Source organism: Calypte anna, chromosome 14 (assembly GCF_003957555.1).
Source record: "Calypte anna isolate BGI_N300 chromosome 14, bCalAnn1_v1.p, whole genome shotgun sequence".
Taxonomy (NCBI): domain Eukaryota; kingdom Metazoa; phylum Chordata; class Aves; order Apodiformes; family Trochilidae; genus Calypte; species Calypte anna.
In genome coordinates, this window is record NC_044260.1 from 2,982,691 (window position 1) to 3,051,734 (window position 69,044).

Genomic DNA, 69,044 nt, shown 5'->3' on the forward strand with positions numbered 1-69,044 from the left:
TTACTGGACGAGATAAGGAGCCCTCCATGGCTCCGCTCTCCAGGGATGCCATGGCTGCAGTGGCTCTGGGAGGTGCCACCGCCCTGGCACAGGCCAGGAGTGCCAGCAAGGAGCCGGCCACGATGGAGCAGCTTGAAGAGCCCTGTGGGCTGGTGCTTTATGGTCCTTTCTCATGTTCCAGGGGAAATGTGAAATATTTTGTGGCTGATGACTTTTTAATAAGAACAAGAGCTAGGGCTGATCACCTCTTGTGATTACCTGGGGGAACAGCTTGTACCTTTCAGGATTTGTTATGTAAACCTGGGTGAGAAGGTCTTAAAACCTCAGGGAGGAAACACAGAGCAAGGGGCATTGTGGAACAGGGTGATTCACACAGTCTGCCCACAGCCATGGCACCGAGATCACATCTGGGCAGGGGAACACATCCAGGGAACACACACGTTCCTCCACTGCTGGAAACATACAGGGACAAAGTACACGAGTGGGTGACAGAGGTGACCCTGTCCCCACATGCTGGCTGGGGCTGCTCTTGTGTTGGTGACCCCACAGGTTTGCTCCGTGGTGGGCAGACAGCATCCTGGTTGGGGGATGACACTGAGTCGTGTCACTTGGTGTCATAGACGTGTCTCCTCCTGCTCAGACTGTATGCAGGAGTCAGAGAAAGGTGGCAAAGCATGAGTGATGGTACCAGAGAGGACAAAACACAGGAATTTGTTGTCTGCAGCTCCGTGGGTGGGTGTGATGCCCTATTCGTACCTTGGGGTGCTGGGGAGCAGTAGCAGCTGTGGGTCAGTGGCCTGAGCCCAAGGCAGCTCTCACTGAAGGGAAGATGTGGCTGCAGGCCAGCAGGCAGCATTCTGCCCTCCCACCACTGCCACCATCATCACCAGCATGCTGGGGCTGGAGAGGAACGAGTGGGATGAATGGGATGAGAAGTCTGTGGGAGAAGAGACTCCTTTTGGGAAGAAGAGGGGCAGATGGAGAAAGACATTTAATTAACAGCCTCAAGAGACTGGGGTGCCCTTGCTGCCAGAAGGAAAAGCTGTTCGGAAGTGAGGTGGTTGGATGACGGTGTTGGTGCTCCACAGAGCACCCTGTGTGTGCAGTGCCCAGAGCTGCAGGTGGGCACTCGTTTGGGAGCAGCCACGTGGCAAGTGCCTCCTGATGCGCAGTAGCCCTCGCAGGTGAGCGGCCCATCAGAGGCCGGTGTGCGAGGACTGGCGGGGCCGGGCCGGCTGTGCTAGCTCATATCCACTGGAGGGAAGTTTGGTTTCTCGGGTGGGACTGCTCAGCCTGGCTTGGGATTTCTTCTCTCCTTCCCCTCCTGGGCACGCTCAGCCCTGGCTCCCTCTTCCCGGGGTTGGTCCCTGGTGCCGTCTGCCCAGACCCCGTGCTCCGGGGCACCGGTGAGGACTCCGCTCCTCCCGGTCAGTCCTGTTCGCAGGGAGATGCCAGCGTAGGGGTTACCGTGGGGCCGTGACAGGGCTTGTCACCGCGAAGTACACCCGCTGCCACCGCCGTGCCTGAAACCGCTCCGGCACAACCCGGGATGGGGATGCTACGGCAGCTCTCCCGGGATAAATCTGTTTTCGTCCGCCCTCCCCGGGGCCCGACTGGAGAACCGGGCGGCAGCGGAGCTGCCACTGCCCCCCGCCCCCTCCGGGGCGTGTGGAGGAGAAGCCTCCCGGTGCCGGTGGTTACGGGGCTGGTTCTCCCTGTCCGGGAGGTGAGAGAGTAAAACTGAATCAGCCGCCATCTCCAGCCCTGTCCGGCCACCCCAGAACTGCGCCTTTTCCAGGGCACAAGTCGGGGCTCGGAGCCTGAGAGGCTTTTCCATAGGCATGTACTGGAGATGCCTTTCCCCGGCCCAGACCCATTTACATTAATGAGGCATTTAACTCCCAAACCTGTTTGTAGACCACTGCAATGTCATCCAACCTGGAAGGGGCCCGGGCAGCCTTTAACCCCATCGGTGCCTCCCTCCTGCATCCGCTGGCAACAGCTCCCAGCAGCCCGGAGCAGCCGAACCTCCGCGAGCACCCCCCGGGCTACCACACCCGGCGGCCGCAACCATAGCGCTGGGGGCAGAGGTGCTGGGATCCAGAGGGGTCTCGGCTGAGCCTCGCATATGTTTTTCAAGAAATCTGTGGGTTCGTGTTCATTGTCACATCCTGGGCAAGTCTTTCATCCCTCTTGGCTGGGAGGTTGGATGCTCCCGTTTTTCTCCCAATTACCGGGTGAAATTCCCTGGCAGGGACCCACGCATCCTTCCTGCCCCTGGCTCTCCTGTCTCTGAGTCACGTTTGTGCTGGATGTTCCTGCCCAGCAGGGAAACAGGCAGAGTCAGGGGAAGAGCCTCATTTTCCACCCGGGAAAAGCCTTTGCCCAGTTTTGATTCTCAAAAATCCTTAAGCAGCAAATCCCACTGCTGCAGCTGGGGTTTGCGTCTGCACAGCTCTCCCCTCTCCCGGGGCAGGAGAGCCCTTGGCCTTTGCAGTGCTCCTCTGGCAGCAGGTCAGGAGAGCCCCAGCAGTCAGGCACCCAGGAGCAAAACGCCTGAGCCCTTGGGTTAGGGTTGGTTGGGAAGGTTCTGCTGAAAAACACAGATTTGCTCCATGCCCCTGCAGGCTGTTGTGGGACAATTGTGTCTGAAGTGAGACAGCACCAGGTCTGTGCATGGCCAGCAGCCTCTCTGTGTTTTCAAACCCTGTTTCTGCAGGTCACCACTTGGTGGGTTCCTGCCATCCTGCAAACCTCTTTGCAGTCAGATTTTCCTCCTCCTCCTGCTTCCCAGCAGTTCCTTCATCACCCACAGCTTTCTCCTGCTGGCAGCAGCTGCTGCTGCTGGGTGCTGGGAAGAGCCAAGTGAGGTTCTCCTGGGCTCTGAGGGGCTGGTCCTGGCCTCTGGGCAGCCTGTTCCCATGAGTCAACAGCACCTGCCCACTGCTGGGTTGTTTCAACACCTCTCCCCAGCCCTGTCCTGGGCCTAGCAGCACTGTGCCTGCCATGCTGCCAGAGCCTTTGCTGTATTTTTGGGTGCCACAGCTTCTCCCCTGCAGTGCCAGTGAGTGGGGTCTGCCTGTTCCCAGCCCTACCTGGGCTGGCCTGACCCCCCCATGGATGCTGTCCCCATGGGGAGTGTGTTCCCACCCGAGCCTCAGAGCAGTGGTGAAGGATGAGATATCTTCCAGGCTCCAGTTTTACTGCCTGTTGTTCCTGTAAACTCCAATCCGAGTTTCTCAAACGTTTTGAGTTTATGGTGTTCAGTGTGTGTCAGACCTGATTCTCGTGCTGTCCCAGGCAGTTTTTTGCATTTAAGATGACTCAGGTGTTTGGCAGAGTTCATGATTTCATTCAGGATGAAGTAATCTCTTTCTGTAGCTGCTCTGTGGCGTTCTGCCTCCTGAGGATTATGCACACCAGGAGAAAAGGTGCTGAGCCTGCCTGCTGAGAAGTAAATGCAAAAAGCACCTAGAGAAAACCTGCAGGAGTTTAAGATGAGTGTTCAGGCCAGGAGTACCGGGCAGAACACTTGTCTAGGGCAGGGAATGCTGCACTGCCCCAGCCTTGCTCCCAGCCAGATGGGATTTTCCTCATGAGAACCATAGCTTCCAGGTGCACAGTTTGACCACTGGACACACCAGCAGAATCAGCACGACTTTGTCTATTTTAAAACAGTGTTGTTCTGCTCTGGGAAACCTTTCAAAACACAAAATGGTCTGTAGAGTAACCACTGGTGTCAGTATCATCAGCCCTCCCCGGGGGCTGGCTTTGCTCTAATGCTTTACCGTGGGGTTATGCCTGTGTCACTTCCCAAATATCCTGGAGAAAGAGCTGGGAAGCAGGTGGTGGCAGCTGTGTGTCCCTGTGACACAGCGCCTGCCTGTGGGGATCATGGCTACCGAGGTGGGGACACGGCCACACATCAGTAGCTGTGTCCCCTCGGGCTGTTCCCAGCTGGGGACTCAGCTGCAGGGGGGTCGTGTCCTTCCTTCCTCCCTCCCCAGGATTAGTGGCTGCTGATTTAAGCCAGCCCTGGTGCTGAGGGGCTGCTGGGAGAGGTGCTGGAGCAGCCTGGGAGGAAGAGGTGTCCCTGTGTGAGCAGTGAGGAAGCTGGTGGGCTGCCCTGTCCCAGCCTGGGAGCAAACCTTGAGGTCCTTGTGGGGAGCTGTGGTCTGCAGGGTACCACACAGGTATTGATGAGGAGCAGGGGGTTGTGCTGTGTTCCACTCTGTGCTCTTTGCTTGCTCTTCCTGGGGGAGGGGTTTTCACCCCCCCCTCCCAGAGCAAGCTGTGCTGTGCAAGAGTTGGGGTCACAGCTGCTCCCAGCAGCTCTCTGGAAGAAGGTCCTTATCTGGGTGTTACTGAGCCAAACCAGTTCCTTTGTAAAGGAGCAACAAGCTGGCAAGGAAGGAGCTTCTTGTGTGACATTATCTGGCTCTGAGTGTTCTGTTATCCCCAGCACTGCTGCAATTGTGCCAGCTCACACCTGTAGTGCAGAGGCAGTGGTGGTCCCGGCCTGGGCTGCCCCAGCATTTGTCTCTGGGTCTGTTTTGCCTCTGTTGCAAATGGGGCAGGTCTGGTGTAGTGAGTGCTGCTGTGTGGGGAGGTGATGGGACAAGCAGGAGTTTGCTCTGAGCACTTTGCCTTTCTGTGTGGCCTCAAAGCAGAGCAAATCGTGGTTTCTTTCCTCCAGTGCCTGGTGGAGAGCTCAGCAGAGCTGAGCAGCCCCGGAGTAGGCACTTCCTATCACCTTCTGGGATGCCTGCATGGAAGTAATTTGCACGTAGACAATTAAAAAAAACCCCAACACTAAACAAAACAGTTATTCAAAAATATATCTTTATTTTTTTTTCAGTGTATCAGCTATTTAAATAATCCAGTTAAAATACGTTTTATTGCACATTGAAGAACCTTTCTGGATTCTCACTGTCCTATATAAAATAAGCTTATACAGAGAAATGAGAAGAGAGGCTTTCTGGCACACACTCTCACTCACTCACTTGGGCTCTACCCAGCAGTCAGCCTGGTGCAGGCCATGGCCTCAGCAGAAAGAAAAAAGCTACAGCAGAAAGAGTGGGGTGCAGGGCTGGGGCACAGGAAGGGTGGTGTCCCTGGGCTGGGTGCCCTGAGGGTCTCTGTGACCCCAGGCATTTGGGTGCATGGTGGGTTCCCCTCCTGGTCACCACCAGCTCTGGGGGAGGCAGGAAGAGGGGGGGGTCAGCTGCAGGAGGGCATCCTTGCCCAGGGCTGAGCAGGAGAAGAACAGTAAGCTCCTTCTGAAGCTTCTGGAAAGTCTTATGTGGCCAAGGCCAGGCACAGCTTGAGGAGCTCCTCTGAGGTTACCTTTAATGGCCAGCTTGAGCCACGTGAGATGAAACAAGCTTGCAGAGTACACAGCTCATTACTGCCATCTGAATTAGATTTTGTGCCCTTTTCAGATTATTCTTTTGGGAGGACTTAGGTTCTCCTGCTCACCCTGTGTAATATCTTGCTCTACAAGGCACGTCTGGCTATCCTAACTTCAAGTCTTAGAATAAAGAGGTCCTCAGGCCACCTTTAGAATTAATGTTCATCTTGAGAGCTTTCCTTTCATCCTTTCTGTGCTCTTCCCAACCTCTGTCATGTCCCTTCTTGCCAATGTCATGCTGCATTCCTGGGTTTTCCCCACAAGTCAAGCCACACAGCAGAGAGCAATTAGTGTTAATACTCCATGTGGCACCAATCTTCTGCTGTGGAGTAACTCCTGCCCACATACAATTGGGTGTGTGCAGCTGGTTGCTAATGTATGCCTCTGTCAGACAAGACATCCCAGCTCAGGGCCACATCCTGTGATGATTAACTTGAGAGTTGGTGCTGCCTGAAGTCCCCAGTGTCTCTGAGCCCTTGGCTTTTGTGTTTGAGCTTTGCTCGGAGAAGCTTTGCAAGTTCAATTCCCTGAATTAGGGTCTGACCCCACAGCCCCTCAGTGCTCATTTGGACATGTGCCTTTCACCCTGGACGCTGTGGTCCAGCACCCACCTCTTATTTTGGCACCTGGGTGGGTGTCTGAGCAAGGGTCAGTGCTGCCCCGGCTCCAGTGTGTCAGGCAGCTGTTCGGTGAAGGCAGTCTCTAGGCGCAAAGTGCTGTAATTGGGGGGGGGAGTCCTGGGCAGGGGGCTGTCCTGGGGCAGCGGCAGGCGGAGGGCGGTGTTGAAGGTGGGCAGATCCTCATCGATGCAGACAGGGTTGTCGTGGCCCCTCCTCTCCGGGTCGCCAGCCCGCGGTGCCTTCCCCGACCGCTCCACTTTGCGGTTGCTCCACCATTTCTTTGCCTTTTGCCACTGGCGCCGCATCACGATGGAAAGGGAATCGATGAAGAAGACCTCGACGATCTCGATGACACAGACAACGGAGCAGCTCATCCACAGGCCCAGCTGGCCTCCGAAGTTGGAAAGAAGAATGACAAGCTGGAAAAAAAGAGAAAGCAGAGCGTTATCTGCTCCTGCAGGCACTGGATGTGTGTCCGTGGCACCGCTGCAGCCTGCAGGGAGCTGTGCCAAGCTGAGGCACTCAGGATTTGCTGTGAGTGCTGCCAGATCCGGTGGCCCTGTCCCTGCTGCCCACACTGTCCTCTCACTGCTGGCAGCCCCCGGGTGACCTGAGTGCAGGGCTGCGGACTGGACAGATTGCAGCCCTTTCATCTGGGTTCACTTTTCAAAGGGCAGGACCAGGTGTCCCAGGGTGCAGAATCTATGGGTTGCTTCCCAGCCCTGCCTGGATAGGTCTGGTGCCCTGGCCAGGAGGAAACCCCCAGTCTGGCTGGGAGGAAGAGCTGGGAACCAGCATGCTCACTTACAGTGTTGGCAGGATTCTCTGAAATGAATCTCTCGTTCAGGTCTTTGTAGAACACCATGAGGTTTGCAAGGTCTGTCCTGAGAGGAGAAAGAGAAGGCAGGCTGAGGGTTTAGTAAAACAATAACATGAAACAAACTGAAAAACTATGCAAATAACCAGTTGGACCAGTAGGGCTGGGCCACTCTAAGGGAGCTTTTTCCCCAATTGCCATCATTAGGGTTGCTGAGATTATATCTGAGCTTGAGGTGCAAGCAAGAAACACAGACATGGAAACTTACTTGTTCAGCTTCTTGTTGAGTTTCTGCCCTTTGTCCCAGGAGAGAACTCGAAGCATCCAGTCCTGGGAAAAAGGCAGAAAATACTGTTAGAGCTCTGTGTGCTTGTGTAGAAACCCCCTGGAAAGGGAGCTTGTGTTCCACAGACCAGTGTGGGTGCCAGAACTCAGTGTGTGTCACGGGCCAGCTGTCCCTGGGGAATTTTGCAGCCCACAAGCTAAATTTTAGTTTAATGGTGAACCCCTGGAGGGAAGCTGTGACCTGGACACTACAGACTCTGGGAGGAGCTGCACTGAAGTGCCAACAGATACCCCAGGGCCACCTCCTCCTGAGCTGACCCCTGGGTTTATTCAGCAGGTGGTTGTGCTGTGCTGCTGTCATGCTGGAGCAGTCAGAAACTCACCTCAGATGCAGTGGAGGGCCACTGGGCAATGCTGGTGGTGAGTGCCCACTCCTTGAAGCTGGAGAGAGAGGCAGTCAGTCAGTTGTGAGCTCCATCTCCCCCACACACAGTGTTTTACCTCTGGCTGTGGGCAGGACTTACCTGCAGGCATCTTTGCAGATTTGCTGGCAGCCCAGCTGCTCTTTCACAAACTTCTCGTGCAGTCTGTAGTAGCAATACACTGCAAAAAGGGAGAGGGATGTGGGGATGAGAAGCCAGAGAGAAAAAAAAGCAGCACCCATCTTTTGCTACTTGTACTGGGGTGCAGGTGTCCTTTGTGACCATCTCCTACGTGGTGTGGGTATTAAAAGATTTACTCTAGAAATATTGCAAAACACCATGAGAAGCTGTCACTTGCTACAATTGTGAGCAATTGCCTCAGCTTGTCAAGTCCTCTGCTCACACTTCTGTGGTGCATGCAAATGACAAGCAATTAGGACAACTGTCAGAGACAAGTCAAGCTAAAGTAGGGGTGGATTTTGGCTCTGTGGTAAGTGGGCTGAGGCAGATTTGCCTCTCCCCAGCGAGCTGCATGGCTGGGGTAATGCAGAAGGTGTCTGAACACTTACTCCAGTTGGGATTCTTCTTGTAGTTGCAGTACTCTGCCCCAGCAGGCAAGGGCTGGGCGTACTGGGCACAGCCACAGGAATCCACCATGGCCTTCTGAAAGCAGGAGTGCAGGCAGATCTGGGGGAGACAAAACAAGAGCTGGAGTCTACTAAGCACAGGGTGCTGCTCTGCTGCAGCTGGTGTGCACTGAAAACACCCCGGGTATGGCAGCAGCAAGAGGACAGAAACCCACTGCCCTGGGCCTCCAGGTTCTGTTGCTAGTGAACACAAACATGGGCAGAAAGTGCTGTGGAGGGTTTAGGTTCTACTGCAAGAAATAAAAAAAAAAAATCATCTCTGAGGGGGGATTCTGTGAGTTCCCCCACTTCTCCTAAAGCCACTGACAACTTCAGTGTTGCCATTGCTCTTTCCACAGCCAAGGAGGTTTTCAGCCTGCTGTGGCACGTGGTCCATGAATCAACAACTAGGTGTGGGAAGTGACTCACTAGTGAAAGTGTTCACAGCTTTGACCAAATTGTCTCAGTACATGCTTGGAGACCTGAAGCTGTCAGGATTAATAGGGCAGTAGAGTCAGTGTTTTGTGCTAAAAGACTTAACTAGTTGGAACAAGCAGGAACTAAACTTCCCTTTTTGAAATCCCAGTCGTCAAGCCTTTTGGTCCCACTCCCAGCCTTCCTGAGCCTTGACTTTCAGTGAAGTTCTGTTATTAAAAACCTGAGCTAATGTCTGTGTGAACTTCCTGGCAATACATCACAGCAGGTTTCAGGTATAATACCCCATAAAATAAAAACCAAACCTAGACACAGGCTTTGCAGTAGGCAGTAGCTAATTATGAGTCTTCAAGAGGAGTGTGCCGGAACAGCTGACACTCTCCAAGAGGACCCAATTACAGAAACCATACAAAATTAGTGGAAACTTACTCTGTAAACAAACATCCTGCTATCTGGATGCTGATTAGATGGTATCTGTTATTCTTGGAGTCCTAAAGGTCACAATTTCTGGCTTCAAGGGTTACTAAGCTGCAACATTTACTTGGCCAATATTTTCCAGTCTAGCATTGCTTGGAAGTTGCCTAATGAGCTCATGTTCTCTCTTTATCTAACAGGGTGCCTAAGGGAACTTCAAACACCAGCCACTTAGGAATAAAACTTGGATTTTAAGAAGTGCTGTGGTATTTTACATCAGTAAGTAAAAGCAGAGACCCTACACCAGGACTGTTCACAATCTCAGATCCCAAACTACAGAATATTGTAAAGCTTTTTAGGAGGGTGGTTTTCAAGCAACTGATAAAATCAAATATATTTACCTGGAGTGAATAGCTCTTGTTGTAGAGGTTTTCTACTGGTATGTCAGCACCAGTCTCTGTACAGTCACTGTAGGGTTTGCTCAGCTTGCGAGACCGAGTCTGAGAACCAGAAAAGAACAAGTCTTGTTTTTTGGAGTTCACAGAGAAACAAAAAGATGCAGTGGCAATTCATCAGGATTCTAAAACTCTAAGTGATGGGGCAGGTTCAAGCAGCATGTTTATTTTGAATTATTTGTCAAACACTTGTCAAAACAAGGTGGGTTTGACTTTTTTTGTTTGTTTGTTTGTAGGATCCCTCTCCTAAAACACTGCTTTGGTTGGATTTGCTGTCTTTGAAAACCTCTGCAGCAATGCAGAGATGTCACAGTGGTAACAGTAAGGATTTTTCAAGACAGAGCAATTCATATGGATGTCTTCTCTCTTTGCAAAGTCCTGGAGGCTATGCATCCTGGCTGTGTTTGTGTTCTGAGGGAAGGGGGTTGTTGGTTGGTTTTGTTTCTGTGAGGACCCACACCTCCCTCAGCTGTTGCACTGGCTGCTCCTGTTTTGTGAGTAAAACAGCACTTCACGCCATGGTAGTGCTCAACAGCACCTCTCTAAAATCACTCTAGATTAAATGTTTATATCTCCTTCGGGACTTTTTCCAGGTGCTGCTTTGACCCTTCCTCTCCAACGAGTGCTAACACCTTTTCCTGTTCTGTAATTGCTGTCCAGAGAAAAGGGCTCTGAAATGCCAAGTGCTCTGCCTGTAAGCTCTGCTGGGAGCCCTCCAGTTCACCAGAGCTGACTCAGGCTCCACCACCTGCTTCCTGCAGACTGCCCTGCCCCACTCAGTCCTCAACTCTTGCTCTCATGGTGCAGCAATTATCCACTTTGTAACAAAGAAAGTGGCCTGAAACCACAAGAAACTTCACTCGTTTAAGAATCCACCCACCCATCCTTCTCTCCAGAGTTTAAAATTAGGGGCTGATCCAACAAAAGATCATTTTAGTGGGAACCTGATAAACGCCTGCTGACTCTTAAGGCACTGCCTGCAGATCTCCAGATTACCAGGTCAGACCTGATAGTGTTGCCATTTTTGTCTGCACCAGCACAACGCTGCAGGGATCTATAGTGCAAGTCAGCTCTTTGAGAGATGCTGGACTCTCTCTTTGGAGGGAACACAAGTATGTGATTACAATATCGGAGACGGATGACTTCTGAAAACTGAATTAAACCAGCTTTTAATATGCTTGTAACTTCTGCAGACAATCTAATACCAGGACACCTGCCTCAATCTGCTGCTGTATCTTTGTGGATCCTTTCCACGAAATTTTTTTTTGTCATGGCTTATACTCCTACAAAAGCTTACTTGTTCATTCAGGTAGTGAAATAATTTCCAAACTAAATATTTAACTAAAGCACTGAAACTCCTACCAAGCAATACCTTGTTTGCATTCCAAACATCTTGGAATATTTTTGGAGGGGGGGGTTTCAGTACACAGCAGAAATACATGAGCCATAACCTGGACACCAAAACCATTTGGAAAGCAGGAATTGCCACGCTTGGGTGTGCAGCAAGCAGTGCCGAGTATGGCACATGTGTCCTCCTCAATGGATTTGGATGTCAGTACAAGGACCACCAGCACCCTGGGGGTGCTGACCTGTCCAGACAGTTGCCACTTCCTCTCAGCAGCCACTAAGGAGTCTTTTGCTGGCAGTACAGTGATCAGCAGCTTTTGTTCTGAGTCCAGGCATTGTGTCCAGCTTCTGTTTCAGCGTTTACGTTAGGAGGTAATCAGATCATTTCCTTGTGCCAAACCTTTTAAACATTGCCACCAAAATACGTTCAGTCCTGAGTTTTATACTATATATAACACTCCAAATCTACGGTGCCAGGAAAATGTTACATTAAATACTGAGGCTGCAGTGATTTTCTCCTGTATGGTGTAATAGCTTTAAAGGAAATAATGGTGTGAGACTTTGCCTCCTGCATGCTGCCTGGGTTCCGATACCTTCTATTGACTTTCTGCAGTTAGTGTGTATCCCCGCTGGTTAGACCAAGCTGTTGCTGCCACAGTTTTCCAGACAGTTAACTATTTGCACATTTTAAAACCCTGTTTTTTAATGTCTTTTCTAATGCAGGCACTATCTAGATCTGGCACACCCAGCCAGGGCAGGGGACAGATAAGCCTGATGGCTGATGTTTTGACCCAACCATCAATGAACACAAGGCAGAATTAAAATGCTCCCTTAACAGCCCATCCAGATGAAAGGGGAAAGTCTGGCCTGCCTGATGGCAGTGCTTTCACTGCTCTACTGCAGAAAGAAGCCCTCTGGCTCAAATGCCTTGTCTGCACTACTCTAATTGGGGAAATTTGGAGATTCAGCCCTCCCTGCCCTTGCTGACAGCAGCGACCAGATGCTTCAAGAAGCTGGGAAAGACAGACTTGCTGCCCAGAAGGTTTTCTTTATAGCTGGGATAGCAAGAAACACAGAAAAAACAAGATTTACACCCATGGAACAGCTAAGTGGGTTGTGCTGCAGTCATCTCTCAGACCTGACCCTACCATGGGTTACCCACAGCGTGAGCTTGTTCTCTTCTACCCCTGGAACCTGCGTGGGATACAAACCTATCTGCTTATTGCTTAAGCAAAAGGGGACACTTGATAACACATTTCTGCAGTTGTGGATTTTGCTGTGAAAACAGAACAAAAAAAATCCCCTGGAAAGCCAAGGGTTCAGAAAAAACAGGAGAACAAACAAAATCCCAGTAGCTGTTTATAAGGACCTGATTTTACAACAGCCTCTGCGCAACGGAAAACTTTGTTGAGAAAAGTGCTATCAGAGGCACTTGAGCTGCTCACGTGTGAGGTATGAGATGCCTTCCAGCTGCTGGCTACCTTCAAGCATCGTATTAGTTCATATTTACAGCTATTTAAAGGAAATGGTGCTGTGCACCTGGAAAGGAGAGCTGTCACTCACAAAGTGCATCCCTATGGAGGTGGCGGCTGCCGTCTCAATTTCCGTGCCGATGTCTTCGATGAAGGGATATTCATTCTGGTCATGGACAATGATCTTGGCTCCTGTTGATGTCACCAGGAAGGGGTTGTAGTCTGCTTCGTCTATATACAGAACAACCTGCAATCCTGAGGAGCAGAGACAAGGCAGGAGCAGATTTACACCAGAAGCCAGACCCATTTTTGCTGGTCAGAAAGGGTAGCACAGTTTGTTTAATGTTATCTGGTCTCAAGCAGAATTGTAACAACAGCCAAGCAAAGCCTCTGCAGTGCTAGACTGAGACACTTGCAGCAAGTGACGTCCCTCCACAGCCCCAAGTGTAGCAAACAAATAATGTCCCAGTGGAGCGTGGCTGAAACTGACATAGTTATATAACTGGGAAGCTGTGATTTCAGATGGAGAACATAAGTGATGCAATGATATTATCTTTGTATTCTCTGTCAATAGTTTGCACTAGTTCAAACAAGCACTTCCCCAATCAGCTTGCACATCTAGAGCCAACACATCAATCACTCTCCAGCAGGATCCAGTTCACTGAACCACTTCTTATCTGAGGGCTCCTCTGCAGCCCTGCCCCTCACCGTACTCGCTGCCTCCGGTTGAGGTGCTCAGGACGGTCCCGTTCTCCCCGCTGTTGAAGGTGTAGCAATTGCCATGGAGGGGGTGATGGAAACGGGTGAAGTGCCTGAAAGAAACCCAATATTGTTATGTTGACCTCTGTGGTTTCATCTGTCTGTGGGAAAGCATCAGCAGACTTGGGCTTGTTTTGGCAGGGACACAACAAGGCTGGATAAGACTTTTTTTTTTTTTTTTTTTTCTGGCAAGCAATTGATTTTGCTTGCAAAGCGTGCTTGCAAAAAGGATATTTTTCTTAATATCCTGAATCTGCATGGAAATTTGATCAGGTTTAATAGCATCTGGAGAGTAAAAGTTTAGAAAGTTTTCATGCAGGAATGGGGGCAGAAGGGGCAAGGGAAGCAGATTTACAGAACTGTGTAAAGTTGTGGGGATAGTCCTCTGTCACTTGACAGCCAGGTGTCTAAAGGAACATGAATCTTCATTTTTCAGAAGAGGTGTCACAGCCATTGCCATGCAGGGGAGCTGAGGACACACCCTTGTGATTCAAGCATGTTCATGTCTTCTCTGGGAACATCCCCTCCTGCTCAAGCAAACACCTTCATTCTGAGATGTGAGGCATTCACACAATCAGAGGCACAAGCAAAATGCCTTCAGTAAGGGGACTCACAGTGCAGCAGTGAGAAACTGCTCAACCTATCTGCACGTGCAGCCCCATCCTGCACAGGAACACTGCTGCTGTCCCCAGGGTGAGGGGAAGAGTCTTCTGCTACCAGGACACAAGAATCACACTGACACAACCCTAAGCAGGTAGGGTGATTGTGCCAAAAGACATGAGGTTATCTGACATGTGGGCAGCAAAACACCAACACCAAACATTCAATTCCTTTGATTTAGGTGCCTGGAAATAAGCTGTGAAGCTGGGAGGTATTTGCTGTGCACTCACCTTTTGTCACAAGATAGGCCATCAAAGAAACAAGTCAGTATAAGGTCGTCAGCAGAGTAACTCAATTTCTCTTTAGTCTCCAAGGGAATTTGTGCCATGATGTTCATGTAATGCAGCTTGTACCATTCTTGGATAGCATTAACACCAGAACTGAAGGTGTAAAGTGCACACTCACTGCTGTTGTTTGCATCGCACTGATAATTACAAAGGGGAGAAAGTGTTTCAGAAGACTGAAACGATGTATCCCAAAGGGTCTGTGTGGTTCTGTTTCTCTTCCACAGCAATAACCAGGTATGAAGTTAGAGTGGCAGCAATGGGACATAGGGGCAGCAAAGACATTTCATTCAGGGCTAAGTAATGCAATCAAATGTTTCAGGCCCAAAGGACAGCTCACAGAAGGCACTAAGTCTATTTAAGCAGACTCCAAGAAGGCACTTCTCTTCCAGAGATCTGGAGATGGATCTGTGGGCAGCCATGGAGGCATGGCAGAGTGGGAAAAAGAGCTGAGCGAGCCATATTCATTATAAAGCCACCTAAGCAAGAAATAAAACTGGCTGGAGGGATACCAACCCACACCACCCCTTCTTCGTTGCCCCACAAGGAACCTGCTAGCCAAGGAGAAGTAGCACTCACCAACTGAAATCCAATGATATCATTGGAATCTCCAGAGTTCACGATGGATGAGTCCTTGTGAAAGACACTGCCCTCTATTTTCCTCTTCTGGCCACTGCGAAGGTCAGTCACAGTCCTAGAGAAGTCTTCAAACTTCAGCAGAGGGATCTGCTTGAAGAAGTCACTCCCTGTGCTGTTCCACTCATCCACTGACCGGCGTACCTTGGACTTGCCCTCGGAAAATCCATAGAAAGTCTCCAAAGCTTTTTTGGTCTCTTTGTCCAATTCAGATAAATAGTCTTTCATGGAACTGTACCTGCATTGGAGACAATGCAACAGAAAGTGACATCCCACCTCACCTCACTGCAGCCTCTTGCCTGCTCAGGACAGAGTTCTCTGTCAGACTCACATCCATCTCTCTTATTACTATGAGGAGAGATCTCAGAGCATGGGCCAGCAGGAGCAAAGCAGACTGACTGCACCCCAGGGAAACCACTCACAGATTCCCAAGCTCCCTGAGGGTTGTCAGCCCAAGGAGGCAAAGCACATGGAAATACAGATTCTGCATCTGTGCCAGAAGACACAGCAGAGTTGGATTGCCTGCAGGAACTGGGGTGGGTAGCTGGCAGGGGAACAGACAACAGCGTGAAGTGTAATTTGGCTGGAGGAAAAGTATTGTGGATTGATGATGTCAAAGCATCCTATAAGGAAAGAGAGAGGCAAGAGACAAGTGACAGATGTTCCCTTTCCATTCTTCAGTTGGCATTGTTAATAACCCCACAACTTTGGTCCTGGGAAAAAGGGAATTTTGAGAGAACCATGGTGCAGAAAGTGAAATTAACCCGAGCTCAGCAGGCAGCAAGCGGAGGAGGGTAAGTATGTCTGACACGTGTGTCTGAAGAGCATCAGAGGTGGATATGTCACCGAGAGTGCTGCATAGGGAAAACCCAGTGCTGAGAAAGGCTGCTGAGCAGCACGGCAAAGCAGCTGGGGAAGCCTGGGAAGGGGCTTGGTGCGGGGCTGGTGAGGGGACGATGAACCCGCGGGGATCCCCGGGGCTGGGGACCCCTCTCCCCCCCTGCACGCCGCGCCTTACTTGTAGGGGTTGATGTTGCAGATGGTGACGGCGGGGAAGGGCAGCTTCTGGAACTGGACGGTGACGGAGACCGAGGCGCTGTAGTAGTTCATGAGGAGCTCCGCGCACTGCCAGAGGATCAGCCCGACGGCGCTGAGGGTCAGCAGGATCCAGATGAACCTGCGCAGGCGGCCGCGGGACACGACGATGCGGCGGCAGCCGTGGGTGTTGGTGTTGAGGCAGTACCACCGCATCAGCTCGCTCAGCGTCGGGGCCTGCGGGCCCTTCACCGGCAGCGTCCTCTTGATCCGGGCCGTGATCTTCTTCCCGGGGGCCATGGCTCCGGCGGCACCTGCGGACAGACGGAGCGGACGCCTCAGCCGTGGGGGCAGAGGGGGGGACCCGGGCCCCCGGTGCTGCCCCGCTTGCTGCCCCAGCCCCGCCCGCCGCTATCGACTGCGGCATCCCCCGCCCGGCCGGGGGTTTCAAACACCCTTCTCCCTCCGAGAGACCCCTGCCCCGTCTCACCTCGGCCGCCCTCCGAGCCCGGCGGGGCCATGCTCTGCTCCCGGCCCCAGCGCTACTGCCGATGGCTCGGGTGGCTCCCGCCCCGGCACCTACCCCTGCGGCCGCCCCGCCCGGGCCCGCCCCGCTCCGCCACCTCTTCGGGCCCGCCCCGCTCCGCGGCCGCGCAGCGCCGCCCTCCGGCGGCCGTCGGGGCTGTCGCCAGGAGCTCGGGAGCGCCGGGGCCAGGCGGGTACCCCCGGGCAGTGTCCCGCGGGTGTCGCGCTGCCAGCCCGCTTGTCCCCGCGGGGCCGGGGAGGGCCCGGGGCCGGGGCGGGGATCCCGCAGCCCCCGCCCGCCCTGCCCGCAACAAAGATGGCGGCTGTGCGGCGGCGGCGCGGTCACGTGTGGGCGCGCCCTGCCCCGCCCCGCCCGCTGCATGGCGGCGCCGTGAGGCGGCTGAGCCCCGGCGGGCGGGGGGCGGCATGCGGCGGCCGGCGGGCTGAGCGGCCGGGCGGGGATGCGCGCTGCGCCGCGCCGTCATGTCGCGGATGAGCGGCCCCGGGCCGGCTGGCAGCGCCAAGGAGAAGCGCTCCTTCAGCAAGCGGCTCTTCCGCGGGCGCGCAGCGGGCGGCGGCACGGGCTCGGCCCCGGCCGCCGCCGCCTCCCCGGCCTCGTCCCCCTCCGGGCGGTCCCTCGGTGGGTTCATGAGCCGCGTGCTGAAGACCCTCTCCACCCTCTCGCACTACAGCAGCGAGCCCGAGCCCCGCGGCCCGCACGCCCCGCGCCTGCCCCCGCCGCAGGCGGCCGGCGGCCTGGGCAGCTGCTTCCCGCCGGGCCCGCCCCGCAGCCCCGAGCCCCCGCCGCGGCCCGCCGGCGGCCCCGAGGCCGTGCCCGGCGTGGCGGGGCTGCGCAACCACGGCAACACCTGCTTCATGAACGCCATCCTGCAGTGCCTCAGCAACACCGAGCTGTTCGCCGAGTTCCTGGCGCTGGAGCAGTTCCGCGGAGAGCCGCCCCCCTCCGCCCCCGGCCCCGCCGACGGACCCCCGCCCGCGCCCGGGGAGGTGACGGAGCAGCTGGCTCAGCTGGTGCGGGCGCTCTGGACGCTGGAGTACACCCCACAGCACAGCCGCGACTTCAAGGTGAGTGGGCGGCCGGGCCTGGCGGAGCCCAGGCGGGGGGGGGGGGGCACGGCCCAGCGCGTCCCTGCCGGGCGGGAGGGCCGAACCGGGCTGCCCGGGGACAGTGGGGAACCGGCCCTCCAGCGTCCCTCCTCGCCTGGCCGCCGCGCTCCGTGCCGAGCTCCGGAGGCCGGGGGGAGAGGCCTGCGCTGGCTCCACAAGCCGGTGTCCCCCGTGTGACGCCGGTTCCCCGGGCTGCCCGGCTGCTCCGGCCGTCGATGGGGCCTTGTCACCGGTCCAAGCACCCCGGCACTGCGGAAGTTCTCCGGCCTGGCTGGGTGCATGCCGGGGGCCCTGCAGAGCTGCTCCGGGTTCCCGGCATCATCCTGCAGCAGCAGCAGCAGAGCCCCAGCTGCACGCAGGTGTCCGCGGCCTCGTGTGCCCATGGCCCTGCTGGGCACCCCGAGGTCCCCGGTTGTCCCGGGGCAGGTGCCTGCAGTCGAGGCACTGCCACGATGGTCACTACTGAGGGTGCCAACACCAACCAACAGGTCTGCTGCTTTTTCCTGGTGGGAGGGCCCGTTGTGCTGTTTCATACCTCTGTCGTGCTGCCGGTAAGAAAGTCGCGACAGTTGTCGTTGCAGAGCCGGGAGCAGTGAGCGTGCATGGGGGAGCAGGTGGCTGCTGAGGTGGGCTTCCCCGTCATCCACACACCTGGGAGCTTGGGCTGGTTTGGGGAATGATTTGCAGGAGAATGGGACGGTAACTCAGTCGTGTTTCCTCCCTGCTGCAGCCCTCACACCTCTGGCAGTGCCATCCCCTGACCTGCTGTGCTGTGCCCCTCCATGGGCACTCTGCTTGCCCAGGAGTTGTAGCAGAGGGCACGGCCTAGGACCCTAGAGTTTAAAAACTCTCTTTAAAATGCTTTTGGGTACAGTAAAATACAATTCTTTAGAAGTGCTCTAGGCTTACCTTACTTCTTGAAACAAGATTAAGTTTTATGGTAGCAGCAACTCTCTGGCCTATAAAACCGTTTGTGTGAAAGAATGAGAGGGTATGTGGTGGCCTTCACAGCATTAACTGAAAGAACTTTGATTTAGGGGAATTTTTCTTGCAGAGTGATCTGGGGAGAGAACGCACAGATACGTGAAAATACACCAAGAATGTGGTTCGCGGGTTCTTGGGCTCTCTGCCTTTGGTTCAGGTGGGATGGAGCAGCAGGCAGGGACTGCAGGGACCTGTGTCTGCTCTCCTGCAGTGTCTGTCGGGTGTTGGGGTGTCCAGCAGACTCCTGAGGTGTCAGCAATCTATGGCACCTGCAGTCATTTGTACTGCATGGCCACTGCCTCCCCCCTTTGCTTCTCCTGGATGTTTCTGCCATCCTCACCATGTTGGGGTATTCCCTGGGGAGCCTTCAGAGCCCGTGGGTGCTGGGTAGGGACTGTGTGGGTCTCCGGTGTTTTCAGGAGTGTTTATTGACAGAGAGGGCTTGGGGACCCTCAGCCTGGCATCACCATGGAGCCCTGACCTTTATATCAACATCCTTCACCTCTCCTGAGGCATTCTGTCAGAAGGAATTGTGGATTTCTCCTGAGTAATAGCAGGAATAAAAGGTTGTGAGAGTGGAATTATCTTTTGCTGGTGTACCTGATCAAATCAGCAGGGAAAGCAGACCACTTGGCAGACCAAGATCTGCTGTTTCTGCAGGCCTGCAGCAGAGGGGTTCAGATAAGAGCAGCAGAAGGAAGAAGAGGAACAGGTGTGTGGATTGAATTAAGGCCTTGTTCCAAGGGTTAGTGGTTTTGTTTTCCTCTTTTTCTATAGTGGAACTTTGCTTATTTGCAGGCATTGCTAACGGTGAGTGAACGCTCTTCTACTCATTGTTGATGTAGTAGGACCCCATCAATCTACCTGCCAGTGCCAGGTCCCCTGGAGGGTTTCAGAAAGCATCTTGCATCCCTGTAGGTCCTGCTCAGCACTGCACAATGTCAGCAGCCTGTGTCTTGCTTGGAACAACTTTGTCATTATGTCAGGCACTCAGCTGTTTCCTTACAGGGGTCAATTACTTTTAATAGTAAATTCATGCCTCTAAAGAGAGTTAAGTAGCCTGAACCTGCTATTCAATTCAGCATGCCTAATTAAAATTTTCTTCATCAGCAGATTTGCACAGTTAATTTAAGGATGTAAAAAACAGGCTTAGATTTGGGAAGGGTGAAGGTTAAGAGTTTTCACTCTGCAAAATGCTGCTTATACCCAAAAGAAGACAAAAGTCAGTCTGAGCTTGGATTTTTTTTGTGGGTTTTTTTTTTTTTAATGGAGGGTGGAACATTCCCTAGCTTCTTAGCTTTAATTTTTAAGGGTGAAAAGTATGTTCAGAAGAGTAGTTTTGCATTTTCACTCCCATATTGATAATTATTGATAATAAGATTTATTGGTGCTCAAAAAGCTCTTCAGCCAGCATGCTTAGCCTCATGTTGAATATTTTTTTTTCTTCTTTTGGCACAGAATGTAACTGGGCAAAGGCTTTCTGATTCCTAGTATCTGCAGCTGTTAAGCATGTATTGGGATAAAGGATAACGTTTATCCTTTTGCTTGTTCTTATACCTGTAAGCTTTTTCTTGGAGCAATGGAAAATCTTTTCTGACAGGGAATTTCTCTGAGCCTTTGTGTACAGAGGCTTTTGAGGGGGGGGCTGAGTTTCTAGATGCTCTTCACCCTCAGATGTTTTTCCTTGGTAGTATTTTCCTACTTTCTTGGTTAATCTTCAAGAAGTAACCTGTCCCATGGGTTCATGAATCATGTAGTCGTGCTGCTGAAAACAAGAAAAATGCAATTAAAACAAGTGGTTTGTATCAAATGGTGGTTTTGTAATTGCAGGGCTGAGAGGGAGCCTTGCAAGAGAGCTCCTGTGTGGGGAGCGAGGTGGGGTCCTTACCTGACCAGCAGCTAGCACCCCATCTCAGCTCAGATTACTTGAAACACAAGGATCTGAGCCAGTTTTTGCATTTTAAACCTGACAGTTCTCTCTGTCATGAGATTTTTTTTTTTTAGAATACTTTTTCCTTCATGGTCTGCAGTGTGGATACCTGTGAAGTGCTCTCACATACCTGGGCAGCCCTTCCCAGGGAGATGGGGCAGGGTGGAGGTGTTGGGTGCTGATTTTTGCCTCTGCTTTGGGTGTTTTTCCTCTTGCTCTTGTGTTCATCTGCAGTTGTTTTAACAATCATTTTCTTCCGATTGTTCAGTGGTTTTTATTTTCCTGCCCAAACAGGGCTGCTGCTTTCATAACAAGGGCCAATATTGCAGCTTGTGCTTCCTCTTTCCCCTTTGTGATGGTGTGACAATGGTGACAAACATCTATTGTATGAGCAGTAGCTATGCTTTGGGCTTGTTTTTTTCCAGGGAGCTGTCCCTCTCTGCCTGCTAAGTTCCTGGGAGTGTCAGACAGGGAGGGCAGAGCACCCTTTGTAATAGGGTGACTCTTGGACTAGATGATGGGGGTCTTGAGTGAGGATTTTTATTTAAACTAATTGGGCTTGAAAAATTGGATGTACTTACTTACCTTTGCTTTGGAATTCTGGCCTCCTGTGGATGATGAGGCTGTGCTCTCTTTTGAGGCTGTCTGCACAGCAAAGCCAGTTGCACACTGAAGCATGTTGGCTTTTAACAAGACCCTTTGTACACTAGAGATGGGGTTGGTTTTTTGTTTGTTTTTTTGGTTTTTTTTCCTATAAGATAAAGACTGCCTTATTTTTATAACCTGCAGTGTGTACAGCAAGTATAGCAAAATCATTGTAACTTGGTTAAGCTGGATTGTCATAATTAGATCTAAACCCAGAATGAATCCACAGAAGTAGAGCAGGGGCTATTGTGCCAGGTTAATAGTGCTGCTTCCATTTTTTTTTTGTTAAGACTGTGTTTAGTATAAGATTTCATAGTAGCTGTGTGCAACTGACAAATTTAAAAGTGCTCATCTTGTGGACGTGCACTTTGTCTGAACAGTTGGGGCAAAGAGGCTGCTGTGTTTGTCACTTCTTTGTGAATGAATAAATAACTTCTCTGGATGATGAAGGAACTTCTGCAAGGTATTGACTTGCTGGGTATCTTCACCTCCTGTTGTAGATAAAATGACTGCAGTTCTCTGTGGGGCTGCTTGGTGCAGTTTGGGTGCTGGAAACCTTCAGTCCTGCCCCTGGAGCTGTTGCCTGCAATCCTGCTCAGGAGAGCCCAGGTGCTTTGCTGATGGGGTCACTTACATGTGAAATGGGATCCCCTGGATTGTGTTAATTATCTTGCTCTCTGCCTGCCACAGCAGTTGTTTATTCTGGACAGTGTCAACTGCTTATTCCTGAAATATTTCTCTGGAGAGCAGACTGTCCTTCCTTTAGAGAAAGAGGTGGAAGAATGGGACAGGAAAGAAGAAATGCAAGACCCTTCACCTTTCTCTCCTGGTCCCTCTTGGTTCCTGGTGTTTCAGATCCCATGCTTATCTGAAAGGGCTTTGAGTGGGGCCCTGGTAATGTGGGATCTTGAAGTGCTTTTTCCATTTCAGGGGTATTCCCTGGGGAGCCTCTGGAGCCCATGGGTGCTGGGTAGGGACTGTGTGGGTCTCCAGTGTTTTCAGGAGTGTTTATTGACAGAGGGGGCTTGGGGACCCTCAGCCTGGCATCACCATGGAGCCCTGGCCTTTGTATCATCATCCCTCATGCTCCCAGGGATAGCATTGCAATAGGGAGACTTCTCAAGCTTCCCTGGGATGTGGAATTGACAGACTGTGCTTGAAACAAAAAGCAAGTTATATATATTCCACATCGTTATTGTGGCATTTCTTGACATCATGGGAACATCTTTCTCTCTGCAGTGGGATGGATCACAAAGGTCTTTGGCAGTCTTTCAAGGTTAGACTTTTCTTTTTTTAATGTTAATCATCAATAAGATGCAAGTCCATTATTGACGTCTGGATGGGCCCAGTCTGGGGCTGGTGGTTGCCAAAACACATTCTCTGTCTTCTGAGCTCTGAGGTCTTTGTTTCCACACTGCCTCCAGAGCAGTACAAATGGTGACAGCATGAGAACCATGCCATGTCTGGCAACTTGTGGAAGTGGTGAGGAAATGCTTGTTCTTGGGCAGCTGAGTTGGGTCTGTGCGTTGCTCCCTGCCCTGCTTTGCACACTGGGGTTTATAAAGGCTTGAATGGGAGCAAGCCCCTCCTGTGCTTCCCTCTGAGTGCATGGCTTTGACCAACCCTTGTGCATAGGGTTATGTCAGTGAAATTAATGTTTGTTCTGTAGCATCTTGAAGCACACAGGGAGGCTCATGTGAGCAGGAATGGTCAGAGCCCCATCTCAGAGCCCCGTGCTCCAACCTGAGACCTGAGGCAAACCTGGAGAGAGCAGGAGAGGCAGGGGTTGGGAGCACCAGCTCCCAAGCCCAGTTTTTGGGTCTGTCCTCTACCTCCCCCCTTCTTGACTCTCCTTTACAGAACTGCTTTGCACTTGTGACATTCCCCTATTCTGTAATCCCTCTCTCTTATGAATCCCACAGATTGCTCTGCTAGCACAGCAAGGAAACAAAGCCTTTTTGTAGAACAAAATCTGATTTCTGCTGTTTTACAAGGATGAACTCTCCCAGCAGTCAGCACCAACTCATGGCTTCTTGTCTGGGCTTGTTAAACGTGGTGGAGAATCCCCTCTGGTCCTGGCATGCTGTGCTCTGCCGTGCCTCTCCTTTTCACTGTTTTGGAGTGGGTTAATAAATGGCTGTGCTTATTTCCCCCTCTGTGGCAGGCAAGGGCCTGGCTCTGCTGGCCCTGGAGGTGGCTGCCTGTCCATGGAGCCACCGTGTTGTCCTGCAGCTGCTGTCCCCAGGGCCCCAGCACCTTCTGTCTGCTTTGCAGGACAAGGAGCATTCTGTCCCACCCTGGCTGCTTCAGGAGGTGCTCTTCCTTTGGAACTCCCTCAGAGTCACTCGCATAAACACTCCTCATGACATCTCTGCTGCAGAAGTTGCCCAGGCACAGAGCTGTATTGGTGGATTTAAACAAGAAAAAAAATTAATACTCTGGCTGAGCACAATGTGATGATGTTCAATGGAAGGTGGAGAACAGCCTCTCCTTCCTGCTCACATGTGTCACTGTGCCAGGTCATCCCCTTGTGCACAAAAACCTTCCCACAGCTGCTTCCTACCAGGGACACACTGGAAAACAGCAGCCTGATGTTTTCCCTCTACTTGTCTTTGTGATTTGGAACAAAAACAGCAGCAAAGGAGAGGCCAGTAGTTCAGCTATGTTTGACTTTATTTATTGCATCTGTTTAGAGCAATAGATGAATGATTATTAAATTTTCAGTGGGGTGACAAAAATGGTAATATGTCTTTGCTGTAAAGCTACTTTATAGCTGGACAGGGAGTGTTTGTTTGTAGGGTGCTTGCATTAAGGGGTTAGATAAGTGTATCTGATCGATACTAAATCATGAATTTCCCCCTTTTATCTCTTGTGACAGTGCCATCTTCAGTCAGGGTGCCTGTGTGTCCCTGCTCCCACATCTGGGGGAAGGGAAGATTTGATTCTTTCTCCCAGACTCTTAGGGGCTGAGATGAGGAGAGGGGCTGGAAGTGCCTGGCTGTATGGTTGTGGAAGGGTTTTGAGAAGGGAGCTTTGGAGACAGCTCCTGGTGCCTCATGTCTGAAACAGCTGCACCAAAATTCTTCCTGTCCTGTTGTTAATACCCTTGGAGATGGACAGAGTCTGTTCAGATGTGCCACCTAGACTTGCAGCAGATTTGGATTAGGGGCAGGGGATTAAAGGCTATGGGGGGTTGGTGAATGTGGTGGATGTTAAACCACATAACAGCTTCTTAACCTGCAGCCAGCTGCAGCCGCTGTGGCTTTTCTGCAGTGGGTTCTGGTGGAGTGAAGGCTGGGCCTGAAGAATTCCTGCTATTTTACTCAAAGTTAAATTGTTTCTTTGAGTCAGAGCCTTTATCTGTGGCTTGGGTTTAATGGTGTTCCTGATGCTGGGCACTGGGTGGCCCTGCCTCCTCCATCCTCCTTGCCGCAGCAGCTCAGAGGAGGACACAGAGCAGTTCCCAGAGCAGCAGATGCAGAGGTTTGAGTTGTGACAAAGCCACTTGTAGCAGCCCTGGCAGGAAGCCTGAGAAACACCAGTAGCACATTGCTGGTGCTGGGGCGTGTTTGTAGCAGAGCCTCTGGTGAGGGAATTGCATCTGATGTTCTGTAGTGCCTCCTGAATCGCTTCCAGCATCTTGTGATCTGTCTCCACAGGCAGCTCTTGGTCCACTCAGGCTGCAAAAGTGTGAGGAGACCAGAATAGTTCTGGTGGAGCTGCTTCTGTGACCAGGAGAGCCACAGCCACAGCCCAGGGCAGATGTTCTGTTTCCATACAGAACCCCCTTGTGTCCCCTTTTTACAGGGAATACCAGGCTCTCTTCCTCCCTGCAATACCAAAGACCCTGGCATCCAACAGCAAGGGCCTGCCTTGTGAGCCCTCATGATGGGTCAGTCTGGAGTTTTCTTAAAAATAAAAGAATGTGGTGCTCTGATCAAGAAACTGGTATTCCATAGATCTAAGGGGAGAAGTGTAAGACTGGGAATTGTATTAAGTTGGTGGAGTAGGACCCTGTGTACTCAGCTGAAGGATGTTCAGAAATGTGAAGGAGAGGTCTGGTTGTGAACACATCTATGTTCCAGGGTAGTGCACACCAGCTGGAATGGCAGGCTGTATCTTCAGGTGGCAGGTGATTACTCTTAAGTGTCACTGGGTTTGTGGCACAACTAAAGTAGGCTTCTCTGGGTCATTGCTATCTTGTCCTGATGTCTGCTGGATGTATGTTGAGTGTTCAGTTCTCAGATCAGAATCTGAAAATGTGTTCCCTGTATTTTCACAGTCAGTGTTAAATTTCATAAATCAGTGCAACACGAATAATTCACAAAGCTTTTTGCTGGAGGAGGGCAAGATGTATCAGGCTGATACCTGAAGAGGTAAATCTGTTGTCAGAAGGTCTGGCACATATGTAATGAGAGCAGATTATTTCTGTTTTCCCTTATTTTTCTGCCTTGAGGCAGGTGGATGGATTATAGAGGATAGAGAGTGCATGTTTATCAGTCCTTTCCTGTCTTTTTCATCATCCCCACCCCCCCAGCTCTGGTGACCCCATTTTCCAGGGGGATAAAGCCAGCAGCCCAACCTCACTTCTCAAATCTGTTGCAAAGTCTGATTAGAGAAAGAGAGGACCTCTCATAGTGCGTGTGTGCGCGTAGCCTGCCTGACCTCTCAGAGGGTCTGCTCTGCCACAGCCTCACCCTGAAGGTACAGTCTGGTCTCTGCTGCTGCCATTGTCCCTTTTTGGGGACCCTCCTCAAACAGTTGTGTCCTGTGTCAGCACTTTCTGCCTCTCCACAAGTGTCCCATGAGATGCATGCGCAGCACATCCCCATCAGGGAATACCTGTGTGACCTACGTGAGCTCTGCTGAGCCTGTTCCTTACACAGAAAAGTCTGGTGTTGACTTTGTGGTAAAAACCTGGAGGGGTGGGAGCATGGGGATGGCTGACCCGTGACCAGCTGTGGTTGTTACGTACTGATCTTGGCTAATTCCTGAGACTGAGCACTTGCATCTAAGTTTTGGGAAGTCTGTTACATCCCCAAAGCAAAGGAATAAGCTAGACTGGGTGAGTGGACATGAGGAGACTAAATACCTGTTTAGCTTCAGCTTCAACTAATGGAAGAGTTTCAGGCCCTGTGGTCCATGGGTAGGTGTGACTAAAAATGGCCTCAGCTCTGTATTCTCATGGGACTGCTGCCTGTCACTGTCAGTGGACTGAAGGCAGCTTATCTTGTTTGTGACCTGTGTGGCAGTACAGGTCGAGATTGTTCTGGTGTTCATCTCATCTGAATTGAGCCTCGAGTTTGCTCTAAACTCTCCTGTTCTATAGGATGCTGCAGTTTCTCTGTAACCACTGCTGTAACCCGCCTGCTCCATTCAGAAACTGCTGGCATGGCACCAGGGGTTGTGCAGAGGGTCCTGCTGGTGGTGGCACGACCTGGCCTGCCCCCAGGTGGCAGGGGAAGGCAGTGCCTCATCCAGACCTGTAGCAGTCCTGGGTTTGGAGTGTGCTGTCAGTGCTGCCTGCCTGCTTGCGCAGGCTCGGCAAAGGGAAGAGCTGTGTTCTCATGCTGTCTCTGTGCCCTCTCTGTCTCCCTGCAGAACATTGTGTCCAAGAATGCTCTGCAGTACCGTGGGAATGCCCAGCACGATGCACAGGAGTTCCTGCTTTGGCTGCTAGACAGAGTCCACGAAGATCTGAACAATGTGGTGAATTCCAGCAGTGTGCCACCACTCAAGGTAGGGGGTTTTGATGGGAGCCAGCATGGGAGAGCAGCTGTAACTTTGCATGCAGTCTGCATTTTTAAATCAGATCTCCTTGTTGGCTCCTCAGCTCCGAAAAGCTTGTGTTAACACTGTTTGTTCCTGGCTCTGTGGCTGTAAGTAGCCATTTCACTAATCCTGGCAAGTGATCTTTAACTGGATCATTTGTGGCTGTCACATCCTGCTCTGTGGGAGCTGGGAGGCATTACAGGAGAGGGGCTGCCAGGCACATCATGGGCTGTGGGATCCCTGCTCTTCCTTTGGCTGCCCCACCTGCCTCCCGTTCCTGCAGAACCATCTCTGTGAGCAGAGCATGCTTACTTAAAAATCTTGTGACACATTTCTTTGGTGTTTTTGGGCGAGGGCACAAATTCCACCAGCAGTACTGGAGCTGTCTGGTGGTGTGCATCTTCAGGCCTGGGTGTGCTTCTAGGGTTTATTCTTCTCTTCTAGCCACCACTGGAGGATGATGTGCTGCTTGAGGGACCAGCCTTTCCAATCAGTAGTACTTTTGTGCAGGAACTCTTTCAAGCCCAGTACAGGTATGGTATTCTGTAGATTTTGAGGCATTATTACATGCATTGATGACCTCAGTATAATTTTACCCTGAGGTGAACTCCCAGTACAGTTGAGACTGGTCACTGTGTTAACAGCTGGTTTTGAACTCCTGCCATGATGTTTAATGAAAGCTAAACTCAGTGACCAGAGTGAAGTCTTTTCCTGGCATGCCCTGTGTAATGAACTTTGGGACTAATTAGTTTAAAAGGATCTAGAAATGAGAAGCCCTTTGTTTGCAGCAGTTCTGTCCTTGCAGCCTCTGCAGAGCTGCTCTGATGAAGCAAGAGGAGCAGGAAGGGAGAGCCAGGCTGACACTTGAAGGCTGCTGTTTGTGATTTGGTGATTCCTGATGAGATGAGCACTAACTCTGGTCTCTTAATGGTATCTGTACCAGGTCCTCTCTGACGTGCCCTCATTGCCAGAAGCAGAGCAACACTTTTGACCCTTTTCTCTGCATCTCTCTGCCAATTCCTTTGCCTCACACACGGTAGGTAACTGCCTGGGACTCAACACGGCTGTTCCTCTGCACATAGTGTTGTTTAATTTGCTACAGAAGGAAGAGAGATGTCAGCAAAATCTCTCAGCTAAGTCTTTAAAAAAGATAGATAGGACCATATGAGGCTTAAATTCTTTGCTTTGCAGGTAATTTGGAAATTGAGCCTTTTAGTTGTTTCGGAATGGCATTCTGCCCTTGCCCTTAATGTCCTATAGAATTCATTTTTTGGGGAAAAAAAAAGTTTTTGATTCAGATAACCAAAGTATTTGGTTAAAGCTTTTGGCTTAATTTTAGCATTGTCAAATGAAAAAGGGAAAAAAGATGAAACCCTCCTTTTTTAAAACTTTCTTTAGAATGCTCTCTAATTTCTCCAATTTCAAGAAGTGAAGTTAAAAGCTTTCCTGCAGAATGTTTCACTTTTTTGAAAGACAGCTGTTGCCATTAAAGAGAAAATGCTCCAGGGAGAAAAAAAAATCCATATGAAAAGTTCAGAGCAAAGATAAAGGGATGCTTGTTTGTACCATGGGTAGTTCTGCTGTGCAGCTCCTACACCTTGATGTTTTGGCTGCAGAAAATTCAAGATTCAGTGGAGCAGAGTGATGAGAGAACATCAGAAGTGTGATGGTGTCACATTGGGTTCTGAAATCCCTGCTCCACTGCTGGGTGGAGGCTGCACAGACTTTTCAGGGAAGGTGTCCTTGGCCATGTGGCTGCCCTGCTCTTCTCTGCCAGAGCTGGTCCTTCTGGCTGCCCAGAGGCAACCTGGAGCAGCTCATCCTGCAGCAGGTCTGAGTGCTTTAAGGTGCTGCCTCAGTCTGTCCTGAGCTGCCCTGCAGGATCCTTGTTGGAAAGTGACCACCGCCCTGTCGGAGTTTTAACTTTGTGGGACCTGTGACACCAGTCCATGCAGTAACAAAGGAGTCTTTGGGATCCAAGCTGTTTGTCTGGCTGCAGTGTGGGGTGACCCTGGAGGTGTCACCCAGCCGGGGTGCAGCGGGGTTGTGGTGGCTGTTGGGGTGCTGAGCCCACCCCAGCAGTGCCCCCTGCTCTGCCCAGGCCTCTCTATGTCACCGTGGTCTACCAGGGGAAGTGCTCCCACTGCATGAGGATCGGGGTGGCCGTGCCCATCTCTGGAACAGTGGCCAGGCTGCGGGAGGCTGTCTCCTCTGAGACCAAGATACCCACAGAGCAGGTAATGAGTTGGGGCTGTCACCTGCCTGCCCTCTGCTGAGCAGGAAGGGGTGGGAACCTTTGGATGTCTACAAATTAAAATTTGCTGCCCATGATTGAATGAGGGGAGCAGGGTAGTGGTTGTATGGATCTTGCTTTTCTCTGTGCGTTGGCTTTTTGAAGACTGGTGGCAATGGGACAGCCACCAGCTGGGCGTGTAGACCTTCTGCCTGGTCACTCCTGCCTGTGTGCTGCCAGTGAGGGACCAGTCAGGCACTGCTGGGGAATTCCTCTGTAGGAAAAGCTTCAAGAAAGCTTTCCCATTCCACCAAAACCACTTCTGATACTGTATTTACTCCAGCTTCTCCTCTGTGGCAGTCCTTTTTCCCTCTTCTGTGCTCCTGGCTGATGTCAGGATGTTCTGAGCAATGTCCCATGTAGCAGGAAAGTCCCAGTCAAGCAATGGGCAGCTCAGCTGGACCAGGCATGGGTAGCTCAATGCGTTCTGCTTTGCTTTTGCTGACCCTAGATCGTGCTGACTGAGATGTACTATGATGGGTTCCATCGTTCCTTCTGTGATAGTGATGACCTGGACACTGTTCATGAAAGTGACTGCATCTTTGCCTTTGAGACCCCAGAGATATTTAGGCCTGAGGGCATCCGCAATCAGAGGGGTAAGTCCATAACTCTGCTTAATGCCCTCCCCAGGTGGGAAGGTGAGGGAGGCTTGTTTCAAAAAAGAGATACTTTAGAATAAAAATCCCACAAGTAGTTGATGCTTTGGTGTATTGATTTCAACTCTGACTTTGTCCAGACTCATTCCAGCAGACTTAATGGTGTTGTCAGCTGGGAGGTTATCAAGAAGTGATGTACATTCCTTTTCTCCTTTACCCCAGGCTGATTCTGCAGGCCAGGCTGGCTTAATGTGAAACCTTTTGTCAGACTTAATTTAAAGACCTGCTGGGGACCAGATGAAGCCACTGAAATTGTGTTATTTAAAATCAGATTGCCAATGATGAATAAACAGTCTCAGGAATGAGCAAACACTTTCTTTCAGAGCTCAAACCCCTCAGCTTCTCTGCCTCTCCCTCTCTGTGAAAGGGAATAATTGTATCCTGAGTAGAAAGAGTGTAATCAAAGGCAAATCTTATTATTGGAAGTAACAACTCTGGTTTCTGTCACTTTAGCTTTTCTTGTGGGCAGACAAAGCTATGAGTACTTGTACAAATTATTGTGAAAAATCAGTTAGGTGAGCACTTGCATATAATTTCTTTCTGTGAAAGAAGTAGTCACTATGAAAAGTCATTGTTCTTTGAAGCCTTCCTACAAGTAATAAATCTGGTGTTGTTTCCATCCTGACCTGCTCCCCTGCAACTGAAGGAGGGTTTCTGGAGGAGGGCATTGGGGCACTACATTAGATGACAAAATGTTTCCTTTCTCCTAATTTTTCAGGAATACATGTGAACAATAACCTGAATAACTTGAAATGTGGGACTGAGCACCCCAGAACAATATCTTACTCTCAAGGAACAGTGAAGTCTGGAAAACTGGAACACTCCTCTACTAAACCAGCAGCAAATGACAAGATTGTCTTGCTGGTGTGTAACAGAGCATGCACTGGACAGCAGAGCAAAAGGTGACTGGCAGCTTCACAGGCAGAGTTACTCTTCTGGCTGCTTCCTTAATTGACCTGGGTTTTACTCACCATGTAGTGAAAACACAAAGTGAAGGAGTGACAGCTTGCATTCCTAGCTAGTGTTAGGTGGTAAAGAACATGTTGATCAAAAAAACACTAATGGGTGCAGCAAAATATTCCTAATATTTTGAGTTTCTAATAGTGAGCTTCTAATAATCCGGTGTTACTGGGAGGTGGTGATGCAGACTGGTTGGAAGAACACACCAGCTCTCTATGGAGCTGTCTGGTTTTAGAGCAACCATGCCTGACCAGAGCCTGTGATGTGTGGAGATTTTAAATTGGAGTGTAAGCAGGGGGTGAGGGGAAGTGAAAAAAGACCACAAAGGTGTTTGTACCAGCTGTGGGCTGAAAACTCTCCCAGCCTCTGGAGTTTGTTTCACAAGTTATTCCATCCAGGTGAGGGTTGCACAGCTCTGCAGCCTGGAGCAAACTGCCTGAGCACAGAGCAGGGCTGCAGCCCTGTGACAAGAGCCCTCTGCTTGGGCAGATATAACTCTTTTCTCAAAATGAAGCCCCTCTCCTCTGGAGATTTAAAATTTTAAATGCCTGGTTTCTGGGGAGTTCTGAGGTGCCAGCTGAGGAGGTGAGGGGCCTTGCTGTTGCTGAACAGAATAAACTTTTCATTTCTCTCATACTCCTTCCTGTAGGTTTGGCTTGCCTTTTGTATTGCATCTGGAAAAAACAATTGCTTGGGATATTCTGCAGAAGGAAATTCTGGAGAAGATGCAGTATTTCCTGCGGCCTGCAGCCTGCATGCAGGTGAGGCAAATGGTTTGTTTTGAGACCTCCAGCCCCATGATACATGAACTGAAGGGACAGCCAGTTACTTGGAGTGACAGAAGCTCAGCTCAGGAGCTGAGCACATGCTCAGCTGATGGCTTCCCAGTGTCTCCTTGCGCAATCATGTCAAAGCCAGGCATTCCACCTCTTTGGTGCTTTTGTCTGTTTATGAAAACTGCATGTAAGCTTAGACTGCTTGGGTGAAGAAATTGCATGCTTCATTTCCTTCCTGGCCCCTGAGAGGTTTTTGAGAGATTAGTGCTGATGTCTGCACTGGAAATCCTCTGGTTGGTCACATTTGCCTTAAAGAAAAGCTGAAATGTTTGCTCAGTGACTATTTCTGATGAGAACCCCTTCTGAGAGCAGAGGGGTGAATGAGGAGGGATCTCTGGATATCTTCTCTGGTCACCCTAAAGGAGCTGTTGGGTACAAAACCTCTGTTCTGTACCTCACCCCTCTGTTAGCTTCTTGGTGTAGGCATATTTCAGACCTTGTGTATTTGCTTTCTCGTGCAAAGCAGACATTCTAGGATAAAGTACATGTCAGCTGGTGCTGAATGCAGGTTTGCACACCAAGTTGGGTTTGAGTCACAGAGATGGCTGCTGCTGTCTTTGCAGGTTTGCCCGTTCAGCTTGCGAGTGGTCAGTGTTGTGGGCATAACCTATTTGCTACCTCAGGAGGAGCAACCCCTCTGCCACCCAACAGTGGAAAGGTGAGTTGGTCACCATTCCCAGGAGGGCAGCCAGGTTTGTCAGCAGGGAACTCGGTGTGTAGCCATGCAGAAAGGGACAGCCCTGGTGTGGATGTGTGGAGTGGACTTCACAGCCCTGAGGAGCAGGGCAATGACTGAGTGTCCTCAAGAAGCTGTGTGAGGATTGCCAGGTTGTGTGTCCTGCCAGCTGCAGTCTGTCCTACTTGGAAAGGGAGAAGGGAATGATAGTATTACTCCCTCCATTTGTAGTTTTTTAGTGGCTACTATTAACTCTTCAGGAATTTTTGTAGGTACCTGTACTTGGGTCAATGTAGATTTGCAAGCTTTGCCATGTTCTTTGCTGCATGAATTCCCTTTAATTGTCTGCAAACTTGAGCTGCAATGGGAGTGGAGGAAGGATGAAGGGCTAGTGGGGGGGAAGTTATATGCATGTAAAAGGTAGCATAGGCTTCAGGTTGAAAGATGGTCTAACTTCTGTCTGCTCCTCTCTCCAGGGCATTGAAGTCATGTGGACAGGGGGGAACGGCTCATGTGAAATTAGTGGTAGAATGGGACAAAGAGACTAAAGATTAGTAAGTATGAAGTAGAAAGCCTTAAAGCTTGTTCACCTTGAGAGCAATGTTTGCAGCTTGCTTGTCTGAGTTGTGCATCTTTCAGCAAACATGAGACCCCTCAAAATCCACCCCCTGTCCCACACCCTGTCCTCAGGGACAGGCTAGACAGCACAGGGCTTGCTCTGACTTGGAGTCCTGCTCCCTGTATCTGGGATTTGCAGTATGGAGCAGGCATCTCTCTGGTGGCTCCTTGCCCTACAAATCACATTTGTGTGAGGAAGTTCTTGGGCAGTGAGTTGCCTTTTCTGTCTGAGATAAACTGGAGCAGGTACTCACTGGAGCTGTGACCCCCTGTGTGGATCTCCTGCCAGTCAGCTCTCACTCATGTGCAGCAGGACAACTCCAGGAGAGAGCTGCTGGTTGTACCTTCAGAACAGCTCCTGTACAGCCTGGGGAGCAGGTGGCTTTTCTGGTACATGTTTTGTCTCCCTGATGCAGCTTGTTTGTGAATATGGAAGAGGAGTATATTCCAGATTCTGAAAGTGTCCGCCAGCAGAGAGAGCTTCATCACCAACCTCAGACCTGCACTTTATCTCAGTGTTTCCAACTGTACACCAAAGAGGAACAGGTAGGGATGAGGCTCAGAAGGTCTGCCTGAACTCCCATGCTCAGCAGAGCAGATGTTTTCTGCAAACAGATTTGTTGAGACAGGAGAATAAACCTGTAACGCAGCAGTAGTTACCAGTGCTGCTAACAGTTTCTCTGCAGTGGGGAGGACTTTGTGGGTGTACTGCTTCTGGGCTTTTAGCCCCCTTGGTGTTGTTAAAAATGACCGAGACTCAATATTCTGTTAATGGTTTAATTTAATTAATAAAATTGAAATTGCAGTAAGCAAAACAGCACTGGGTGTGTGTGAGTGGAGCGGAGACCATTAACAGAATATTGAGTCTCAGTCATTCTTAACAGCGTTGATATGGGAACTACTCTTCTGTACTGCAGTTTCCTCCCTGTAGTAGCAATGCCTTTTTTTGCCACACATTGCAAAGAGTTAGGACAGCGTGGCTTTGGGGGAATTTGTCTTGGAATTTGGAAGCTAATAAGCACTTGTGGCTCTTCCCTGCAGCTTGCCCCAGATGACGCGTGGCGATGCCCACACTGCAAGCAGCTGCAGCAGGGGAGCATCACACTGAGCCTCTGGACCTTACCTGATGTTCTCATAATACATCTCAAAAGGTTCAGACAGGTAAGGATGTCTGCAGTGATTCTGGAGAAGCTCCGTTCAGTGGGGAGTGACTTGACTAGGTCATCTCTCCTGAAGCAGCTGTTCCTCTCCCAGGTGTTGGTTGTGGCCTTGCTACCACTGCATCTCGTGGTGTTTTCTGTTTATGCAGGAAGGAGACCGAAGGATGAAACTTCAGAACATGGTTAAATTCCCTCTGAGTGGTTTGGACATGACTCCTCATGTTGTTAAACGCAGTCAGAGCAGCTGGAGTCTGCCATCTCACTGGTCACCCTGGAGACGACCTTATGGTCTTGGAAGAGATCCTGAGGACTACATCTATGACCTGTATGCTGTCTGCAATCATCATGGCACAATGCAAGGGGGACACTATACAGGCAAGTATCCTGCAATACTGTGAATGTCTTCTTTCAGAAAGAAAGAGGTTATATTTTCTATTGAGTATCCATAACTATTCTTGACAAAGGGACTTAAACCCACCCAACAAGGGCTGACTGTGTAATGATACTGGAGTGGTAGCTTTTAGGATGTTCAGGAATGGAGCAATGTTGATCCCAAGTGTCATACTGTACATTCCTTTCTCTGCTTTTTTTTTTTTTTCCTTCAGAGTAATACAGCCAGCCTTTCATGTTTCAGCACTGCTCCTGGCACTCAGTGCAGAAATACTGTAGTTGCAAGAGGGTGTGACATGTAGGAGGTGTTTGCACATTGACTGTGTGCACAGCCAGCTTATGTTGCTCTTTGCTTGTTCCAGCAGCTCCCAGGGCACTCAGGCAAAGTTGCTTGGTGGTTCTTGGGATGTCTATGACTTCACACAGCAGCCTGTAAAATAAGTGTGAGGTTTTTCCCCCTGATGTACATCTCTGGGCTGTGTTGTTCTGGTGGGCTCAGTCAGGAGGAGATTCACTGGTGGAAGCTATCATACAGCAAAACTGTATGGGAAGTAAGGGAAGTCTGATAGTGATGTGTTTTCTCTCAGCATACTGCAAAAACTCAGTGGATGGCCAGTGGTACTGCTTTGATGACAGTGATGTTCAGCAGCTTCCTGAAAACGAGGTCTGCAAACAGACAGCTTATATCCTTTTCTACCAGAGACGCACAGCAATCCCGTCGTGGTCTGCTAACAGCTCTGTGGCAGGTAAGTCCCTCTGGCATTGTCAGGGAGTGTTTATAGTTTGTCTTTCATGGATCATTTCTCCTCCTGAAGAATTTTCTACCCAGCCCTGCTTGAGCCTCTGCTCTCTGTCCCAGGGCTCGGCAGGGCTGGTCCCAGCTGTGTGCTGGAACGACCCCCACCTCTTCTGCTGGGGGCAGTTGTGCACTGAGTCTTTTCATTCTCAGCACAGTGGGACAAGTGCAGTTCTGTTGCTCAGTCGTGGCCCTCACTACTCCATCAGAGCACAGGTTTTTCCTGAGCAGTGTCTGGATGCTGCGTGCCCAGCCCTGGCTTCCCGGCATCTGTCACAGCCGCTGCGGTGCAGCAGGTCCCTGGCTTTCCATGGCCTCCCAAGGCTTCCCATGGTGTGCAGCTGCATGCTCCTAGCCTGATGCCTGTCCCTGGTTCCTCACAGGCTCCACGAGCTCCTCACTCTGTGAGCACTGGGTGAGCCGCCTGCCCGGCAGCAAGCAGCCCAGCGTGGCCTCCGCAGCCTCCTCACGCCGCACTTCTCTGGCCTCACTCTCAGAGTCGGTAGAGCTGGCTGGGGAGAGGAGTGAAGATGATGGTGAGTATCAGCACTGCTGTGCATGGGGGGTGCTGGGCCACAAGTCTTTCTGGTACAAGATCCCTACTAAAATAGCTGCAAAATCCGTAGTTATGAGGGCCGGTTGCTCTAGCAGCTGGGGGAGGTGGGCGCTGTCAGTAGGAGCAGATGGGTTCTGGCACAGGTGAGGTGTTCTTTGGTGTGAAAGGATGGAGGAGAGCAGGGCAGGAACCTTAAGGAGCCTTTCAATGAAGGGAAATACTGCTAACAAAACCTCTCAGTCAGGAGCATTTTGTGCTTGTGTTTTTTCTGGGTTTCACTACAGCACCTTTGCAGGGAGGCTGATGGATCACGACAGCTCAGGGTAGGTACCGACTGCTTGCTGCAGGGTGCTCCCAGTGAGGTGAGAAGACAGGAAAAGAACCATTCAGTTGCTGGTTTTCCTGTGTCCTCCACCCAGTGCCTATACCATTAGTACATGTGGAGTGTAGTAGTCTGAGTGTTTTGAAGTAGGTAGAGGTGTCCCTGAAGCAGTGTTGTGGTAACTGTCAGGTCTACCCAGGTAGTCACATTTCTGAAATGCTTATTGTGCTTGATGTCTGTAAATACAAATACATTGCTTCCTCTGGAGAGGCCAGAGTCCTGCTTTTCCTTTAACAGGACAGTATGAAAATATTCTTTCATAAAGATGTATTTCTGGGAGTGCAGTGAACTCATTGCTCATTCAAGGGCTTACAGGGTGCATATCATGTTTTGTCTACTGCTGCTCAGGTGTAAGAAGAAAATTTGGATTTTCAGTTTTAAGCTATAGAGAGTTACTTCTGGGTGACCTGGCAAATAACAGGTGTTGAATTCCTTATCTGGCTTTTACACATGAAGGCATGAGGAGACAGGCATGATGTGGCATGGGTGGGCTGTCCGACTCTCTTAGGAAAGTAACGTATGTGGATGGGAGGGATAAACTTGGCTTTCTCTCTGAGGGTGTCATTTTCTTTCTTTGCAGGAGGGTTTTCCACTCGTCCCTTTGTAAGGAGTGTCCAACGCCAGAGTTTGTCATCTAGATCCTCTGTCACCAGCCCCCTGGCAGTCAGTGAGAATGGTGTCAGGCCCTCCTGGTCGCTCTCTGCAAAGCTGCAGTTCCGCTCCAACTCTCCATCCCGCTTCTCTGGAGATTCCCCTGTGCATACGTCTGCCTCCACCCTGGAGAAGATCGGGGAGGCTGCTGATGATAAAGTCTCCACCTCCTGCTTTGGCAGCCTGAGGAATCTCTCTAGCAGCTACTTGGAGCCCTGTGATGGCACTCGGCGAGAGCACAGGACGGCTCGCAGAGCTCCTTTGGCTGTCATGGAAGGGGCATTCAGGGAGGAGTCTGTTATAAGGACATCTAGCTCAGATCTTTCAGATGGGTATGGTAAAAGCTCTGTGCAGCCAGACAGGAGTTGCCCTGCTCTGGACCCTTTTGATAACAACAATCAGATTGCCTTTGTTGACCAGAGTGATTCTGTGGATGGCTCTCCGGTCAAGGAGGTGAAAACCCCCAGTGGGACAGGGCTGGTTGCAGAGAAGGCAGGTGGCACTCCTAGGAAGGTCCACAGCTCCAAGGGAGTTTCTGAGCCAGACAAATGTTTGAGGAAGGGAAGGACAGTCTCATCTACCCAAGAGACCAAGGTCTCTCAGTCATCTCCTCCACTAAAGAGTTCCCAAAAGGTTTCCCGATCTAGAAGCAAGACCGACTCCTCTAGGGCCAGTGGGCGACATGGGTCTCCTGCTGCCACTCAGGCTAGAAAGGACCACAGCACGAAGCCCCTTGAGGTGGCCACCCCATCAGCACAACAGAAGCAAAGGTCAGGTGGCTCTCCATCCTCCACAGCTGCCAAGAAAACCCCATCAGGCTCATTGACTAAGGGTTCTTCTGGTGGGAAGAGCCGGACTGCAGATCGAAGCCTCAGCAGAGAGGGATCTAAGATAAGTCTGGGGTCAGATAAAACGAGTGTTACCAGCAGCTCAAGGACAAGCTCACCACGGATAAGCCACTCCAGGAGTGACAGCAGGGCAGCAGACAGCAAGCACGTGCGGAGTTCTTCCATGGCCAACCTGCGGTCTCCGAACGTTGGTGCACGCTCTGGTTTGAAGAGGGACAGCAAGTCAGAAGAGAAGGGTTTGTCTTTCTTTAAATCAGCCTTGAGGCAGAAGGAGACCCGGAGGTCAGCAGACCTGGGAAAGACAACGATGCTCTCCAAAAAGACAGTGAGTGGCACTTCCAAGTCAGGCAGTAAAAATGTGCTGGAAGACAAATCGGAGAAAGGTGTTGTCCCACCAGCTTCGCAAACCAATGCCAACATTTCTGCAAAAGAAAAGGTTGTCCCAAAAGATGCCACACCCAACAAACATTCTCTGCTGTCCAGTCGCAAGTCTAAGTCTTCCCAACTAGATCCTGGAGTCCAGTCTCCTCCTTCCAGTGGCAAAAAGTCTGCTGACAAGCCACTGAAAAAATTACCTTCCAGCATGCAGGTGTCTGTACGGCCTTCTCTGGAACCTCAGTGAAATGCTGCAGTCCAAGTGTCTTTTCTTCTGCTGAGAAGCTAATTTATTCTGAGCTCTTGTTTTTGGTTTTGGTTTTTTTTTTTTGGTTCATGTGCCTAATGTATGTTTTGAGGAGAAGTTAACTGCAAGTTGTTAAAGCGCCTTTTGATTCTGCCATCAAACCAAATAGCCACAGGCAGCCAGCACTGATGCAAGCAGTCCAGCTGGAGTCATTCATTGTTAACATGAATGCAGCTGCCCCATAGCACTTGTGCAGGAGTCTCGTTGTAGAAAATGCAACAACTTTCTTCAGGTTCAAGGTTTGAAATCTGAAACCTGGCTGTACTGATACTGGAGTGCTTTATAGAGCTGTGAACTGATATTCCTTTGGTCTTGTCCTGAGCAGGCTGTGTCCACACTGGTGTGTGGCCTTGTTCTGAGCTCTGGAGGATGTGAAGGAAACTGGAGAGATTGATGCTTCTTTATGCTCTCTCTCAACCTTCTCTTCCCACTTCCCTCCATTTGTTCAAGCTTTCTAAAGGGCAATATTTCAACACTAATGTTGTTTCTCAGGTATATACTCAGCCAGTATAGGAGGGACTAGCATTAGTGGATGGACAGAAAGGTACCTGTGCATCTGTATGTACGTGTGTCTGGAATAGATTTCATTTTTGCATTCGAGCAGCAGAAAGTGGGTTGTTTTGTTGTGGTTTGTTTTTTTTGTTTTGTTTTTTTACAAAATGTACCCCAATTTTGTTGCTATGTCTATGAAGAGTTTTACTCTGCCCATACCTAAGGCAGCCTGTACCCTGTCCTCTTTGAATTGCTGTCTTTCTTCTGAAACACTGTACTAAGCAACAGAATAAATCACCAAGCAGCAGCTGGTGGCCAGCTGGCCTGTGGAAGGGCAAGGTGGGAGGAGGTTGCAGTGTGGAGGGAGGTCCTCAGAGTGCTGTAGGAGAGCTGTCATGATGCACCCAGTGGCACTGCTGTTGGTAGGACCCCTGTCTGAGCTCCTGAGAAATGTTTCCTCATGTGCTCCCATGCTCAGCTGCTGTCGTGTGAGTACAGCATCCTATGTAGAGCTATAGGAGAAATGTTTAGATAAGCCAAGTGTTGTCTTCTCTGCCTTCTCTGAGCATGCTTTGAACAAGCCTCTTTGTGCAGGTTGGAGGGGCTGTACCCAACACCACCAAGCAGTTCTGCACCTTCTCCAAAGTGCTGCTGTGTTCCTCCCCTCCCTGTTTGGGCTGGCTGCCCCATCCCCTACTGCAGCCATCCCTGCTCTGCTTTGAGTTAGTCTGTCAGGGGTAAAAACACTCCATCTAGTGATGTCTTTGTTTACATGCCCTTCTTAAAAGGGAGATTCCTCAAGTTCTTCAAGGTTCCTCTTAAAAGGTGGATTCCTCAAGTCCTTTTATATACATGTGGCATCGTTTTGTTTTGTTTTGAAAATTTCCTGGGGTTTTATGAATGTGCTGCATATCCTTTAGGTACAGCAGTAGTCTGCTGTGTGGCTCATGGTGTGGAGCAGCTGGGCAGTGTGCTGGGCACACTTGTCTTGGGAAGGAGGTCTTTGCCTGCCAGACAGTCCTGTTTGGCAAAACTTCTCCAGGCTGAGCTTCTGAGCAGACATTGGTGCATCTTCTGTCTCCATAGCAAGCAGCCCTCCAGCGAGCCCCTCTCTTGAGCTTCTGTGCTGATCACCCTGCAAGAAGCCTTGTCCCCAGGTCTGCTGGGCAGGATGCTGCTGTCAGTGTCCTGCTGGGCTCAGCACCCCTCCCCAGCCATCTCTGGAGAGGTTTGGTGGGCAGCTGAGCCCCTGGCAGGAGGCAGGGTGTGTGTGGAGCTGAGCAGGGAGCTCGCTGCAGGGTGACCCTCGACGTTCTGCAGTGCTGAGCTTCACCGAACCCAGAAGCAATGCCAGTAGCCTGCATGTTTTTACAATATGCTGGACTCTGTGCCCTGGACTATGTTTTTGAACCTGAACATGACCATCTTCTTGATGCATTTCTTCTCCAGGGTATTGTTTCAGTCTTGTTTATTGCAGCAATGAGGAGCAAAGATTGCATTGCTTGCTGCTTAAGTGGGATTATTATTATTATTATTATAATCCACTGGGATTATTCTTGAATTATTTTTTGTTATATCCAGCAGAGCAGATAAGACTTGCTTCACATTGTAGTACTTAAATTACTCCCCGAAATGTTGATGTTGAAGTATTTGTTTAAGGTTTTTTCTGTATTAAGGTCTTGCACTGTGTTGGCTCTTTTCTTGTAATAACTCTTCTAGCAAGAATGTAATTCTGGTAGCTCGTGCTAACTTGCCTTGGTATCTTTTAATAGCCAACCTAGTTTTCTGTGTGTTTTACCATGGGACATGTGTGAAAGGTTATTTTTATCAAATGATGTTTTCTTTTCATGCCATCCTTCACTGCAGAAGTTGGAACTGGAAGCTGTGTGGGTTTTGGGGTGGGTTTACTCCTGTATTGGGTGCCTGGACTGAAGGAAATTGGGAGCCACGTCCAAATTGATGCTTTAGCTGGACACCAGCTCGAGATGTTTGTGCTTGGTGGCACGAGGGGCCTTGGCAGGGGCAGGTCCAGCACCATCCCCATCTTGGGGGGTTCAAGTGGGTGCAAACCCAGGGAAGGTTTTGTGATGCATTTCCCACCAGCTGTGGCTGAACTCCCCCGGGTGGGCTGTGTGTAACTTGCATTTCACACCACATCCCCAGTCTGACACTCATTCCTGCTCCTGGCATCAGCCCTCCAGGTGCAGGAGAGCAGCACCTTCATTGCAGTGCTAGATTCCTGCTGGAGTCACCTAAAGAAATTATTTTTATCCTTTTTTTGGGCTGCGTCTTTTGGATAGTGTTTAGTAGTATACAAATTATAAGCACATTTTCAATGACGTGTATTAAAGAGGCACCTTTTATTTGTATTAATCACATTTGATAGACAATTTGGTGCCTGCAGTTCTCTGTAACTTGTAAGTGTCTCACTATGGGTGTATAAATTGTTAACCCTTTCAAACTTATCAGATACGGCTAAATAAAAAGAAAAAAACAAAACCAAAACATTGCTTAGGATAGAAAATTAGCAGCTTACTGACAGTACACTTCTTCCACTGCAAGTGCCCTCATCCATCTAGCTGCAGGGTTGTTTGCTTTCCAAAGCTGAAACTTGAGCATGATCAACCATTTTTTTCTCAGAAATGAGGCAGTTCTGCATGGCACTTCTCTTGCTGTACCAAATGCATGCACCTACTAACTATGCAAGCATCTAACACGAACCATAGACCATGCTTGGGGTGTCAGAAGCTGCCAGGCAGGCTCTGGAGCTCTGCTTGGGGTCTGCACTTGTGCTTCTGGGTGCAGCTGTGTGTCAGCACACAGGAGCATGTCCCTGGGTTCCTGCTTTGTTTGCACATCTTGAATCTTTTCTTTGCAGAATTCTGCATATACTGACAATGCTGGAGTGTAGCATAACTTCAGAGGGATCTGAAATGTTGAAATGAAAACAAACTGGTTTTCTGTATTGTGGTTTTCATTTGGATTTTTTTGTTGCTTGGGTTTTTTCATTTCTTTTTGGTTGTTTTTTGTTGTTTGTTTGTTTGTTTTGTTTTGTTTTTAACAGGGAACTCCTGCTCAGAGTTCTGTAGGTAGCCTGCCATTTTCCATGTAACCTCAGTGATGTGCTCTGTGTTGTGAGGAGAGGCAGTCACCTGTATCCATATGAGCACTCAGAAGAAAAAAAAAAAAGCAGTTTGAGTGAAGGAGCAGTGTCCAGTGTCAGTGTGCTGCCTGGGCTGTGCCAGGGTCCCCTGGGGTTGGGGTACATGGGGCAGAGGGGCAGCATGTGGGGTTAACCACAAGTGTCTGTCCTGGGGTTCCTCCTGGGACCCCCAAGATGCCACCTGTCTGTACCCCTGGCTTGACAGAGGTGCTGGTGGGAGCAGGGCTGGGGTCAGGCCCCTCTGTGCCCCCCCCCTCGGCCAGCAGGCACAGAGAGGGTTTGGAAATTACATTCCAAATAATTTTACTGTTCCATTCGTTTATTTTTTTTTATCATTGCCATTTGCCTACTAACCCAAAAATAATTTGGCAGTACCTAATGTTATCTGTGGAGGGAACTGAAATTTAGTTTTAATCTGTGGTGAGATGAAAGTAGTACCTGGTTTTCTTAACAAAAGCACCGTGAAGCATTTACTATTAGGAGCTTTATTTTGTAAAGTAAAAGCACCTGACAACTGATACAGTATCTATATGAGGTTTAAAGTTTTAGGGAGTCTTCTATTTTTTTATAGGCAATAGCACTCCATTTATCTGCAAATAGTGTTTTTTAAAAGACACAGATTAAAACTAAGTATAGACACAAATTCTGTTTCACTCTGGGCCCTGCAGCACAAAGGCATTAGGTTTGTATGGCATTTGTGCAGTGCAATAAGGAAACATTTTTAGGTGCTACATTGCCTTGGGTAGGATGACACAAGGGAATACAGGCTACAAGTGGATAGATTATTTTCTTGTGGCCTTCCAAGTATTAATTTGTACAGATCTGCTCACCAACTGTGCCTCACCATTGGTTAAAATTGAATTTTAAGTCCTGTTGCAAATGCAGTTTCTCTTCTGGACACGATGTCAGATTTTACACTGGAATATCTACAGTTCTGAAAACTGCATGTCACATCACTGTACACTGGTACTGGGATGTGGGGCTTGCCCACACCTTTGATATTCTCTTCTGTATTTTAATGTTTTTGAACTGTACAGTAATCTGGAAAGCAGGCTGTCTTTACTTGGGGGTGAACATTGTACCATAAATTTTAAATTATTTGAGGACAAGTGCATGAGACTGTGTCAATGCCTTTTATTATTTATTTGTATGTTTTATTATTCAGGGTGTATGCACTTTTAATATGCAGAATTTATATTTTTATGTTAAAAATCATTTTCTTTCAGAAAGAAGAGTTTGAATATGAGGAATTGGAACTAAGTGCAAAAAGGGGAATATGTAATAAAATACAATAAATTTATTACTAGGCATCCTGCCTGAGTGAGTGTTTTTCCAGGTCTACATCATCACCAGACAAGGTGGCAGCAGCTGCACCTCTGGGGATCACTTGGGGACCCCCAGTGTTCTTGTCCTGGGTTTGTATCAGCCCCGGGAGCTGAGCAGGGTTGGGGCTGTGGCTGTGGCTGCCTCCTGGGGCTGTGTCACCCGTGGTGCCACTCGTGTCAGGGTAGGACAGGAGGCAATGGGTTCAAGTTGCACCAGGGGAGTTTCAGATTGGGTGTGTATATATATATATATAAAATAAATAAATATATATTTATAAATATATGTTAAATTTCTTCACTGAAAGAGTTGTGAAGCACCAGACCAGGCTGCCCGGGGAGGTGGGAGAAGCACCATCCCTGGAGATATGTCACCTCAGCCTGGGGGGATTGTGGAGCTGAGACCCGGCATCTGGGCCCACTTAGCCCAGCACCCGCTGGTGTCAGAGATGCGGGTGAAAGGAACCACAGCCCGGTCCGGGACTGTTCTGGTCCTGCCGAGCTCCTGCTCTGCCAGCGCTGGTGCCTGTGCTTGCCTTGCTCATCCAGCAGCCAGTGCTAGAGTCACGGCTCAGCGCCGGAAGCTGCCGAGCCGCGGGGCGCCGGGTCCTGCTGTGGTCCCGGTTCCGTCCATTCCGCTGGGACGAGCCGAGCCCAGGGGCGCTGGGTGCTGGTGGCTGCGCTGGAAGCTCACGGCTGAGCCTTGTCGTCGCCTTGCAGAGCAGGGAGTCATTACTTGATGTCTTGTATGGAAATGGGGATGACAGATGTCATATTAAATCATGGGGTCATCACTTATTTATAGGTGATTACATTAAAGAGATATTAATATAGCCAAAGGCTTTGCAGAATTAGAGTTAATATATTTTTGTTGATTGTATTTAGCAATATTTCTCCAATCCGGCCAGGTTTTTATGGCCACTTATTAAACAGAGAGCTCGCTGCAGTTCCCTTAACCTCGCTGGGAGGTGGCAAGAGGATGATTGGAAAACACTTGAGAACTTTGATCTTCCAGTGATTAAATTTTATTGCCTCCTTGTTTATGGGGCCGGGTGGGTGCTCGGCGTGCGGTGGGATGGAGGGAGGAGGGCAGGGCTGGGGGGTAGAGCAGGGAAGGTTCTGGAGGTGTCTGGGTGCTGGGTGGGATTGCAGCTGTGCTGAGCCAGGATCAGGTCACTGCTGAACGAGGTCAAAGCTTTGGGGCACCCCAGGACCTGGGGATATCCTGGGAGTGCTGAGCGGGGACCCCACTGTCTGCCTGGTCCTGGTGGGCGAGGCAGTTTGCTGCTGGCCTGAGGGGACCCTGCTGATCCCCTAGCCTCTCTGCAAACCAGGGGAGCCAAGAAATCCTCTTGTTTGGCTGGGGGATGCTACCCAGTGGCAGCAGCTGCTCAGCGTGCCAGGAGGGTGGATGTGTGAGGGGCTGCCCACTCCCTGCCCACAGGCAGCTGCTGCCTGGTGGGATATTTATGAACACCTGCCTGCCACTGAAAGCCAGAACAAAACCCAATCTTTGGAGGCCGTCAATAAATTATAACATACTAGGCACTGTCATCCCTACCCCTGGACTCTTAAATTTTGCTCTAATTAGAGTATCACTTTTCCTTTCTCAGCACTTTTTCCCCCTGCTGGGTATCGATCCTTTCTCTGTGGGAATCTGGCCAACTGTTGAAAATTTGTGGTAACATAAAACTAGTACCTCTTATAGCAAAAATCCAGCTTTTAATAAAAAACGCTGACACCAGGCTCTTGCTGGCAGCCTAACCTGATCACCTGATGGATTTAGCAGCCAGGGCCATGCCAGTGCCTCGGTTGTTTTGCACATGGGGATTCCTACTGTTAACAGGCTTTCAATTGTCATAATATTTCATAAATACACATGTAGATAAATGAAAGGTTTGAGTACAAGAGGTAGCCCTGAGAACACACCCAGAACCTTGCCTGGCTGGTGGGCTCTGGCAGCTCTTACCCAAAGGTTACTGGGGCTACCCTGTGGTGTGGGGTGACAGCCACAGCCTTAGGGAGCAGGGCTGGCTCCTGCCACAGAGCAAATGATGCTGCATCCTCTGGGTTTGCTGGGCTGTGAGCACTCACCTGGCTGGTCCTGGTCCTGCTGCCTCTTTTTGGGAGATGTCTAAATTGGGGAAACGAGCCCAACACTGGCTGGTGGAGCCATTTATCAGGGCACTGTGTGGCCCCCTTTTCTGTGTTAGTTTCGTTCAGTGGAAAAAATAGAAGAAAGTGCATGTCTAACATAATGACCTGAACTTCTTCATAAATGAATGCTGTGTGGATGGCTGTATGTTCCACCCAGTCTGAGCCAAACTGTGATAAATTGATCCTTCTTAAGGTATTGAATATTTCTCAACCTATTCGTCAGCCCCACGGCAAATTCCTCGGTCGACCCTCGCTGACGTCTGATTTTAAACACCTCTCCAGGCCCGGTGCAGGGGAGTGGCTGCTTGGGAAGCAGGGACCTTATCATTTTTTAATGCACTGCAGTTCCTGGGCTTATGGAATATTTATAAGGAAGCTGTTATTTACCAAACAAACTGGAGCGTTTGCAGGAGCCCCTGGTGGGGGGTTAACCCCTTCCCATGGTGGCTGTCTGGCTGGGGTGTCCTGGCTCCAAATCCCACAGAATTTGACTCTCCAGTGTGCCTGTAGCTGGATGCCCCTGCCTGGAACTTGGTCTGGTGGCTGCAGATGACAAGGAGCTGGGGGCTGGCAGACAGGGACAGGGATGGAGAGAAGGGGCAGGCCTGCTGCTGGGAGGGCTATTGGCTTGTCTTGCCCGGTGTCACAAGCCCTGCCACATGTATTCTCCATACCATTTTCTTCCATCGAATTATTTTTTTTTTACTGAAATGAGTTTAAATTGTCTGAGATTACATTAGATTCCACTTTCCCTGTGGTTAGCACACTTGTATGGATGGGAATAAGCTGCACAGCAGTGCTCCCACAGGCACTCACTCTTTTTAATCTAAAAGAAGTCAGTTCCCTGGAGAGCTGGCACGTTTCCTAACGACCTTAATGAGTTTCCATAGCTGGGGTCAGATTATCTCAAAAGTGGTAATGGTGGGGCCAGGGGGTAGTTCTCCCTTCAGCTCTGCTCCTCTCCCATAGCTTTGTACTCCAGACTGTAAATAAAGCAGAGTTTGATAGCTCTGCCTGGCTCCCCCGTGAATACATTTTCTCCTTTAATAGGCAGCAGTGTGTGTGTGTTGCAAAGCCATTCATGAAACCCATACGATGGTCTTTAAGCATTTTAATATTTTGGAAATGAGTTATCATTGGTAACAAGCAGATGATATACTCCACTTCAAGGGTATGAATTATCTATTACAGCCCAGGCATAAAAGGTGTCTGCAGATGACATACTGCTGCAGGGAAGGGAATGTACAACTTAGCTTTGTTTTACAGGAGGTCAACAGCTTCTGCCACAGCTCAGGAGATAAGTGGCCTTGTGCTCACTACTCTAACAACATCAGTAAATACTCACTGCAGGGTGTGCAGCACTCATCCTGCCCTGCACAGCTTTGGCCCATGGAGATGGAGTTCCCCGTGTGCTGGGTGAAGATCCCACAACTACAGAGGTAGCTGTGGGGTTGATGGGCTGTGGGATCCTCTCTGCTCCCAGGGTCACCACAGGCATTTGTATTATTTATTGGTGAGGGGAATTCACAGGGTGGGGCTGGTAGGGGCTGAGCTTGGGGTGCTGGAGGGGGCTGCATGGTCTGTCCCTGCCCAGGTGTGTAGGGGTATGACCTCTCGTGCTGGGAGCATTTTGTGTGTGTGTGCTCATGTCCCAGTGCCCACTTTTCCCTTTCCTGTGTCATCAATCAGTGATGTCAATCCCAGTTTGGCCAAGGTGATGGTGTTGGGGGAACATGTCCCTGGATGCTGGGTCTCACTGCAGGTGGGCTGTGGGAGCTGGGTGAGTGGTGGGTGGTGGTTTGAAGTGATGGTCTCATGTTCAGTGGTGGCAGGAGGTGGCTCAGTGGGTGTGGAGAGGCCCTGGTGCTGCCCCATTGCTGTGCCAGCTTCATTATGGTGAGATTAATGCTGCTTATTGGCTTGGGAGTTTTATCACCTGCATGTTTGCTCTTAGCTCCTGAAACTAGCTTCAGCTCAGATTTGTTACCTGGCAAATAAATAGGTGTGCAGGTTTACTTTGCCTTCTTGTTCATCAGAAAAGAATGAAAATGTAAGCAAAGTATTAAAAATAAAATAAACTCAGTTTTACTTTAATTGACCTTTGATTTTTAACTTAATACCTTCCCCATGTTGCTACTTCAACCTTTAATTTCTCTTGGTGAAGTGGCTGTGTTCAATGATTCATTCTGTCCCGAGGCAAAGCACACACTGTAATTGGTTTTTAACTTCCTGGAATGTCAAAGCCAGGATTGAAATTTTACGTATCACACCACCAATTCAATACGGGCTTTAATAATAATGTTTCAGAAAGGAAGGCAGATTTACAGCTGTAGAAAAATGTAATCAAATTTTGAGCCAGAATGCAATAAGTCCAAATGCTAGTTTTCATTTAGAAGCTTGTTAGATAAATGTGGTATCACCTGAGTTGTTCCTAGATCCTTTCTGCCCATCGGGTAGAAAGCAGGAGCTGCTGCCAGGGCTGGGGTCAGGGGAGCCCTGGGCTGCCCCGGGGGGGCTGTGGGGACACGTGGTGTCCCCTGTCACCCCTCACCGGGAGCTGCTCCCCACGGGTCTGTCCCGAGCTCCCACCCCAGGAGAGCCGCGGTGCTGCCCCTCTGTTCCGGGGGAAACACCCCGGACACACCGCATGTGACAAATAAGTAATCTATTTTTGCCAATTAATGTCTGATAAAAACTAATAACCCTTCTCTCCCTTTCTGATTACCGAATGACCTCCAGCCATGCATTAGTTTCGCAAATGATATGCGAGTGTTCCGCATCGCTAATGGCTCAGGATTAAAGCCGGTGACACCCAATCCATCAGCGCTCCTGCAGTGTCCCTGGGTCCTGGCTCTCCTCCACCGCCGGGACTACTCAGCCTGCTACGGGGACCCTGGAGACACGGGGTGCTGTGTCCCCTTCTCTCCTGCCTGTCCTGGACGGAGTCTGGACCCGTGCTGGACCGACCCCTCCCTCCCCAGCATCTCCCCACTCCACGACCGGTGCTGCTGCTCATGGATCTGCTCTCCCTGCTTACACTGTCCTAAAAAGCTAACTAAGCTGAAATTATTTTCTTTCCTTAGAAGAGCTTTTAAATAAATAATATATTGCCCTCACTTGCCGTTGCTGAATGTTTTAAAAATCCAAGGGACTTTTCCTTCTCCATCCTGTACTTGCACCAGTTTGCTGTGGGGCTGTGAATTATCCTTAGCAGGAGCCCTGCTCTGGGGCAGGCATCTCCATCCCCAGGGAGCAGGAGCTGAAATCCTTCCTTGGCCACTCTGAGAGTCTATCATGAGGTTTGCAGCTTTCTGTGGTACTTTGATGCATTTCACCCAATGCTGCCGAAGACTCAGCAACTGGAAAATAAATCCAATGTCTTTGCAAGGTAATGGAGATCAGCAGTGACTTGTGCTGCTGCCTCTGCTGCTGGATAACACCAATGGGTCCTGCCAGGATGGGCCCTGCCAGGGTGGGTCCTGCCAGGATGGCACTGGGCCATGGGGCAGGGGGTGTGGGCTGACTCTGGCAGTTTGCAGGCAGGAGTCTGAAGCAGTGAGGGTGAAGCTCCCAGCCCCCCACTGGCAGCAAAAAAAAAAAAAAAAAAAAAGAAAAAAGCTGAACAGCCCCAAAGGCCTTCGGAAGAAGGGTGAGAAGGAAGGGTGAGAAGGGGCTTCTCTGTCTTAGAGTCTCCTTCAATTCCAGCACTGAGTTTGTGAGAAAGGCCCCAGCCTAATTGGTACTGCTGCCAGTGCTGCTGCTAATTCTGGTGTTTTACAGCACCAGGGCTGCTCTTCCTATTGATTTCATAGGTTGCTAATGGTCTTTTTTGTGCAATATGAGGCTTTTGTGGGAAGAACTTAATCCAGCCCTATTGCAGGGCAAAATTGCACAGCTAACTGCATAGGTTTTCAGTACGTGATCTTCTTTAATACCAGAAGTTTTATCTAACACATTTAATGCTCCAATATTTCTGTGGCACCACAGGTCTTAATTGAGCTGTGTTTCTGTACTGGGAGCACCAGAGCTCTTCTGGGGATGGGGTGGAAGCCACGTGTCACATGATGGCTCCTGGGGACCTTTGTGGTGTGACTGTCACCCTCAGCAGCTGTGCAGAGCCCAAGTGGTAAGGTGATGTGGTAAGGTGATGGCGTGGTTGATGCTGAAGAGGACAGAGCTGTGCAGGGAGCTGAATCTTTGCTTTTAATTTCCTCTTTCTGGTGTGGCTTCTGCTGCTGGGGGCTGGGGTGCTGGTGCACAGTGTCATCAAGCAGTGCCAGCACCTCCAGGGGCTTCAAGGGGCCCAGGTCCTGGGCACTGCAAGGTGTAGTCTTGTAGCAGGACAGGCAATGCTGGCATTGCCATGCAGGACCTGCACACCCATGATGATGTCGGTGTGTAGGCTCAGACCTCTTCCAGTAGTGTGGGGAACATCCAGGGCCATCTGTCCCAGGCCCCTGAGCAGAGCTCTGGGGCAGTGAGCACAGATGGGCCCCTGTCTCTGGATCAGGTGTGCAGGAGCCATCTAAACGGATTGTGATGGCCAGGCTTGAAGGTTAGGAAATTTCCCTGTGTGCCTTATGTAAATGAGGACTAATGAGGTCTTCATGATCACCTTTAGCTATCTGCTCCCCAGGAAGTGGGGATTGTTGTGGTGGGGGCCTGGACAGATGACACACACAGATGCAGACACAGTGCAGCTCCTTCATTAAAACTGCTGTTAAAAATGAATCTGCAGTATGCAAATCACCTATTAGATGCTCAAGAAAAATCTTTTAAGGGGGAAGAAAGGCACCAAGCAAAGCACCAGTTCAGGCCCCCAGAAGCTGAAACCTGCACAGGGGATGATGAGAATGAAGGCCATGGCTGGGGCTGAGGTGGGTGCCAGTGCTGGGGGTTCCTGCAGTCTGGTCCTAAGGTGTGCACAAAGGCATTTTATGCAGAATGGGATTTAAATGGGAGCCAGCATCGGCTCCCCTTGGAGCTGCCCTGTTGATCCTGAAGCACTGGAAAATGGTACTGGGTGGGAGAAGAACGTGTTGTACCAAGAGGCAGTGCGTGGGGAGATGGCTTGGACAACTATGTCCAATTAGCCTGACATTAATCCTGGGCAAAGGAGTGGAAAAACTAATACAAGATTCAATTAACAGGAGAATTAGAGCCTGGGAATATAAATTCATGCCTGTCAGCATGGTTGAAAAGTAGGTCCTGTCAAACCAACCTGATTTTGTTCTCTGATGAGATTATGTCTGTGGTTGATGGAGGTGCTGGTGCAGGAGGAACGGGCTCTGGCTGGCATTTCACTTGGCACTGTGGGGTGAAAGACCTGATGGAAAGCAGGTTAGAACATATGAAGGTCCCTGGTTTGCTGACACCTTCCTGGAGCTGTGCTCTGTTGTCCCCAGCACCCAGAGCCCTGGGCAGCCCCTGTGCTCAGAGCCAGCTCTGCTGCCCATGGAAGCTGCAGGTGCCACAGCTCTTGGCTGCCGACCTTGCTGGAGCTGCCTGTGGGCACGGGCATGGTGCTCCCCACTGCCACCCTGCTGGGGCACCCACCTGGGTCCCTGTTTGCTCGGGTCTGTGCAGTGAGTGGCCTGGCGCAGCACCTGGCTCTACATGGGTGCCAGCAGTGCCCCACTTGGGATGGCACAGTGAGCCCAGAGCAGTGGGTGATGGCCCAGCTCCTCCTTCCTGGGCTGGCTGGGTGTGCAGTGAGTGCTGGGGCTGTCCTGCCCTGGTGATGTGTTCCTGTCACAGCCAGAGCTTCTCCCTGCCCCATGCCCACCGGTGTCACTTGCTGCAGTGTCCAGGGCACGCTGCTTGCCCCGTGCTCCACAGACAGACAAGGGGCAGCTGGGCTAGTGGAGCTGCACAGCCTCAGCACAGCTGCTAACTTTCCCAGTTTCCCTCTGGAAATTGTTTCTGTCAATATTTTAATGTCCTTGGTGCTGAGCAGGAGGGGTGGAGGCAGCACATCGTTTGTCTCCCACTCTGGGTCTCAGCAGGTCCCAGCACATGAGATGCTGCCAGTAGCTCCTCGCTGCTGCAGACAGGGAGATGGGGGGGCAGGAGGGGACTGAGCCCACCCCTTCAGCTGGGGCCAAGAAACGAGGCCTGGACCAGCTGGTGGGGCTAATAAATCGCTCAGGAAGGCAAGTGAGTGTGCACAGCCCACGTCTGCGCCGCGTATCTATTGCAAAGTGCCAACGGAAATCTGTCTCAGGAATTATTTCAGAGAGGGTAATTTTTGTGTCCCAGTTGCTGTCACACATTAGAAATATCTGAAATGCCTCCAGTTGGTTACCAGTGGTGAGGAGCAGCCAGGGGCTGCCATGGATGAGAAGCACTAAAAGAAAATAAATTAGCCTCTTGCACTCAGCCCTTCCCTCAGCTGCTGAGCTACAAGTGACGAGCGGCTGTTGCTCAAGTAACGATCAGAATAATGAGGAGAACAAGATCCGCCAGGGAATATTAACTCGGAGAAACAGCAGTTTCTTCCCCTTGTGAAGTTTGCCCCCAGCAGCCCTCATCCTGGCGTGAAGATGAGCAGAGCCCTGCTGGGGCTGGCAGGGAGGGTGCTGGGGCTACAGTGCTGATGCACCTTCCTTTCCCCCATTGATCTTGTGCCAGCCTAGGAGAGCATAACCCAGCCCTGCTCCCCTCACCACCCAAACCCAGACACCTGCAACCAGGGCCCAACACCACTGACGGTGTCAGGCTGGGCAGCATCACTCTCATTATGGGGTTGGAGCCCAAGGAGCCAGCCAGGGCAGTGCAACTGCACCCTGTTTCCAAGCAGCCTGACCCAAGGGGGATAGAAAAGCATCTGGAGCAGCCAGCACAGATCTGGCATAGACAAATTGTCTCCTCCAATCTGATCTCAGGTTGCCCGGATTTACTGCTCCTTGTTGTAACCACTGACATTTATATGGCAGTGCTGGTTTGGGCACCCTGTGCTAGTGATGGAATTCCTGCTTCCCGCTCAGCAGTTTCTCAGGTACCTGTTGCAGCTCCAGCCAGCCCCAGGAGGATGTGAGGTCAATTCTTGTGTCTCCAAAGGGAACCCGAGGCAAGGAAACAAACCTAAACGGGGCTGTCTATTTGCTTTGTCTTGTTTGCCTCCAACATGTTTTTTCACCCATCCTACAGGTGTGAGCAATGGGGGAGAAGCCATGTCCCAGGGGAATCACCGGAATAGTCCCAGGAGCATCACTGGGATGATCCCTCCAGCTGTGCCCATGGCTGGGCTGCAGTGAGAGTGGTGGTTGCATCAGTAATGCAGATGTGCACTTCTGCCAGGCCCTCCCCATCGGGCTGCCTTGGATTCATGTCAAGTTAAGATTTCCTTGCTCCTAATCCCCTGGGATCAGCGTGGAGGAGTGTGGAGGAGTTGGCTGTGGCTGCCTTGGCTCAGAGCAGGATTGCCCAGGCTGAGCTGGTGGTGCTGCTGGTGGCAGGCAGGCAGCTCTGGGCAGGGTCCACCTTGTCAGACTGCAGCTGCAGGAGTGATGGCATTAAAATGCTTGTGGGGATCTGGCAGAGGCAGCTCTGGGACATCATCAGGCAATACTTTGCTGGGAAAAGGAAAACGACAGTGCTCTCCATCAACGTTATTAGAGTGCTGTCCCTTAGAGTGAGCAGCCTGAGAGCCAGGAGGGAGGTTTTCTTGTTTGGTTGGTTTTCTCCTAACAAGGAGAATTTCCGTGGCATTTAGCACAGCTCTGGCCACGAGGTCCTCGGGGACGGAGCCCCCAGCATGTGGGTGGTTGGTGCTAATTGCAGAAGAGCAGGAGGCATGGCTGAGAGGATGCTCCGGAGGGGCAGGGTCTGGTGAGGGTGGGAGGGACCCTTCCTGCCCAGCCTATTACCTCAGAGATCTACATCTGAATGAGCTTATCAAGTGGAATTTTCTGTCTGGTTAGAAATGTATTTTCGAGCTCCTCATTCACATGTAAACATTTTTAGTGGTCCCCAGCCAAAGCAGCAACAGCGAAAGCAAACATCAGGCTGAGCAAACCCAGTCCCTGCAGAGAAATCACCAGCCACAGAAGGAAACAAAATGCATGGTGGCTTCAAAAGATATCCATTAGACTGTGTGCTGGGGTGATTCATGGTGCTGGTAGTTAGACTCTAATTAGATCTTAATCACGTAATTTTATCTTTGCTTTAGAAATTAGAGCCTAATGACTGTACTGTGCTCATAACAGAGCTGAGCCTAAGTACAGTAATACCACATGGCAGCCCTGCAGTGGGCAGAGGTGGGACAGAGATTATCGCCTGGTCTCAGATCATTATACCTTAAATAGAGAAATATATTTCAAATACACAAGTAAAGCAAATCCCACCAGCATGAGCTCGGGCACTTGCAGCCTGGCTGCCCAGAGCGTGGTGTGGCAGGGAGGAAAAAATGGTGTCTGTGGTGATGAGAGGTGGATGATGGGCTCTTGCTTTGGCTGAGAGGTTGGATCCTTCTTGGGGTTGGCAGCAGAGGAACTGGTCTGTCACTGCTGGATGCTTCTCCTCATGCTCTCCTGTAGGGCAGCACCCACTTGCAGCTGTCCCCAGGGCAGCTCCGTGTCCCATGTCCTTGGTGCTGCAGCCATGGCAGCCCTGGAGCTGGTGGCTCTGCTGTCCTTGAGCCCAGCCCTGCCCGGGCTGCAGATGGCAGTCAGCCCCTTCCCACCTTCCCTGTCCTGACTGTTGTGCCACAGGAATCACTTGAACTCATTACAGTGGCAGTTTATAGGTCCCCAGGCATTAAGGAGCACTCAGATAATTACCAACCATTCCCCTAATAGGAATGGACTCAGCTGAATCCATTCAACCTCTGGGTAAATATTTATACCTGAGCTGTCCCTTCTGCTGGGCAGTGAGGTGTGCAGGAGCAGCCTGAGGAGCTGCTGCCCTTGTGCCCAGCCCCATGCCATGGGGCAGCTGCCAGCAGCACCCTCCCCATGCCCCAGCTGCACAGCACTCACCCTATTTGGACCAGCTGGCTAATTAATTATTAGCTGCCAGATAATGAGTTATGCACCTGGTCTTGGGTGCAGTGCTGATGCCACCACCTCCTCTCACCCTGCACAGAGCTGGGAGAACAACTTGTCAAACTTTCAGAGCACATTAAAGGTGTTAATCAGCTGTGTTCAGTAACAAGTTGTCAGGAGAGGGGGTGAAGTCTCCAAGTGGGCCACCCTGGGATGGTCCCACCAGGGACAGGAGGTTCAGGGGGGGGAGAGGCTGGTGCTGAGGCACAGCTCCTGGGAATGTGCCAGTGGCTCTGCTCTCCATGATGTCAATGGCCCTGGGAAGGTTTCCCTTGACCCAGAGTGTCTCAGGAGCTCTTCAGCATGAGAAGGACCAGGGACCACTTGAGTTGCATTCATTACTTTGAATTATTTATGAGTTGATAAATATTAAAGACCTGCTCTCTGGGGTTCAGGCGTGAGCAAACTGATCAAAACATGGAGCACACGAGGCAGAGGATGGGGCCCATGCTGCATGACCACCCGAGCACAGCCACAGACCCCTGCCCATTGTTCAGATTTTTTGGATTCCATCCAACGATAGGGGAAAATGGCCGCTTAGGGCTGGTAGATTCAAGGTTGGTGGTAAAACGGAAACCCGTAGGACGATTGTTGATGGTGCTTTCGGTAGGGTTCCATGTGAAGGTTAAGGCCAGCCCAAGTTTTCAGTGGTCACTCTTTGCATTTGTTTGCCAGTCCCCATTGTTCGGACTTTTGGGACCCCATTCGGCAATAGGGGAAAATGGCCGATTAGGGCTGGGAGATTCAAGGTTGGTGGCAAAAGGGAAAGGCGTAGGCCGATTGTTGGTGGTGCTGTGGGTAGGGTTCCATGTGAGGGTTAAGGCCAGCCCAAGTTTTCAGTGCTCACTTCTTGCATTTGTTTGCCAGTCCCGATTGTTCGGACTTTGGGGACCCATTCGGGAATATGGGAAAATGGCCGCTTAGGGCTGCTAGATTCAAGGTTGGTGGTACAAGGGAAACTCGTAGGGGAATTGTTGGTGGTACTGTGGCTAGGGTTCCATGTGAAGGTTAAGGCCAGCTCAAGTTTTAGGTGGTCACTCTTTGCATTTGTTTGCCAGTCCCCATTGTTGGGACTTTTGCGACCCCATTCGGCAATAGGGGAAAATGGCCGATTAGGGCTGGTAGATTCAAGGCTGGTGGTAAAAGGGAAACCCGTAGGCCAATTGTTGATGGTTCTCTGGGTAGGGTTCCATGTGAGGGTAAAGGCCAGCACAAGTTTTCAGTGGTCACTTCTTGCATTTGTTTGCCAGTCCCGATTGTTCGGACTTTGGGGACCCATTCGGGAATACGGGAAAATGGCCGCCTAGGGCCGGTAGATTTAAGGATGGTGGTAAAAAGGAAACTCATAGGGGGATTGTTGGTGGTGCTGTGGGTAGGGTTCCATGTGAGGGTTAAGGCCAGCCCAAGTTTTCAGTGGTCACTTTTTGCATTTGATTGCCAGTCCCGATTGTTCGGACATTTGGGACACCATTTGGCAATAGGGGAAAATTGCTGCATAGGGCTGGTAGATTCAAGGTTGGTGGTAAAAGGGAAAGCCGTAGGCCGATTGTTGGTGGTGCTGTGGTTAGGGTTCCATGTGAGGGTTAAGGCCAGCCAAAGTTTTCAGTGGTCACTCTTTGCATTTGTTTTCCAGTCCTGATTGTTCGGACTTTTGGGAAACCATTCTGCAATAAGGGAAAAATGGCCACGTAGGTCTGGTAGATTCAAGGTTGGTGGTAAAACGGAAACCCGTAGGCCGATTGCTGATGGTGCTGTGGGTAGGGTTCCATGTGAGGGTTAAGGCCAGCCAAAATTTTCAGTGGTCACTCTTTGCATTTGTTTTCCAGTCCCCGTTGTTCGGACTTTTGAGACTCCATTTGTCAAAAGGGGAAAATGGCTGCGAAGGGCTGGTAGATACAAGGTTCGTGGTAAAAGGGAAAGGCGTAGGCCGATTGTTGGTGGTGCTGTGGGTAGGGTTCCATGTGAGGGTTAAGGCCAGCCCAAGTTTTCAGTGGTCACTCTTTGCATTTGTTTTCCAGTCCCCGTTGTTTGGACTTCGGGACCCTATTCAGCAATACGGGCAAATGGATGCTTAGGGGTGGTATATTCAAGGTTGGTAGTCAAAGGGAAACCCGTAGGCTGATTGTTGGTGGTGCTGTGGGTAGGGTTCCATGTGAGTGTTAAGGCCAGCCCAAGTTTTCAGTGGTCACTCTTTGCATTTGTTTGCCAGTCCCTATGGTTCGGACTTTTGGGATCCCATTCGGCAATAGGGGAAAATGGCTGCTTAGGGCTGGTATATTGAAGGATGGTGGTAAAAGGGAAAGCCGTAGGCCGATTTTTCGTGATGCTGTGGGTAGGGTTTCATGAGAGGGTTAAGGCCAGCCCAAGATTTAGTGGTCACTTTTTGCATTTATTTGCCAGTCCTTATTGTTCGGACTTTTGGGACCCCATTCTGCAATAGGGGAAAATCGCCACACAGGGCCGGTAGATTCAAGGTTGATGGTAAAAGGGAAAGCCGTAGTGCGATCGTTGGTGGTGCTGTGGGTAGGGTTCCATGTGAGGGTTAAGGCCAGCCCAAGTTTTCAGTGGTCACTCTTTGCATTTGTTTGCCAGTCCCCATTGTTCGGACTTTTGGGATCCCATTCGGCAATAGGGGAAAATGGCTGCTTAGGGCTGGTAGATTTAAGGATTTTGGTAAAAGGGAAAGCCGTAGGCCGATTGTTGGTGGTGCTGTGGGTAGGGTTCCATGAGAGGGTTAAGGCCAGCCCAAGATTTAGTGGTCACTCTTTGCATTTGTTTGCCAGTCCCAATTGTTCGTCCGTGTGGGACCCCATTCGGCAACAGGGGAAAATGGCTGCTTAGGGATGGTAGATTCAAGGTTGGTGGTAAAAGGGAAAGGTGTAGGCCGATTGTTGGTGGTGCTGTGGGTAGGGTTCCATGTGAGGGTTAAGGCCAGCCCAACTTTTCAGTGGTCACTCTTTTCATTTTATTGCCAGTCCCCATTGTTCGGACTTTTGGGAACCCATTCGGCAATAAGGGAAAAATGGCCGCTTAGGGCTTATAGATTGTAGGTTGGTGGTAAAAGGGAAACCTGTAGGCCGATTGTTGGTGGTGCTGTGGATAGGCTATCATCTACCAACAGTCCTGGCTCACGGGGGACATCCCAGACGATTGGAAGTTGGCGAATGTCACACCAATCCACAAAAAGGGCCGGAAGGAGGACCCGGGAAACTACAGGCCCGTCAGCCTGGCCTCAGTGCCCGGCAGGGTTATGGAGCAGATCATCCTCAGTGCAATCACACAGCACCTGCAGGATGGGCAAGGGATCAGACCCAGCCAGCACGGGTTTAGGAAGGGCAGGTCCTGCCTGACCAACCTGAGCTCCTTTTATGATCAGGTGACCCATCTGGTGGATGAGGGGAAGGCGGTGGATGTGGTCTACCTGGATTTCAGCAAAGCCTTTGACACCGTCCCCCATAGCATTCTCCTGAAAAAGCTGTCAGCCCACAGCTTGGACAGGAGCACCCTGTGCTGGGTTAGGAACTGGCTGGAGGGCCGGGCCCAGAGAGTGGTGCTGAACGGGGCGGCATCCAGTTGGCGGATGGTCACTAGTGGTGTCCCCCAGGGATCAGTGTTGGGCCCAGTTCTGTTTAATATCTTTATCGACGACTTAGACGAAGGGATTGAGTCCATCATCAGCAAATTCGCAGATGACACCAAGCTGGGAGGAAGTGTGGACCAACTCGAAGGCAGGAGGGCTCTGCAGAGGGACCTGGACAGACTAGAGAGCTGGGCCGATCCCAACGGGATGAGGTTCAACAAGGCCAAGTGCCGGGTCCTGCACTTTGGCCACAACAACCCCATGCAGCGCTACAGGCTGGGGACAGAGTGGCTGGAGAGCAGCCAGGCAGAAAGGGACCTGGGAGTCTGCATCGACAAGAAACTGAACATGAGCCAGCAGTGTGCCCAGGTGGCCAAGAAGGCCAATGGCATCCTGGCCTGTATCAAAAACAGCGTCACCAGCAGGTCCAGGGAGGTGATTCTGCCCCTGTACTCAGCGCTGGTTAGGCCACACCTCGAGTACTGTGTCCAGTTCTGGGCCCCTCAGTTTAAGAAGGATGTAGAGGTCCTGGAACAGGTCCAAAGGAGGGCAACCAGGCTGGTGAAGGGACTCGAGCATAGACCCTATGAGGAGAGGCTGAGGGAGCTGGGGCTGTTCAGCCTGAAGAAGAGGAGGCTCAGGGGAGACCTCATTGCTGTCTACAACTACCTGAAAGGAGGCTGTAGCGAGGTGGGAACTGGACTCTTTTCACAGACGACCATCAACACGACAAGAGGACACAGTCTTAAGTTGTGCCAGAGGAGGTTTAGGTTACATATTAGAAAGAATTTCTTCACGGAGCGGGTGATCAGGCTATGGAATGGACTGCCCGGTGAGGTGGTAGATTCTCCGTCCCTGGAGACATTTAAAAAAAGACTGGATGTGGCACTCAGTGCCGTGGTCTAGCAACTGCTGGGGTGGGTCAAGGGTTGGACTAGATGATCTCTGAGGTCCCTTCCAACCCGGCTAATTCTATGATTCTATGATTATATGTGAGGGTTAAGGCAAGCCCAAGTTTTCAGTGGTCACTCTTTTCATTTCTTTGTCAGTCCCGATGGTTCGCACTTTGGGGACCCAGTTCGGCAATAGGGGAAAATAGCCGCTCAGGGCTGGTAGATTCAAGGTTGATGGTAAAAGGGAAAGCCGTAGGGCGATCGTTGGTGGTGCTGTGGGTAGGGTTCCATGTGAGGGTTAAGGCCAGCCCAAGTTTTCAGTGGTCACTCTTTGCATTTGTTTACCTGTCCCGATTGTTCTTACTTTTGAGACTCCATTTGGGAATAGGGAAAATGGCTGCTTAGGGCTGGGAGATTCAAGGTTGGTGATAAAAGGGAAAGGCGTAGGCCGATTTTTGGTGGTGCTGTGGGTAGGGTTCCATGTGAGGGTTAAGGCCAACCCAAGTTTTCAGTTGTCACTCTTTGCATTTGTTTGCCAGTCCCGACTGTTCGGCCTTTTGGGAACCCTTTTGGCAATAGGGGAAAATGGCCTCTAAGGGCTGGTAGATTCACGGTTGGTGATAAAAGGGAAAGATGTAGGCCGATGGTTGGTTGTGCTGTGGGTAGGGTTCCATGTGAGGGTTAAGGCCAGCCCAAGTTTTCAGTGGTCACTCTTTGCATTTGTTTGCCAGTCCCCATTATTCGGACTTTTGGGACCCCATTTTGTAATAGGGGAAAATGGCTGCGAAGGGCTGGTAGATACAAGGTTCGTGGTAAAAGGGAAAGGCGTAGGCCGATTGTTGGTGGTGCTATGGGTAGGGTTCAATGTGAGGGTTAAGGCCAGCCCAAGTTTACAGTGGTCACTCTTTCATTTGTTTGCCAGTCCCAATTGTTCTTATTCTTGAGACTCCTTTCGGAAATAGTAGAAACGGGCTGCTTAGGGCTAATAGATTCAAGGTTGGTGGTAAAAGGGAAAGACGTAGGGCGATTGTTGGTGGTGCTGTGGTTAGGGTTCCATGTGAGGGTTAAGGCCAGCCCACGTTTTCAGTGGTCACTCTTTGCATTTGTTTGCCAGTCCCAATTGTTAGGGCTTTTGGGACCCCATTTGGGAATAGGGGAAAATGGCCTCTAAGGGCTGGTAGATTCAAGGTTGGTGATAAAAGGGAAAGCCGTAGGCCGATTGTTGGTGGTGCTGTGGGTAGGGTTCGATGTGAGGGTTAAGGCCAGCCCAAGTTTTCAGTGGTCACTCTTTGCATTTGTTTGCCAGTCGCCATTATTCGGACTTTTGGGACCCCATTTGGTAATAGGGGAAAATGGCTGCGAAGGGCTGGTAGATACAAGGTTGGTGGTAAAAGGGAAAGGCGTAGGCCGATTGTTTGTAGTGGTGTGGGCAGGGTTCCATGTGAGGGTTAAGGCCAACCCAAGTTTTCAGTGGTCACTCTTTGCATTTGTTTGCCACTCCCTATTGTTTGGACTTTTTTGACTCCATCCAGCATTAGGGGAAAATGGCCGCTTAGGTCTGGTAGATTCAAGGTTGGTGTTAAAAGGGAAAGGCGTAGGCCGATTGTTGGTGGTGTCCGGGTAGGGTTCCATGTGAGGGGTAAGGCCAGCCCACGTTTTCAGTGGTCACTCTTTGCATTTGTTTGCCAGTCCCAATTGTTAGGGCTTTTGGGACCCCGTTTGGCAATACGGAAAAAAGGCCGCTCAGGGCTGGTGGATTCAAGGTTGGTGTTAAAAGGGAAAGCCGTAGGCCGATTGTTGGTGGTGCTGTGGGTAGGGTTCCATGTGAGGGTTAAGGCCAGACCAAGTTTTCAATGGTCACTTCTTGCATGTGTTTAGCAGTCCCGATTGTTTGGACTTTGGGAACCCCATTCGGCATTAGGGGAAAATGGCCGCTTTGGGCTGGTAGATTCAAGGTTGGTGGTAAAACAGAAACCCATAGGCCGATTGTTGATGGTGCTGTGGGTAGGGTTCCATGTGAGGGTTAAGACCAGCCAAAGTTTTCAGTGGTCACTTTACATTTATTTGCCAGTCCTGATTTTTCAGACTTTTGGGACCCCATTCAGCAATAGGGGAAAATGGCCGCTTAGGGCTGGTATATTCAAGGTTGGTGGTAAAACGGAAACCCATAGGCCGATTGTTGATGGTGCTGTGGGTAGGGTTCCATGTGACGGTAAAGGACAGCCAAAGTTTACAGTGGTCACTCTTTGCATTTGATTGCCAGTCCCCACTATTCTGAATTTTTGGACTCCATCCAACTATAGGGGAAAATGGCCGCTTAGGGCTGGGAGATTCAAGGTTGGTGGTAAAAGACAAACCCTTAGGGCGATTTTTGGTGGTGCTGTGGGTAGGGTTCCATGTGAGGGGTAAGGCCAGACCAAGTTTTCAATGGTCACTCCTTGCTTTGGATTGCCAGTCCTGATTGTTTGGACTTTTGGGACCCCATTCGGCAAAAGGGGAAAATGGCCGCTTAGGTCTGGTAGATTCAAGGTTGGTTGTAAAAGGGAAACCCCTAGGCCGGTTGTTGGTGGTACTGTGGGTAGGGTTCCATGTGAGGGTTAAGGCCAACCCAAGTTTTCAGTGGTCACATCTTGCATTTGTTTGCCAGTCCCCACTGTTTTGATTTTATGGACTCCATCCAACTATAAGGGAAAATGGCCGCTTAGGGGTGGTAGATTCATGGTTGGTGGTAAAAGGGAAAGGCGTAGGCCAATTGTTGGTGGTGCTGTTGGTAGGGTTCCATGTGAGGGTTAAGGCCAGCCCAAGTTTTCAGTCGTCACTTCTTGCATTTGTTTGCCAGTCCCGATTGTTCGGACTTTTGGGACCCCATTCGGGAAAAGGGGAAAATGGCCGCTTAGGGCTGGTAGATTCAAGGTTGGTGGTAAAAGGGAAACCCCTAGGCCGATTGTTGGTCGTGCTGTGGGTAGGGTTCCATGTGAGGGTTAAGGCCAGCCAAAGTTTTCAGTGGTCACTTCTATCATTTGTTTGGCAGTCCCGATTATTCGGACTTTTTGACTCCCTCCAGCATTAGGGGAAAATGGCCGCTTAGGGCTGGTAGATTCAAGGTTGATGGTAAAGGGAAACCCTTATGCCAATTGTTGGTGGTGCTGTGGGTAGGGTTCCATGTGAGGGTTAAGGCCAGCCCAAGTTTTTAGTGGTCACTCTTTGCATTTGTTTGCCAGTCCTGGTTGTTCGGACTTTTGCGACCCCATTCGGCAATAGGGGAAAATGGCCACTTAGGGCTGGTAGATTCAAGGTTGGTGGTAAAAGGGAAAGCCGTAGGCCGATTGTTGGTGGTGCTGTGGTTAGGGTTCCATGTGAGGGTTAAGCCCAGCCCAAGTTTTCAGTGGTCACTCTTTGCATTTGTGCAAAGAGTGTACAAATGTGAGCCCAACCCCAGGTCCCCCCTGGGCTGCTGTGAGCCATCCTCTGGCCGTGGCATTGCCACACACACCCTGAACCAGTTCCACCCCGTCACCCATGAGCTCTCCTGCCTCCCCAGGGGGCTTGGCTGTATCTGACTGTGCTCACAAAGCCAGAGCTCTGAGCAGAGTGGCCATTGGGAGGGGATCAGTCCAGCTCTGTTTGGCACTGGTGTCACCGAACCAGCACCACTCCATTTCCTTCACGAACCCCATCACCTCCTCAGAACACAGACCCTCTGCTCTGAGGCTTTTTAAGCCGGAGTTTAACAGCTCCTAATGTGATAAGCACTTTCAGTACAGCCCTTCCTGAGCCCTCATTTGCTTACCCTTTGGAAATCTAATACTTGATTTAAGCACATTTCTGCTCTCTCCATTTGTAAGGACAAATGTAAAGTAATTGTTTGATATTGCAGTGGTTTCCTCAGGCTCCAGCTCTAATTTCCCACTAATACAGCATTGTCAGGAGGATCAATCTAACCCAGCACCTTCTGCCTCCTTGGAGCAGATTGAAAATGGCTTTTCTACTGCGAGGCTGGGATTTGTGAGTCTGGCTGCAAATGTTTTTTCTCCCTTAAAGGAAAAAAAAACATACAAGAAAATATCCCATCTTCCTGCAGATGGCTGCTAATCCCCTGCTCTCCCCCTGCCTGCCCACAGCTGGCCCTGGGTCCCCCCACTGCTGGCTCCCCCTGGGCTGCTGTGCTTGCTGCTGGGTGCTGGCAGAAGGGCTGCAGATAGGGCTCTATTAGAGCTCCCTTAATTAACTCAAATTTTTTCTTATTAGAACTCAATGGACAGCCACCACTTCCAGGAAGGCTTCTTACACTGGTCCCTGGGTGTGATGCATCCCATGCCAGAGGGTGCCTGTGACTGTGGCTCCCCTGGCCCGGGGTCCCGTGCCCAGGCAATCAGCTGCAGATTGTGCAGGCACTGAGAATAGGCTGGAGGCTCAGGATGCTGAGGGATGCTCAGGTGATAAGCTGCAACCTTTGACAGAAGTGCCTCAGATGTACCACAGACAGCAGCAGATGATACAAACAGTGCAGCCCTTGGCAAGCCAAGCAACACCTCCCCAACAAATCCCCCCCTGACACCCCCAGTGATCACCCTGGGGCCCACCAAGGGGCTCCTCGGGTGGATTGTTGCAAGGATGGGATGGAGTCTGTGTGTGCCTCTACACCACAGCACACAGCAGCCCAGCCCCCTGCCCACCTCCCCCCAGCACAGGGTACAGGGGGTTTGCAGGGCCCAGATGTGCCCTAAGAAAAGCCCATGCACAGGGAGCTGTGGTAGCCACATTTATTTACACAAAGGGGTCACATGCTGCACAAGGAAACTGGTGTCACTAAAGTACCCGTAACAGCAGGAGGCTGTGCTTTATTCACAGGACAAAATATCAGTAAAACATTTTCCGTAGACTTCCTTTTCAAGCAGATACATCTCACTGTCCTCATGGTTACACACTGCACTGAAGGGATGAAAGGCAAAGTGGAGCAGAAGGAGCTCTGCCAACCCAGCACCGTGGTGGGATGCGGCCCCACAGGGACAACCCCATGGCCACTGCCTGCACTCGAGGGTGTCCAGGAGCACCTCTTGGCTTTGGGACACAGGGAAGGGATGTGCTTTAGAGCAGCCTGCACACAGGCTGCAGGACAGGACCACCACCCCAGGACCATGTGGCAGTAAAAGCAAACAGGACCCCCTGGAGCAAGCCATGGCACTGCTGCCCTGCTGGAGTGGGCAGTGCCTGCTGGGCACTCATCCTTCTGTGTCTGTGGCAGGGCTGTGTCTTCCCCTGTCTTGGTCTGCCCTGGAGCATCCCAACCTCCTGAGGACTGGGCATGCCCCTCACCTGCCTCTGCTCAGGGGTTCTGGCCTGGCTGGGGGTCCTGGCTCCAGCCCCCTGGACACCCTCACGGAAGACTGCAGCCTCATGTTACTGCAGCTCTGCTCCTGGATGCTCATTCCCACCTGAAGTCCTGCCCAACTGTTTCATAGAATTTGATATTATAAGGTCTATAAAAGTCCCGAAGCTGCTCGATCACCTCGGGGTCTATCTGCACGTGAGTCCTCCCTTTGGACTTGCCCAGGCAGCGAGGCAAGCCACTGCTCTCTGACTTTTTCAGGCAAGGAAATCCTTTTGTCTTGTTGAAGTAGAAGTGCTTGTCTGTGATAACCCGTTTGATGCCCAGGAAGTCCTGGACTTTGCCCATCTCCCCGGCTGGGTCTGTGATCAGCTTCTCCCCACTGACAAAGTGGATCTGGGAGAGGGGGAAGTACTGGAGCCAGCTCTCCAGGTGCACAGCGTACATCCCAATGCGGATGGCATTCCAGGAGGTGTCCACCAGCCCCAGGCTGCGGTTGCGGAAGGACAGTCCCTCGAAGGTGGGGATGTCTGGCTTCTTGGAGAGGGTCTGGGTGTAGTCTGAGATGGCCCGGGTGACCGGGTTCCTCACCACCACGATCAGCTTGGTGTCCCGGGACATGTTGAAGATCCGCCGTGGTGCCTCCTTGGTGACGAAGTAGCTGGGGGTCTTCTCCACCGTGATCTGGCTGTCGAGGGTCCGTGGCATCAGGCTCCTGCAAGTGAAGCAGAAGGTGATGGTGAGGAGTGAGGTGGTGCCCACAGCATGGGGCTGGTGGGATGTTCCCTCCCAGCAGGAGAAGGCAAGGCAAAGCAGGATGCACCAGGAGAAGGCAGGGCAGGCACCTGGGTCCAGCCCTCCCCGCAGGCACAGGCTGATCCAGGGTCCCTTGTACATCCTCTGCTCCTGGCACAAGGAGCTGGGCTGCAGGGCCAAGGGGGAGGCACCAGACCAGGGGAAAAGCAGCATCCCTGCAGCCCAGCTTAGCACTAATTAAATCATTAGCTTTGACATGTGAACATCTAAATCAAATAAAAACTAATGGGATGGAAAGATTTATAAATTAGTCCTGTATTACCAAACTATCAAACCCAAAGCAGCCAGATTCATGGCGCCACGGGTCCCCCAGCAGGCTGGGGGCAGGGAGGGGACAGCTCTCCACACTGCCATGCGTCATGTCCCCAGAGCTGCCTCAGGACAGTGACCAAGACCAGACAACTCCAGGGTCCCTGAAATAGTGTCTGCTGCCACCAGCTTTGGGACTTGCAGAGAGAAACCCGATGAAACCCAGGCGATGGAGACCAGCATCCTGGGTGACAAGGGACAGTGACAGAAGAGCAGGGGCATCCCGGGGTGGCCCCAGGACACTCCCTGTGGAGGTGACTTCCCTCCCAGGTGACTCCCTGGGGACAAGAAGAAACTATGGTCCAGGGGGAGCAGATGAGCAGTGGAAGAGACTCGTGGGGAGACAGTAGAGCCATGCCCAGAGGTGTGCCCAGGCTGCTGGGGGTGATGGCCCCAGTGTACTCATTAAAGAAGAGCAAACTCATTAGTTATCATAAATGAACAGGGCTGTTCTACAGAGGTACCTGGGCATGGATGAGGCTTAATTGGCCTCTCCCACTGCTCTGTTTCAAACCCCATAAATCCAGATTATGATCCCTGTTGTTTAATGACTGTCAGAAGTGCTAATTTAGTGGCAGGCACCACGGCTGATCTCCCTATCACAAACAGGGCTCCCCATAAATCATAACAGGGGACAGCTCTGTAAGTGATTCACTGTTACGATATATTGGTGGAGAACCATAAAACTGCTGTTTCATTAATGGCTCATCTTCAGGCTTGTTAGCCTTTCATTACGTGAGCTATTAGGTCCGTGTATCCAAAAAATGAAATTATAGGTTCTAATCTGTTATGAAAAACACCAAATCCCCACATAGTAAATTACTGAAATGAGACAGGAGGTGGATACTTTCAAAACAGGTTCCCAGTGTTTGCTGCTCCTGAACAGCAGAGACTGCTGAGACAACAAAATGCAACCCAAATAGATAAATAAATCACCAGTGAAACCATGTAAGGGGGAGAAATGTCATCCAGGCGTTCATCTTCACCTTAACGGCGGGATCTCCAGGGCTGCAGGAGCGGGGAAATGCATTGCAAACTTAATTACAGTTGACTTTAAAATGGTATTTTTGGACTTCTGCATTCCCAGAGTTATTTGCATACAAATAGCATGTCAGATAGTTTTAAGCCCAAGGGTGGTGTGGTTAGGTCTGAAGGCTCTCAGTGGCTGTCCCCTGACAAGGCCAAGCCAGAGTCACTCTGCCCCATGGCACCTGGCATGTCCCAGGGGGTCCCCACAGTGGCAGCAGCAGCAGCAGCAGAGGACCTGGCCTGGCCCCGAGATGGCAGGAGGAGCCCTGAAGGAGTTAATGTTTCACCAGCACCTTTCCTACAATTGAATTATTAATTTTCTTATAATCTGCCTTTGGGCACCCTACGGCCCCTACAACACTGACACATTAAAGAAATATGGGCTCCCTGGTGGCCCGCGCCGCTTTGATGTCGAACATGCGTGCAACGCTCTCCCAGGGAGGAATTTGTACAAAAACTCATCAGGCACTGAGATACTGAGAGCGTGAGGAGAGCACCCATCCAGGGATCCCATCAGATAACCCCTTGCAGCAGCCCCAAGGATGTACCGGGAGCATCCCGGGCTGTCCTCAGCCGCCAGGGACTGACTTGTGCATCACACTGGATAACAACAAACTGCTTCACCTGGAAAAAATCCCGAGTGCTGGCACTCCCCAGTGAGCACCTGGCCCCCTGCACCCTGCCTGCTGCAGAAGGGGCTGTGCAGTGTCATGCCATGCTGTGACAAGCTGTGACATGTCGTGACATGCCATGAGTGATCGTGGCTGACAGGCACCACCAAGCTCTCTCCTGGTTGCTGGGCTCAGCAGGACTGTGGGCAGCAGCAGCAGCAGAAAGCTCAAGTAGAGCTACTGGGATGTTTAAGCAAAACTGGGTCAAGCATGCGAGAAACCGAGGTGTGAGGAAGCTAAAAAGCTCTCCCCATCTGAGTGACATTGCAGCCTAGGACAGGGGGACACAGAGCTGGGAGCTGGTGTGTCACAGTGAACACAACACCAGGGCTCAGGGGAAACCTCAGCACCACTGCCACCTCCCCTCTGCTGAGCACCCGAGGCCACAGCACCCTGGAAATGGGGATCACCCCCACCCACAGAAAGCAAATGCTGCTGCAAGGGACTGTGGCCCAGGCCCTGTGTCCAGCTGTGTCCAGCTGTGTCCAGCTGTGTCCCCATGTCCCCACTGCTACCGCCCCACGCTGCCGCAGCCTCATTTAATGATGGATGGGCTGCCCTTAATAAATGTTTATGTTCAAAGCCTGTACACCAGTGCTCGCAGACAGCTAATGAGGGACATTTCAATGCATAAAAGCAGCGCCAACACGGTAATTAACTTTGTTGCTGATTCATTTTTAATCATTTAAATACTCCAGGGATTTGCGGTGTCCTTTAAGTCAACAGAATCTTCTCCGAAGGTCATGCTCCATGCACCACCAGCAGGTAACTCCCAGCTTCCTAAAGACCCACTGAGGGTCCCACAAAGCCCGAGGCTAGCAGCAAGGGCAGTGTGGCCAGGAGTGGTGGGAGGCAAGGGCTTCCCAGTGTGATGGTCACGGACTCCAGCTCACTGGCCCTGTGGCTACCACCAGGTCGGGGCTGGCAGCCAGCAACAAGCACACCCACCCCAGCCCAGCATGAGTCCATCCATGGCTCATGGAGAAAGGCTGGGGTCTCTCCACCTCCCATTTCCACAGCAACTCCTTTCATAGGTGAAACTTTAAAAATTAATATTAATTTAAAAAAATCACCTCATACACCCCAGCGGCTGCAGTGGTTGCCTAATTAAGAGCTGGTGCCAGAGATTAAATCACCCACCCCGAAGTGGTTCACTGCAAAGGGATGGGACAATGTGCAAGCACCAAGGACAAGCCACAGTGACCCACTGGCAGATCCCATAGATCAGGCCACACAGAAGGTGCCTCCACCAGAGTCCCCTCTCCAGCTGCAGAGTCCCAGGCACTGCCCACCATGGCATCCTGCTCTGGCCCCTGCTCCCAGCACTGTGAGGCCCTGCTGCCCTGGAGGACACACCACAGCCCACACCTTGATGGACACCCAGAGCCACCAGGGACTAGTGTCCTTTGTTTGTCAGCTTCACAAAGCACCTGTGCCCATGGCCATGACAGGTTATGAGCTGGAGTTTGTGCTGCTGAGGGGAAAGTTAGGACAAATTGCAGTGTTTACAAACAAGGTCATGAAGACAGAGCAAGAACACACATCATTAATATTGAAGGCTTGGTGCCCTGCATGGATTCACCTCCCTGCGTTTCACCCAGCACCTTGGCAGGAGAAGCCTGAGCGAGGGTCTCTGTGGCACCCAGGCCCACCCAAAGGAGGCCAGGGCAGGACCCCTGCCCACAGGCAGCTGTGGGCAAGGCAGGGACCAGGGGACACACTGCCCAGGGGCAGATCCTCACACAGAAGTCTCTGCCAGAGGTTTCATACCCATTCCACAGAGCCAGGGCACTCTCTGAAGTCAAGGAAATTTCAAAGCATCCTTGAAGCTTGCTGCCTTCCTCTCGTCTTACTAATTAACTTTAGCAAAATGCACTGTCAGTCAAGCCCACAAAACAGTCTGCCTGGCTGGGTGAAGCCTAATGGGCTGCCATTGTGTGTGAGCCAGCCTGGCCATTAGCAGGCAGCAATTAGCCGGGCAGGGAGCAGGAGCCGGGTTTGCCCGCTCCCTCCTCTCCTCACCATGGCAGAGGGGTGCACCCCAGGCTGGACACAGTGTCCACTGCTCCCCAGC

The 69,044-nt window shown here is 50.9% G+C and overlaps 3 protein-coding genes across 4 annotated transcripts in view; 1 reads left to right on the plus strand and 2 right to left on the minus strand.

Moving 5' to 3' along the window:
• Positions 1-4,831: 4,831 nt before the first annotated feature.
• On the minus strand, positions 4,832-17,145 carry SCNN1G (sodium channel epithelial 1 gamma subunit). 2 transcript variants are annotated; one of them, XM_030459631.1, is made up of 13 exons: positions 16,168-16,278; positions 15,661-15,991; positions 14,586-14,880; positions 13,953-14,146; positions 13,012-13,115; positions 12,395-12,558; positions 9,431-9,529; positions 8,124-8,241; positions 7,657-7,735; positions 7,516-7,573; positions 7,116-7,177; positions 6,839-6,914; positions 4,832-6,449 (listed from the first exon to the last, which is right to left on the minus strand). In XM_030459631.1, exons 1-13 carry the CDS (start codon positions 16,196-16,198, stop codon positions 6,060-6,062), a joined length of 2,001 nt encoding a protein of 666 aa, XP_030315491.1. In that variant the 5' UTR covers positions 16,199-16,278; the 3' UTR covers positions 4,832-6,059. The 2 variants fall into 2 exon arrangements, with proteins under 2 accessions (XP_030315491.1, XP_030315492.1); XM_030459632.1 differs by lacking the exon at positions 16,168-16,278 and adding an exon at positions 17,072-17,145 and having other exon boundaries at positions 4,885-6,449.
• USP31 (ubiquitin specific peptidase 31) lies at positions 16,686-40,167 on the plus strand. The gene is made up of 16 exons (XM_030459630.1): positions 16,686-17,288; positions 26,491-26,628; positions 27,106-27,194; positions 27,605-27,697; positions 28,763-28,898; positions 29,406-29,550; positions 30,329-30,512; positions 31,220-31,331; positions 31,970-32,064; positions 32,559-32,636; positions 33,117-33,246; positions 33,742-33,861; positions 34,010-34,235; positions 34,838-34,996; positions 35,430-35,582; positions 36,565-40,167. Exons 1-16 carry the CDS (start codon positions 16,686-16,688, stop codon positions 38,103-38,105), a joined length of 4,002 nt encoding a protein of 1,333 aa, XP_030315490.1. The 3' UTR covers positions 38,106-40,167.
• Positions 40,168-63,698: 23,531 nt separating this feature from the next.
• HS3ST2 (heparan sulfate-glucosamine 3-sulfotransferase 2) overlaps positions 63,699-69,044 on the minus strand; it is a 9,027-nt gene continuing 3,681 nt past the window's right edge. Inside the window, exon 2 of the mRNA XM_030459828.1 lies at positions 63,699-64,860. Within this exon, the coding sequence (XP_030315688.1) occupies positions 64,242-64,860 (619 nt within the window). The 3' untranslated portion in view covers positions 63,699-64,241. The remainder of the gene's footprint in view (positions 64,861-69,044) is intronic.

Bases quoted from the DNA above. Each gene is read 5' to 3' on its own strand.
- SCNN1G (XM_030459631.1), bottom strand. From the start codon at position 16,198: ATGGCCCCGCCGGGCTCGGAGGGCGGCCGAG. The intron at 14,147-14,585 runs GTGAGTGCTACT...TGTAATTATCAG, and splicing joins ATATCATTGGATTTCAGTTG to TGCGATGCAAACAACAGCAG. The intron at 13,116-13,952 runs GTGAGTGCACAG...GGTTTCTTTCAG, and splicing joins GGCCTATCTTGTGACAAAAG to GCACTTCACCCGTTTCCATC.
- USP31 (XM_030459630.1), top strand. From the start codon at position 16,686: ATGTCGCGGATGAGCGGCCCCGGGCCGGCTGGCAGCGCCAAGGAGAAG. The intron at 27,195-27,604 runs GTATGGTATTCT...TATCTGTACCAG, and splicing joins CTCTTTCAAGCCCAGTACAG to GTCCTCTCTGACGTGCCCTC. The intron at 32,065-32,558 runs GTGAGTTGGTCA...TCCTCTCTCCAG, and splicing joins TGCCACCCAACAGTGGAAAG to GGCATTGAAGTCATGTGGAC.